The 68,660-nt window shown below is 58.5% G+C and overlaps 1 protein-coding gene across 3 annotated transcripts; it reads right to left on the bottom strand.

Moving 5' to 3' along the window:
- Positions 1-9,511: 9,511 nt before the first annotated feature.
- Positions 9,512-64,724, bottom strand: PMEPA1 (prostate transmembrane protein, androgen induced 1). 3 transcript variants are annotated; one of them, XM_045444134.1, is made up of 4 exons: positions 64,648-64,724; positions 18,035-18,189; positions 12,650-12,703; positions 9,512-12,178 (listed from the first exon to the last, which is right to left on the bottom strand). In XM_045444134.1, the coding sequence occupies exons 2-4, from the start codon at positions 18,143-18,145 to the stop codon at positions 11,630-11,632; spliced, it is 714 nt and encodes a 237-aa protein (XP_045300090.1). In that variant the 5' UTR covers positions 18,146-18,189; positions 64,648-64,724; the 3' UTR covers positions 9,512-11,629. The 3 variants fall into 3 exon arrangements, with proteins under 3 accessions (XP_045300090.1, XP_045300089.1, XP_045300088.1); XM_045444133.1 differs by lacking the exon at positions 64,648-64,724 and adding an exon at positions 63,665-64,251 and having other exon boundaries at positions 18,035-18,186; XM_045444132.1 differs by lacking the exon at positions 64,648-64,724 and adding an exon at positions 63,665-64,248.
- Positions 64,725-68,660: the final 3,936 nt, after the last annotated feature.

Genomic DNA, 68,660 nt, shown 5'->3' with positions numbered 1-68,660 from the left:
CAGTCTCCCTTCAACCAGGCAGCTTGGATGCTATTTTCACATTTTCGCTGTGACTTCACCTCGGGGAGGGAGTGGAAAGGTCTGAAGGCACCGAGTGTGGGTGATGATGCGTCTTCGGTCGGGGGCAAAGGCCGGAGATCCAGAGGTGGCCAGGGCAGACAGGGACTGCACACGGTTACGGGAGCTATGAGCAGAGGGTGAGGACCAAAGACCAGGGGGAAGCCGCTTTGTCAAAGGCAGCGGGTTCTCCGTGGCAGCCCCCGTCCGGATCGGCCTTGACTCTGTTCGCCGCCCTTCAGGGCAGAGCTCAGTGGGTTTCTATTTATCGTCTGCGTCCACCGGAGCTGGACAGACGTGGGGCTCGGGCTCTGGCACCCCTACCTTCTAGATGAGGGCCTGGGGCAAGTCACTACTCTTTCCCAGCCTCAGTTTCTCCTGCTGGAAAAGGGGATCAAAGCAGCAACTACCTTTCTGAGGTTATCGCCGAAGTTCAATTACTTCAGTCACACATCCGGGCCTCCCGGAGCTCTGGGCGCATGGTACGAGCTCCGTAAACAGAAGCCACTCATATCATCATTCTGTGATCCCCGGCTGTCCTTCTCTGCCCTGACAGAGCTGTGCCCATTTCTTCCGGTCTTTCAGCGAATAATGCTTTGTGCTTTCTTCACCCCAGCCCTGGAGCTGGGGCCCACGGTGGGGGAGGAAGAAGGCCTCCCCTCGCTGGTTCCTGGATCTGCTTCTCGTTCCAGCCGTAGAAGAGGCCACACTGCTCAATTCAAGATTGACGAGTGGCTCAGGCCGAGTCCAGGGTATCCCACATTTCCCAGCTGTGCTGGTCAGGAAAGTGAGCTGGGGTGGAGTTGGGGGGGGGCGGGGAGGTGGTGGGACGGGGCAGGCAGGGGCCGGGGGCATCAATGGCCATGGTAGGAACTTGAGATTTTTCGCTGGGAACAAAGAAAAGGCCACTGGGAGATTTTCCTCCAAGGTGAGTTGGGGAAAGGTAGCCGTGGTGCTTGAGGAAGGTTGGCGAGAGACGGGCAAGGGGAGGGAGGTGAAGCCACGACCAGGCTGTTCTCGCTTCCTCCCCACCCCCACCTCTCTGCAGAAAGCCCTTCCCGACATCCCAACAAGTGTACTGGAATGAATTCACATCTAACGTTTATTTTGATAATCAAAAGAGATTTCGATGATGTTACTACCAAAATTATTTACCTACAAGTAATTCATTAATTACAATTGGCCATGATTTCTTCACTGGGCGTCCAGTGTTCTTGGGATTTCTGGCAACATGAGAAGATTTCACCTATAAATTCGTTTCAAATATAATGAAGCGTAATGACATTTTTATGATGACTAGAGGAAGCGATTAATAAGCTGGACGTAACACTAGGTTTCCTGGACATTTTTTTTTTTATTAAATTTTTTTTTTCAACGTTTATTTATTTTTGGGACAGACAGAGCCAGAGCATGAACGGGGGAGGGGCAGAGAGAGAGGGAGACACAGAATCGGAAACAGGCTCCAGGCTCTGAGCCATCAGCCCAGAGCCCGACGCGGGGCTCGAACTCACAGACCGTGAGATCGTGACCTGGCTGAAGTCGGACGCTTAACCGACTGCGCCACCCAGGCGCCCCCTGGACATTTAATTAAACATTTATGGATCCTGATTTTGCAGTGTGTGGCCCTTCCCTTCCCCCACCCCATATTTTGGGGCTCAAACATGTTCAAAGGCTCTTGAAACATCCATAGGCCTGAGATGCTGAGGCTTCTATGCCCAGAAAGTATGATGGGGGAATTGCAGAGACGCACATCATAGGCGCAGGAGTCCTGCCCTTCTGGGACCTGTGGCCCCTCCTGGGTTGTGGATGGGGGTGCGCCGAGGGGGACAGGGGTTGCGTCGAGAATAGAACTGTTTTACATGTTAATGTGTAACTTCTTTTTATTTAAAAATTGCTTAATGTTTATTTATTTATTTGAGACAGAGAGAGAGAGAGAGAGAGAGAGAGAGCACGTGAGCAGGGGAGGAGCAGAGAGAGAGAAGGAGACACAGAATCGGAAGCAGACTCCAGGCTCTGAGCTGTCAGCAGAGCCTGATGCGGGTCTTGAACCCGCAAACCGTGAGATCATGACCCGAGCCGAAGTCGGACGCTTCATCGACTGAGCCACCCAGGCGCCCCTCTTTCTTTTTTGAAAAAGGATTTCCTGTTCCGAGAGTTGACCTAATGAACAACAAGGGTTTGAACTGGGCAGATCCACTTATACCCAGATTTCTTTTTGGTAAATGCGATCCAGTACGGTAAATCTGTTGTCTCTTTCTTGTGATTTTCTTTGGAACATTCTCTTTCCTCAACTTACTTTGTTGTAAGGATGCAGTATATAATACTATACACAAACAAACGTGTCTGTGTAACATACAAAACACGTTAACTGACTGTTCATGGTATCAGTAAGCCTTCTGGTCACTAGTTCTGGTGGGTTTTTGTTGTTTTTTTTTTTTTAAGTTTATTTATTTATTTTGAGAGACAAAGTGCGAGCGGAGGAGGAGCAGAGAGAGAGGGAGAGAGAGAATCCCAAGCAAGCTCTGTACTGTCAGCACAGAGGCCGACACAGGGCTCGGACCCACAAACTGAGATCATGACCTGAGCCCAAATCAAGAGTTGGACGCTTAACCGACAGAGCCACCCAGGCACCCTGGTCACTGGTTATGTTTTTAGCGAGTCAGAGCTGTACATGAATTTTTTTTTAAATGCTTATTTATTTTTGAGATAGAGAGAGAGAGAGAGAGCACGAGTAAGGGAGGGGCAGAGGGAGAGGGAGACACAAAATCTGAAGCAGGCTCCAGGCTCTGAACTGTCAGCACAGAGCCCGGTGCGGGGCTCGAACTCGCGGAACCGCGAGACGGTGACCTGAGCCGAGGTCAGGTATTTAACCGACTGAACCACCCAGGTGCCCCTGTACGTGGATTTTTGATTTCACAAGATGTTTGGTGCCTCCAACCCCCGTGTTGTTCAAGGTTCAACCGTATTTACTTAGAGCTTGCTAGAGACCCCATTTCCATTATTTCACTGAACCCTTGGCAATCCTGCAAGGGAGGGGTCAGTCATATTAAATCTGCATTTTACAGACAAGACAGAGAGATTACTGAGTAAATCGGTCAAAATCACAGAGCTCGTGAGTGGTTAAGGTGGAGCTCCAGCCCAGACCCGCAGGCTCTAGAATCTAAGCTCTTGGCAGTTATTTCCAGCGCTGTGAGCAGGTATGTGGCCGCACGGCTGTGAGGGGTAAGGAGCATTCCTCTCTCTGCTAAACATTTGCGCCGCCGAGCATGACTCATCGAGCCTATCAGAGACAGGAAAGTTGATACTTGATTGTTTTGTAAGCTTGCTTTAACCGGGGGTGCCTCGATCAGTTGCCTATAACCAGTTCAGCGGCTATAACAAAACAGCACAGACGGGAGGGCTTCAACAACACTGTTCTGGAGGCTGGGAAGTCCAAGGTCGAGGTGCCCGGGGACTCGACATCCGGTGAGACCCGCTTCCTAGCTCCCAGAGGCTGCGCCCTCACGTGGCGAGGGAGGGGGCCCAGGAAACTCCGTGACTCGACTGAGGGCGCTAATCCACCCTCGTGACTCCCGTAGACCCTAGTCACCTCCCAAAGGCCTCGCCTCCTAACACCGTCCTGTTGGGTGCATAGGGTGCCAGGGCATGGATTTAGGGGGCACAAACATCCGGGCCATACCGGGGCCCATGCGAGCAGAGCACTGGGCCAAGCGCTCCGAGGCACGGAAACCCGCCAAGTTCGAAGAAAGTCTAACACTTGAGATTTTTTTTTTTTTTTTTTTTTTTGCATGAACAGTTTTTATGCCGATTCCTCGTCGAAATGCTATTTTGGATACATGGGCTTAAAAAAAAGACTTGGTGTCTGCGTGTCCACAACTGAACAGGCGCCCACGGCCCTGCACACACGTGCGCGGGCGCGCGAGCCCCTCTGGGCCTTCTGCTCAGCGAACCCTTTTCCCTCCTTTGCTGACTTCCACTTTCCGGTGGAAGGAGCTACCGGGAGATACCAGCAAATACTGGGAGGCGGTGGGGAGGGGGGCCAGGGGAAGGACGGCGCCCCATCAGGGGCGTGCCACCAGGCGGGTGACGTCAGAGCGCTCCTGGCGCCCAGTGCCTCCAGCTCACTGGAAACACTGGGAGCATGCGGAGCATCGTCCGTGGTGGTCCCCCCACCCCCCGCCTGAGGGTCAAGGAGCTGGGGTGTTTATCCCCTAGTCCCATCCCCGGGAGAGGCCGCTCCCATAGCATCAATTTCCCGGCACCTCTGGTCCGCGGCGTGACGGGCCGAGAAGCTTTCAGAAGCCAGAGAAAGCCTCAGACAGCAGAACTCCAGTGAACCGGCTGGAGGGTGGGCCCGTGTGGACAGAAAGGGAAAGGGCCAGGGGGACACGGGGGAGGCATCGATGACACGGACCACGGTTCTCTGCACAAGTCACTCCTCTTGGAAACAGAAGCCAGAAGGGTTAACTAGCTGGAAAGGGACGGGGGGGGGGGGGGGGGGGGGGGGGGGCCGGAGGGGGGTGGGATTTGAATCCAGATCAAATGGCCACAGGTTCCCTACGCTTTGCTCGCCTGCCCATGGCTGCAAACAGCAGGCAGGAGTCTAACGAAGTCCATGCATTTTAAAAATTCATCTTTAAACTTGTTCACTCAATTGAGTTGGATGCTTTTAAAGACAAATTTAATTATTTTGAGTTCAATAAAAGCCTTTTAATAAGATGAACATCATGATTTCAGGCCTCCACTTTCAGGGCTATCAGTCATGCAAGGTGGGGACAGAAAGGGAGGGAGGGAAGAGGGGGCGAGGGCACGGGGAGAGGGGCACACGCACCCCGGGAAGGGGGGGGGGGACGGGCCGGGGCGGAGGGGGGGGTGGGTGGGGGAGAGGGGGCGGATATTTATTTTAAAAATGTATTCGCACATTTAAATCCATCACTTGTTCCAAATTATTTGTGAAGCTTATAATGTTTTGTTTTATTTTTAGCCGCAGTTCTTTTCCTTCGGTACAACTGTACAAAGTGTTAAAGAAAACGCGACGCCGCTTTGGCACGGGCTTCCTGTGTGTTCTGTCTCCCCTGTTGGCGCGCCCAGCCTTCCTCGCTGCGAACGTTCCGTCTATGCCTGCGCCTGAGACAGGAAGCCAGACACACATGCTGAAATAATTTCAACAAATATCAACTCAAAACCAACTTGAAGCAGCCGAAAAAGGCAGGGCTGGTTGGGGCTGCGTCCCCCCCCCCCCCCCCCCCCCCCGCCCGGTGCCGAGCTGACCGCACAGGCTGCGCGACGCTCATCCAAAGCTTTCTTCCTTGAGGGTCCGTGCATTCGCCTGTCCGGCCACCCGGCAGCTGCTGGTTTCGGCCGCCTGGCACCCAAACCCCCCTCTTGGGCGAAATCACCCCAGTTTTCCTCTGGACAACGCTCGCTCTCCCTCCTCCGCGCAGGTGGAGTGCAGAGAGCCGGCCCCGCCTCCAGGGCCTGTGACTGAAACCTGGCCAATCAGAGCATGCTTTCCGTGGCCAATCAGAGCAGGGCAGAGGGGCTGCACTGATTGGCTCGGCTTGGGGCACATGATCGCCGCCAGGCCAATGGGATCCAGTTCTGGGACTTTGGCTGGAAGAATTAGAAAGGAATTTCTTCCCAGTTGATTCAGAGCAGTGAGAAAAGGAGCCTGGGGAGAAGCTGGGTACCTGGGAGGGGAGAATCTACTTGAAAGGGACATTAGTAAGGGGGAGTGCCCTTTGATGGTGGACACAGACATCTTCCTAACGTCACAGTGTGCCCATCTGGATCTGGCGGCAGATAATCTCGCCCCGCTCTCCCTGGTGCTTTTGAGTTACAAGAGTCAACGATTCCCTCTTCTGCTAAAGCCAGCCTGAGTCGGGTTTGGCTCACTTATTAGAGAAAGAATTAACAGATTCCAAGATTCCAAGGCAGCGCTCTGCCGGGCTGTACAGGGGCCCTGCTAAGTCTCCTCCTGGACTTTGCCCACGCAGGCACCCGGTTCGCTCTCTCCCCTCCTTCCCCCCCCCCCCCCCGCCCCAACATCTCCGGGCTTGAAATCCAGCCTCCCCTCACCCTAACAGCACACTCTCCTGCCCTCACCGGATGGAGCTGTGGTGCCAGCCCGTCTCTAGAACCAGAAGGTGGGTTCCTTGAGGTCAGAGGTTGGGCCTGGTGTGCTGGCACCCCCGAGCAGCACCCAGCATGCAGCTGTGCTATAAAAAAAAAAAAAAAAAAAAGTCAGATGATTGAGAGATGAGACCTCCCCAAACAAGCTGCCAATTACAGTCAAGAACTTGGCACAGGGCTTTCACCTAGTAGGTAATAGGCATTCTGATTTCTACCTTTATTCTGGACCGATTCAGCTCTATCTGCTTGAGCTGAAGGCAACGTGTGGGGAGGGTCTCCTTTTCGTTTAGAACCCGAGACGCCCTTCTCAACCAGCTCACGGGCTCTGCCCTCAACCCCTTCTGCAGACGAGGTGACTGAGGGCCGGCAAGGAGAGTGACCGCTAATGAGAGGACTCAGGCCCCGGAGCCAGGCTGGGGCACACACAACACCGTGGTGTCCCTCTACCATACCAATACCGAAGAGTAGAGAGCTGTTTTGGGGGTTTTTTCCTCAAAAAAAAAAAAAATATTTTTTATTTTTTTTAATTTTTTTTTTTTTTTTTGTAATCTGAGGTTTTCCTCCACCACAGAAAGGAAACAAGTAAGATAGATGTATGCCCCAAGCTCTGCCCTGACTGTAGGGCTCTGTGCTCCAGAAGCTTACAGAACCCTGGGGTCGAGGCCCAAACAACGGTCATCCCTGGGGAGTCAACAGTTTGGGCTGATACTTTTTTATAAAAAAAAATTTTTTTAACTTTTATTTATTTTTGAGACAGAGAGAGACAGAGCATGAATGGGGAGGGTCAGAGAGAGGGAGACACAGAATCTGAAACAGGCTCCAGGCTCTGAGCTGTCAAGCCCAGAGCCCGACACGGGGCTCGAACTCACGGACCGCGAGATCGTGACCTGAGCCGAAGTCGGACGCTTAACCGACTGAGCCACCCAGGCGCCCCAGTTTGGGCTGATTCTTAAAATACCTTGACCATCTGGTCAAGGTTAAAGATGGCTCTATTTAGAGAAGGAAACACGAGTTTCTGTGATGGGCACTGTGGGTAGCTCACTCAGACTCCCTGCGATCCCTTTTAAGGTCCTGTCTCCCCTTCCCCGGCTTCCACGTGTTTCTAATGGTCGGTACCTGGGAACATCCCCTGAGGGCCGCCCCGGGGCTTGTGAAACGCCTCACCAAACAGCCAGGAGCATCTGAGAGTCTACCTCTCATCCGGAAGCAACTTACCCCCTAAAGGTCCCCACAGGTCCCTTTGGGACCTTTGGGATCAGGCTGAGACGGACTTTGTCCAAAACCGTCCCTACCTTGCTTTGTTTCTCCTCCTTCTCGGTCTTCTTCCCAATCCCCTTAACCGTCTCCCCTAGGAGCGCCCCTGACCCATCCCCTAGCACAAACCCGTGCCTCAGGGTTTACTTCTGGAAGGGACCCACCTCAGGTAGTTTCTTTCTTGCAGACCTTATCAGAGCTTTTGGCACGCTACAGAGAAGGATGATTTTCTAAGAGGGAGGAAAAGTAGCCAGTGTCTTGCCAACTCTTTCCACCCCAATTAACAAAAGCGGTGGGCTAATTTTAACCCCTTTTATTACAACCCCCTGCCTGAGCTGGTGTCTTCACTGGGCTCCCCGGAGGCTGCCTGAACTGCAACAGAGGTCCAAGAGATGGCTCAAGGGCCCACAGAAGTTCAGCGGGCTCTCCCGCACGCCACTAAATGGGCCCTGGGACTGTTGCCGAGGGCGGTGAAGGGCGCGGGGGGGGGGGGGGGTGGACGGGGGGGGGGGGGAGGTAGGTGAATGTGACCAAAGAAGTCAGAAAGCCTCATTCCAAAGAATTGTAAAATTTATTATATAAGTATTGCAGCTTTTCAGAAAGTCATCATTGCCACTAATGATTATTGATACACAAGAAGCGATTTCATCAGGCCTGTGGATTGGCATCCAAATACAGAGTCTCACGTGGCAGCAGCGTGGGCGCCGCACCCAGCGTGCCACGGGGAATTTACATGAGTTTAACTTGAACAGAACTCGGGAAACAGGGCTGCAAAGGAGAGCGGCTTCAACGCCAAGAACGCAACGTAAAAGCGTGCCATCAGCACACCGCCGTGGAATCGGGCAGGCAAACGAGAAGGCGTGTCCTTCTGGGCTCTATAGTACAGCAAAATTCGAAGCGCGACTTCCAGGACAAACAAAACAAAACAAAACGACACTTGTAGTTTTCCTGATCGCTGGGATGTCGTATGGATCTGGAAGCTTTGTGGGCACGTAGGAAACAATTTCTGAAACATACCATTCACAGCGGAGACGAGGACAGGGGACAGACTCGGTTCTGGCCCTGGCCTGGTGTTCACTAGACGTGGGGGGCGAGGGGAGTCTCAGCTCCTTGCAAAGAACACTTTGCGGGGGACACGGGTGGCTCTTAGGGCCCCTGCTAAGCCGGCCTGCGGAGACCCGGGCTTTGTGGGGGGCAAAATGCTCTTCCTCGGGAGGAAATGTGGTTGAGAAGCAGGGAAACGAGGACAAGAGAAAGCCCCACCCGGTCCCCCTCCAACCAGCCACTGCCGAGGACCCCAAACTTTTTACTGGCAAAAGGGGGCCTCCCGAGGGGTGCTCAGAGCCTTTTCAGCAACAAGGGCATGGCGGCCAGCATCTGGAGGGAACGAGTGCACCCCCAGAGACCAAGAGCTTAGTGCTAACAGTTTCCAGAAACACCCCCCCCCCCCCGGTTTTCTCGGGATGCGCCCCGACTTCGCCCGGCCTCTCTGCCGGGAGCCTCTGCAAGGGGCCTGTGCTGGGCACGAAACCCCGGGGCCCTGCGGCCCAGCGGTCCCGGGATGTGATCGCGGAGACGCGCTCTGCCCTCAAGCCCGCTGAGGTCAGGAGCCCACCCTCCTGCTTCCTCCCACACAGACCACACCGCCAGGCAACAGGATCCACGCCGAGACCAGGGCCACGCCTGGGCCCGACGTTGCCCAGGCAGACGAGGTCGGCGTCCGGGCTCACAACCCGCCCGGGAGTTGGCACAGGACTGGACCCAGTAGGTGACAAGAAGGAGGGGCAGGAGGGGGTCGCCTGGCTGGGCCAGGCGCCTCCACGGTGGAGGGCGGGCGGGACCGGGCACCGAGAGGGCTATGGGGGTGTTCGAGAAGCAGCCGCAGCCCTCGAGTGGAAAGGCCAGTCCCCGGGAGGGGGGGGGGTGACGGAGACACTGCCCAGGGATGCCCCCCAACTGGTGACGAGAGGACACTGCTTCCTCAGTAAGGCACTAGGGAGACTGACTCTTCACGGAAAGGAAAGATACAGCTTAAAAAATTTTTGTTTTGTTTTGTTGTTTTTTTTTAAATCTATAAACGTGTCCCTGTACCTTTTAGGACAAATTACACCGAGTTCTCAGCACGACTTGCAAAAAGCATCCTCTCTGAGAGAGGAGCGAAGTTTAGGCCGAGGACCCCACGGAGAGGCAGCTTTTTATTGTCAAAGTACAAGAACCTTCTGCCAGGCTGGTCAGCAGCGAACGCCCAGAGTCCGCGTTTATCTGTTGGTCACCACGCTCTTAAAATGTGTATATAAATAGAGTTCAAATGGTCAGAACTTCAAAACTGTTCTCAGGTGTTTAAGTAATAAAAAAGTTGCTTAGAAACAAGTTATTGCCCATATGCCTTCTCTCGCGTTAGTCTGACAGTTAGCATTCTTCCAGAAGGAAAAGACAGCTCGGGGAGGAAGGGACGAGGGGGGGGGGGGGTCACCCCTGGAATGTGAACCAGTAGATCCCAAGGGGCGCCCCCCCCCCCACCGCTGGCCAGCCTGCCACTGTCACACACGTGTGCCCACTCGCGCGCCCTCGCCTGCACAGCGCCACCAAGGGATCCTGCCAACCCGAAATCCACTCGGCAAAATCCTGGCAAACGAGACTCGTATCTGATACAGATGCTGGGAAAACACAGACACACGAACACGCCAAACACGACTGTTTCCACGGGGAGAGGAATGGACGTGTGGGAGAGGAGGTAAAGAATTCAATTCTGATTTGAAAACATAAAGCACAGGTTTACGCCGGTTTCCCCGTTGTTGGTGCGGTTTTTCTTCGCTTTAACCCTTTGTCGTGTCCTGGGAGACACCTGCGCGTGTCACTTTTTCTCTCTGGTGTCCTGTTTGTTGGCCTGTTCGGTGAGAATTGCTACGTAAAGAGAAAGCCAGGGATGAGGTCGAATTCCTCGGGGGCCTTTGCAATCTGCCGGTGGCCTCCACCAACCTCAATTGAGAAGTCCTGGACCCGCCGGATCGTCCGCACAGAAAGCAGCCACCCCAACCTCTCCGGCGGGTCCCGGCAACGTGCTCCGGGAGCGGCAGCGGCAGCGGCGGCAAAGGGGGCGCCTCAGCCCCTTCCTGGGGGGAGGGGGAGGGGGCTCATGCTCAAAAAACAGGAGGAAAAACTAAGATCCTTCAGGATCAGTTTATTTTCATCTGGGGCAAGGCAAAGCCACCACCCTGGCACTGGGTGACCGATTTCCCCATCTCGTCTGCCATCCAAAGGCTGTGCCGGCCCAGAGGGGGAAATGCGTCTCCTCCGGTGGGGAATGTATGAGGCGGTAACAACCGATCGCTAGACAGAAGCTTCCACTTACGCAGGAAGAGCGCCCCCTCCGGAAGCCTCCCCCAACTCCGTGCAGAGCCCGCCCTCTGCCAGACGGCCGCTGCCAAATTCCGCCGCTTCTCCCTTAAAAGTCTCGACAGACACGATAGAAGTTTCCATCAAACAAGCACTGACATAGTTATATTAAAAAATAGTGCAAAAGCTCAACATTTATATAAATAACTCTAAACCCCTGCTTTGTAGTTTTTTTTTTTTTTCTTCTTCTTCTTCTTTACAAGGTAATACACGCTTTCTGACCTGGCACTCAAAAATTGCCTTTTTTTTCTCTTCTAGTTCAGAAAACAACTTTTTTTTTTTTTTAATAGGCCTCTTCTAATACAAAAATACTCCTGCCCTCACAATACTTCTCTTATTTTATATATATTTATATATATAATATTGCAGATCTTTAAACAAAGGTTTTGTGCAAATAGGTCTTTAAAGTTAAGTGAAATCATCATAAACAAACGAAAGGAAATAAGCATTCACACACGCAGCTCAACTAGGAACAGAAAAGACTAGGGTAGGTTTTTTTTTTTTTTCTTTTTTCTCTTTTGCCTTCAAGACACAGCTCGACAAAGAAACGTGGTTGTTTTTTTGTTTTGTTTTGTTTTTGCAAGCTTTCTTAGCTTGTGCATTCAGACCAGACAGAACATGTAAATATTTATACACAGAGAGAGGGGGAAAGGATGGATACGCGCCACGTTTTCTGGGTGCCGCCCGGTCCTCCTCTGTCTTCTGGTTTCGGAAGTGCGGAGTGTTTTGCCTTTCTGTTTTTTTGTTTTTTTCCTATACTCACTGCTGCCCGGCCCCGGCCCCGGGATTCCTAGAGAGGGTGTCCTTTCTGTTTATCTTTCTCTTTGCTCCAGGCGGGTGAGCTCTCCAGGGGGGCGAGGTGTGCGTGGGGGAGCCGGGTCCCCTCCAGCAAGGAGGGCGGCCCGCTGCTCTGCTGGTGCTGGAACGAGGGGGACCCGGGGTAGTGCCCGATGACCTCGCTGTAGGTGGGGGGCGGCCCCTCCATGCGCCCGCCGCCCCCGTAGCACGTGGCGCTGATGCCCGAGTTACTGCTGGGGGGGCAGGGGCCGCCCAACATGGCACTGTCCATCAGGTCGCTGTCGAAGATGGTTCTGTTCGGGGGCGCGCGCACGGACTCCCGGTTCAGCTCCAGCTGCTGCTCGGGGTCTCGCAGCTGGAGGGTGCAGGGGCCCTGGTAGGGCGGGGGCTCCTCCCCGTCCGACAGCGAGATGGTGGGCGGCAGGTCGATCTCGTGCTGCAGGTATGGGTAGGTGGGCTGGAAGCGGAGGCAGCGGTCCCGCTGGGTGAAGGGGGGCACGGCCAGGCGGTCGGTGGGCCTCGGAGGAGCATAGACCTGCGGCTGGAGGGAGGAGGGGGGGGGGGCGGAGTAGAGTGAGGGTCCCTCCGCGCCCCCGAAGCAGGACCCGAGGCGCGGGGCCCTGCTCTCCGGGGGACAGGACGGCAGGTGGCGGCGCCTAGCGCGCGGAGTCCGGCCGCGCGCTGACGCCGGGGCCCCCCCCCCCCGGGCTGGGAGCATCATCCCAGGGCTGAAATCGGGGCAACTTTTGTCCGCGCGTGTTGCAGATGCTGTGGGCCACTCCCTGCGGGTAGAGCGTTACGTCCCGGCTTGGGTGATCCCAGCAGCCGCGGACGACGACTCTTTGGAAAAGGGCAGAGGTGTGGGCCAGCAGCCATGCGGTTCGGGCCAAGGGAGGCGCCCCTGGCTTGGAAAGGGGGACCTGCTGGGAGGATGGCCTTCAGGCGTCCACAACAGCAGCAGCAGCCTTGGGGGACAGGCAGGGAGGGGGCGGGCGGCAGCACAGGGTCTCACCTCTGGGATTCCGTTGCCCGACACGGTGCTCTCCGAGGGCCAGAGGCATCCTTCCTGTGCGGGGAGGAGAGGGGCGGGGTCAGCAGGATGAACAGAGGGGAGAGAGCAAAGGGGCCGACTGGCTTTGACCCTGCGATCTTGCATGTGCCATCAGATGCAGCACCCGGCCACGGCTCCCCATCCGCACCCTGGGCCCTGGGCGGTTCTGGCAGTAACCAAACGGCCTTCGGTGACCACGTGAAGCGGCGAGGTCGCATGTCCGCTTGCACCCTAACACCTGGAACATACTAGAGACTCCAATGAGTCTGCGCGGGCTGATGGCTTTCCGAGTGGGACAGTTTTGAGAGCCGTAGAGCCCCCTCGTGGCCACGTGGGTAACTGCAAGCCTCGCGGCCACCCGCCTTGTCCCGGCTCTCCCCCGAAAATTCACCCTCCACGCTCACACTTTCCAAAACCTACATCTAATTGGTGGGCCCCTCCTTCTCAGAACTCTCCAGCAGCTTTTCCCAGGCACCTTAGCACGAACCCAAGTTCTCTTGTGAAATGGCTGGTAAGGAAGCGGGCCTCATCCGGCCCTCCTGGCCTCGACCACCACTTGCTTGCAGGGTGACCTCGGCAAGTTACTTAACTTCTGGAACTTTCCACGGGTGGAATATGCTTGGAGTGCCTGTGGCCCTGAGTGAGTATATGGAAGTACTGGGGGCCACGCCCACCCACCATCTAGTGCAAAGCGCATGCACCCACGGGCCTTGGCACTGGCGGCCCCACTGCGTGGTCAGGTCTGCAGACTTTCTCGAACACCACTGTCTCAAGAGCTCAGAGCCCGGGGCCTGCTTCCGACTCCGCGTCTCCCTCTCTCTCTGCCCCTCCCTCGCTTGCACTCACGGAGCTGCTCTGTCACCAAATCGTGATCCGGTTGGTCAGCAACGGTGGAACGAGGCACCGCCTCTTGCCAAAGGGGTAAGTGCCACCTCACGAAGCCCGCAGCCTCTGCACACGGGCCCGTGCCCCCCCCCCACCCGTGGACAGGCTGCATGGGAGTGGGGGACAGCTGGCCACGTGCGGTTTCAGGTCTGGGGGAAGAGACCCAAGGGTCAGGGAAGGGGGACCCCGTACCAGGAGGCAAACCCAGCCAATGCTGGTCACATGATGCTAGACAGCCCTGAGCCTGGGGGCAGGGGGAGGGATGTCTTGTTAGAATTTTCAGCTTTCTGTGGGCGTAACTGATAGATAATATTAACTGCGCATATCCAGGGTATACAATTTGGTTAAGTTTTGGCGTGTGTATATACCAGAGAGCCATCACTACCATCGAAATAACATTATCACCCCAGAAGTTTCCTTGGGGGCACGTTTTCCCGAGGGGTCCCACCTAAGACATTCTCACCCACCGGCCGGGGCTGGAGCAGGAATTGGAGGGGGCGGGTAGGCCGAGGCTTGCAGTTACCGACACGGCCACTAGGGGGCTCTATGGCTCTCAAAACCGTCCCACCAGGAAAGCACTCAGCCCGCACACAGACTCGTTGGAGTCTCTCTCTAGTGTGTTCCAGGTGTTAGGATGCAAGCAGACATACGACCTTGCCCCTTCATGTGGTCACCGAAGGCCGTTTTGTTACTGATATCAGTAACGTATCAGTCACTGCCTTGGTGGCAGAAACTGCACTAAGCACTCTCCTGGGCACCTGGGCGGCTCGGTCAGTTAAGCATCCGACTCAATTTTGGCTCCGGTCCTGACCTCACAGTTCGTGAGTTCGAGCCCCGCATCAAACTGTCAGTGCGGAGCCTGCTTGGGATTCTGTCTCCCTATCTCTCTGCCCGCAACCCCCGCCCCCCCCCCCCCCCCCCCCGCGGTCTCTCAAAAATAAATAAATAAAGCACTATCTCATTTCTCCCGACAAACCTACAAGGCAGGCTGAGGTCGGCTAGCCGGGCTGAGTAGGCCTAGCTGGTGAAAGGCAGTGCTAAGATCCAAACCCTGACCTGCCTGCCTCCAGAGCCACCCGGGCTCAGGCTGGTCCTGGCAGGCTCCGCAGCCCCCCGTCGGGCCAATGGCACAGTCCATATGTGCCAGGAAGCAGATGGGGACATGTACCTGCTCCTCAGTAGGGTCAGGAGTCCCGGGGCGTGATGCACGCAGCCAAGGATGAAATGTGACCCAGATAAACTCCTGCCTAAAACCCTCCTACGAGTCCCTCTGTCCCAGGCTCTGCATGACGTGGCCGCCCAGGACCTCTGCCCACCACTCCCCCGACTCCCAGCCCTAGCACAGGGAGTATCTACCCGGCTGCACGGTGGCACCACCCAGGAAGCTTAAGACAACACCTGTCGCTGCCCCAGGAGCCCCACCACAGACTCCCAAGTCACCCGCCAGCCTCATCACCTGACTGCCTCCAGCCTGTGCACCTAGAAGTCATTTCCTCCTCCAGGGAGCCTCCCAGGAACCACCCCCCACCCCCCTCCCCCCCCCCTCCACTGCCTCCCTGGCTCCCATAGCAACTCAGCCCCTCTAGCAGCCTGGCCCATTTGTATAGTGATCGAATGTCCAGCTGGCTGCACTGGCCCCGATCAGAAGCCTTGTGCCCACAGAAGCCATGTGGGAGGCAGGAGACCCACGCCAGGGCTGATCTGGGGACAAAGAGAACAAAGGGTTGCCCCATCCAAAGCCCTGGCTGAGCCCTAGTCTGAATGCATCCCTGCCCCACGCTGAGCAGGCCTCGGGCATAAACCGTCTTCCGGGGGTGGGGGCTGTGGGTGAAGTGACCATCGCTGCTCAAGTTACATAAACTTTGCGGGAACAATGAAGGCCGCCAAGGAGAGGAATTCAAAGCGGGGAATGTTTGTCCAAAGTGGTGTCTGAAAGCAAAGTTCAGAGACCCGGGAGCAGCTCAGAAATGACAACAGGACGCTTCCTGGGTGGGGCCTGGCTGCACCTGTCCACCTGCTCAAATGCGCCCGGGTGGGACGGTACCTGCCTTCACAGGTAACATTCCCCTCACCTGCCAACCCCAGCGCAAGACCCTTCAGACCCACAGTCGGTGTCACCGTGGTGGCTGGATCGTCACTGTTGTTACCATTATGCGCTAGACCCTGGCTTGCCTGGGAGCAGCACCAGACAAGGAAGTGACATTCTGGGGCCACAGGCTTACCTAAATGTGGGCCTCATTCAAGCGAATGAAACGGGCTCACCCTGAAAAGGACCCGAGGCAGGACAGCCACGCTAGGGGCAGGGCCAGCCCCAGGCTGACAGTGGCCAGGTTTGGGCCTCTGTGGGAGGTCACGGGGCCCTGAGACTCCTCTGACTCGCCCTGTCTGGCGGGGGGTCCCCAAGGGAGCTGCCACACTCAGTTCAGGCCCAACGAAGCTCTGTGTTTACCCTGCCAGGCAGCCCCAGGGGTCCATACAGGTGGCTGGGTAGATGGGGGTGGCGACTCTCCTTTGGCTTCGGGTGTCCAGGAACCAGGGCCCGAATCTTCACCTCTGTCTGGGCACAAAGTCCCAGGTGCTACCCACAGGGCGGTCTCCCCACCCCCGATGGCAGCAGGGATCCCTCCCACCGGAACCTGTGTCATTTCCCCAGCTCTCTGGGCAAACGTCATCCTCCCCGTGACTGTACCTACGGGGCAGGCTGCAGAAAGGCTAGCTCCACCCGTCTGAGGGAGACTGAGGCTCAGAGGGGCCCAGGTGGCCCACCCTGGGCAACCCCCCCCCCCAAAGCTAGCGCCTTCTCGTAAACGGGCCTGGGCTCTTCAAACTGCCACTTACAGGCTTAGAGGCTTCAGGCAAATGCTCCCACCTCTGTGGGCCCCAGGTCCCCCCCCACGGAGTGGGGTTTCCAGGCTGCCGCGGGCGGGAAAGCACCGGGCACAGGGGAGGCAGGTGCGTGCTCGCCACAGTGCAGCTGGCAACGCCGTCACTCGGGCAACAGTCACAGCAAACAGACACAGGTGAGCCCGGGCCTTAGCCGCAGAGGATTCCTTCAGAGCAGCAGCCCGGGTGCCCCCTCCCCCCCCCCCCCCCCCCGATACGCCGAGCCTCAGGTCTGGGGCGCGCAGTGTTCCCGTCAGAGGGACCAAGGGGGTGGATCTCCTTGCCCTGGCTACCTGTGGACGTGCTGCGGCGGCAGCCGGATGCAGGAGGAGATGCCTGACCCTGCCGGGGACAGGCCTGCCAGCCACCCCTGGCTCAGCCCCACCGCCAACCGCCAGAACCGGGAGGCCGGGTTGTTCCATGGCTGTCCTCACAGGCTCAGAGACGTGCTCGGGCGCATAGCCCCGGGCCACCCACGTGCCACCTTCTCTCTGCAAATCCCAGCCTGTCCATCAGGCCTGGCCGCCCGCTCCTGCCCAGGTTGTGAAATCACACATCGCATGCACGGGGACAGACATACTTGGGGATGAACCCGGCAGCCCCTGCGGCCCGCCTGCTGAAGAGTGGCCAGCGGGCAGGGCACAGTTGAGCCCCGCGGGTGCAGGGGGCCAGGCGGCCCTGGATGCTCAGAGCCACAGAAGGGCCAGGTTCCGGGCCCACAGGGGCCCCCGACGTTGTGGAGTCGAAGGGATACTGGTGGGGCTTCCAGAATGCCCCGTGACGCTCGTAATCCTAACGTCACGTCAAAACGCCGTATTCTGTGAATGGCCGGGACCCCTTCCAGGACCATCATCACTCTCCTCCTTCAGAGCTCGGCCCAAGAGGCTCGTCCTGACTCTCCTGGCCAAACACACCACGCTGGGATCCTCGGGGACAGTCACCCTGGCTTCCTTCTGAGCGCCCCTCAGTATCATCTGATTTAGGTGTCCCTGTGTGGATCCAGCCACCAGGCAGCAACCACAGGGGGCTTGTCCACAGCCATTCCCTCCCCCGCCAGTGTCTGGGAGGTTCTAGGCCCTCTGCTCCATAGGCGTCTGTGCAGTGAATGCATGAATGGGTGGGTGGGTGATGGAGTGGACGGGAGTGTCTGGGCTGTCCTGGCCAGCAGCGCCCCAGCCGTGATTCGGCGTTGAGCCCCGACCCCTCTGCGGAGCAGCGTGAGCCTCGCTCACGGTAAACGGCAGCCCCATTTCAGCAATCGGGACTGGTCCGAGAGCGCACGGCCAGGACCAGTGAAGCTGGGAAGGCCCTTTCCAGGGTGACCTGTTGTCCCCAAGACACCGAACCCCCGGCCCAGACGCCTGCAGGGTATAGAAGAGAGGGAAGGGCCGCCTCCCTTCCGTCTGGATTAAGGCGGCAGGACCGCGGGCACCTTCCCCACCAGCCCGTCCCTTCCGGCCTCGGCCTGTAACCCGAACACCCTCCTCCATCGCCTGGCCAGCCGTGTCCCCTGTGGCCGCCGACTGCCTCCCGCCCGTTCCCGTGAGCGCACCGCGAGGCGGGACGCCAGACACTTACCGAGGAGAGGGCGTCTTCTCTCCTCCTGCCCTGGCCGTGCCGGCCGATGAAGGAGCGCGCAGACAGCTTGTAGTGGCTCAGCAGGCACGTGATCACCACCACCATCACCATCACCACCACCACGATGATGGTGATCTCAACGAACTCCAGTTCTGCTGCAGGACCAAGGGAGACACGTGAGCCCACGGGGACCCCGACGCCGGCCCAGCCCTTCCGAGGGGACCCGACGCCGGCCCGGGGCTGGGGGCCCAGCCCTTCCGAGGGGACCCCGACGCCGGCCCGGGGCTGGATCCCCTTCTGGGGGGACCCTTATGCCGGCCCAACCCTTCTGAGGGGACCCCTATGCCAGCCTGGGGCTCGGGGCCCAACCCTTCCAAGGGGACCCTGATGCAGGCCCGGGGCTGGGGGTCCAGCCATTCCGAGGGGACCCCGATGCCGGCCCGGGGCTGGATCCCCTTCTGGGGGGACCCTTATGCCGGCCCAACCCTTCCGAGGGGACTCCGATGCAGGCCCGGGGCTGGGGGTCCAGCCCTTCCGAGGGGACCCCGACGCCGGCCCGGGGCTGGATCCCCTTCTGGGGGGACCCTTATGCCGGCCCAACCCTTCCGAGGGGACCCCTATGCCAGCCTGGGGCTCGGGGCCCAACCCTTCCAAGGGGACCCCAATGCAGGCCCGGGGCTGGGGGTCCAGCCCTTCCGAGGGGACCCCTATGCCGGCCCAACCCTTCCGAGGGGACCCCGATGCTAGCCTGGGGCTCGGGACCCAGCCCTTCTGAGCATTCACTCACCTCCCTGCAACACTCACACACACACCCTCCCCACTGCACACTCACATGCACACATACACACGTGCACACACACAGGCACATCTATCACAAGCACACTCCACCCTGGACGGGACAGGAACGTGTGAGAAGACCCGACCCCCCGGCCCCCCCAGCTTTCGGGAAAGAGGCCTCAGAAAAAGCACATTCAGTGTGGCTGCAGACACTGCAGTTCTCGTTCCTTTTCTCTCTCTCTCTCTTTTCTTTCGGTGTTGTTTTGTTTTTCCCCTCGAAGGCGGAAAAACCCTCAAGTACTGGAAAAGGAAGGAGGTTATTTTGATCCTGCCAGAGCCGGGGCGGTTTCTGCTGACTCAAGCGGGTCCGAGTCGAGGCGGCTCGGCAGCTGGCCGTGCAGAGTGCAAGCAGAGCCCCCAGCAACGGGCGGGACGCCAGCGCCAGTCGAGCCGGGGACCCGGGTGGTGACACGGCAGGTGAGGGACAGCTCGGGGGCCCAGCTGGGCCGGCCTCCTCCAGCCCAAGGCCGCCCACGGCGGGGGCAGAGCACCCCGACGCCCGGCGCTAACAAGCGATTCGCTGAGGGCTCCCCAGGGCACAGGTTCAAGCTCGGGGCCACTGACTCAGCTCTCCCACCTCCGAGACAAACTGACGCTGGAGCGTGGGGGCGGGTGGCAGGTGGGAAGCGGGAAGCAACAGGCAGCAGGAGGTGCGCCGGGTCAAGGGCTCTGGGCCCACCCAGACTCCAGCCCTGCAGAGGCCACTCCTTCCTGCCTCAGTTTCCCTGCGGCTTCCAGCAGGAAAGCGATGCGTCCTGGGTGGGAACGTTACCGTTTGCAGAACACTGGGCGCTTCTCCACACAGAACCCCAGCCCCCAACATCCTCTCCAAAGCCCTGGCCACCCCCTTCCTCCCACGCAGGCTCTCCAGGACACCCCCCTTCTCATGCTGCCTTACAGGGGTGCCCAGCTGCACCTACAATGCCTGCTGCTGTTAAGTTGAGGGAGCCTGCCCACCAGGGGACATGTGACAATTTCTGGGCACATCAGTGGCTGTCACAATTGGGTGGGGGCCCCCTACATTGCATGGGGATGCCCCTCGACAAGGAAGGACGGGTCCACACTTGGGCCGTGGCTCTGGTTCCCAGGCGGGGCTGCATCCCATCGTGCCCTGGAGGGCCCAGGAGGGAGGACGAGCTGGCCAGGGACTTCAGGGAGACTGTCCCGAGTGCCCAGAAGGCTGGGGCCCTGCCCGGCAGATTAGGCAAGCCTGGAACCGGCGGAGGGTCACCCTCACTTTCCTGCTGGGATCCAGTAACCGTGGCCACACCTCCTGCCTCCCCAGACAGGCTGGTCAGGCCTCGGCAGCCTGTTCTGACTCCCTAAGGGCAGGGTCCTGTCTATGAGGGCCCAGGATAAAGCCGCCCATTCAGGGAACATACAGGCTTGCTTTGTGCAACCCCCACGCCCTCCTTCCTCAGAGGGGCCTACAATTCCCCTCCCCCAGCCCGGTGCACTCTTCACCCTCGCTGGGACCACGGCGGTGGGTTCCCCTCTGCCCCCTCCCCCTGCCGTCTCCAGGGGCCCTGCCCACGCTGGCCCGAAGGAAGGGACGCGTGCCTCCGGTCTGCCTTTGTCCCAGGCCCTGGCCCTCCTCCTGGCGTTTTCCAGGCCCCAGAACGTTAAGGTGAGACAGCTTCTGAGGCAGGGTGGCCAGGGGACAGTGCATGAAGAGCTGGCAGGCCTGTGGGCGTGAACGAGCCCTCCACAGCTCTCCTGACCCCGCCAGGCCGGGCCAAAAGGGCAGGAGAACAGAGTTCTGGAGGCTGGGGTCCAGAGTGAGACAATCAGCCCCAGAAATGAGCACGTGAGCACCCTAGGCCTTTGCCGTCTCCCTGGGCCGCGACCCCAGTACGACCGGGACCCAGGAAATCCACACGGGCGAGGAGAGGGAAAAACTCTCAGAAAAAAGAGAAGCCGTGACTGATTACATTCTGGAAGCCAAAGGCCCGGGTCTAGGCTCAGAAGAGGAGACTCTTAAGGGTTCCTAAGCTCTGTTACAGGTCCGTCAGGGTCCCTAGGCCCCAGTGTGACCCTGGACCTCACCTGGGAGTCCATCCCAGCCCCCCGACGTAAAAGTAGGCTAAGGGCACCTGGGGGCAGCACTGTGCACGGACAACGTGCTCAGCACTCGGGGAGCCGCTCCCTCAGGATTAATGGGGGGCTCCCCACCGCCTCGGTAGAGCGAAACAAGGTATGCCCACAAGCCGGCAAAGAGAGGGTTAAGCAGGGCCGCGCTGGATATTCCAGGCCAGGCCCAGGCCCGGCGGCACGAGCGGGCGGGGGCACACAGGGGTCCAGAAGAAGACCCGGCCGGCAGCTGGTTCGCACCAACCCCTAAGGCAGAGCACCAACCGCCGGGCTGAGTGCTCCGGCCTTGGCAGTCCACACGCTTCCACTCGGGGCCTCCTTCCAGGAGGCACCGCCTTCAGGGGACAGAGCCCGCTTCTCCAGGAAACGCACCAGGACAGCACTTGCTGGAGAGGCAGCAAACTGGAGACCACGTGCATCAACAGCCTCCCCCTCCCCCCTCCCGGCAAAGGAACAGCTGCGCCCTCTGCTTGGCCCCAAGCACCGCTCTGGGTGACATCACCTGCCGGGCCCCGGGGCTCAGGGGGGGTGGCCTGGGCTCCGGCACCCCGACTTCCCTCTCCCGCGCGCAGGCAGGCCTGGTGACTGGAGCGTGGGCCCGCTCCCCCTAGCAGGGCACTACTCCTTGGAACCCCAGCCGCCCCAGAGGCCGGTGCCCGGGGCAGGCCGGCCCAGTGCGGTCACACCTCTGCTCTCCCCAGAACCCAGAAAGCATCTGTGAAGCTGCCCGGCCTTCGGCTGGCAGCACATTCAAGAGGCTTGAAAGCACCGGGCAGACCGAAGCCTGCAGGGCGGGCAAGCTGGGGATTTCCAGCCCCGAGAGAAGCCCAAGTCACCGACCTGCCGCGGATGGCGGGGACGGGGCCACAGCGATGCTGCCTCGTTTCCTCGATCTGACAGCCCTCCCCTTCAGCGGGGCCGCAGGCCAAGTGCCCAGCGTGGGGCACGCAGGCGCGGGTCCTACCCCTGCCCACCCCCTTCCCTGGCTTTCAAGTCTCCCGTGACCACAGGACCCACAGCCAGAGGCTGCTCACGGACAAGGGCGGACGGACCGGAGCGGGAGGAGTGGGCGGGTCGGTCGATAGCCCCGGGTCACCATGGTCACTGCAGCCGTTATCATGACCCCAACAGCCGCAACATCCACAAGGAGCCCACCTCCCCTAAGTCTGTGAGGCGGGAGCCATCGCCACCGGCACTTTGCAGATGGGGACGCTGAGGCCCAGGGTGAAGGTGCCTCCTTCAGAAAGAGCAGGGCTGGGTCTGCAACCCAGAGCCTCCCTGAGAGTCCTGTTCTAAGAAGTTCCTGGAGCTTTCCCGAAGTACTCCTTAGTTTCCCCTCCCCACGCCCGGAGCACCTGCTCCTGCCTCCCTGTATCTGCCAGCTACACGCTGTGGGACCCCGGCCACGCAGGCCTCTGTGGAGTCCCCGTTACGACCCAGCATGGGGGAGATGACGCAAGAAATGTAAGAGCTCAGCGGACTCCGCCGTCCCCCACGTCCCAATTCCTGACACCCTCATTCAGGCTGATGCCCTAGAAACGCCGAGGTGCGCCTGGCTGGGGGGTGCCCCAGGGTTGGCGGTTTGGAGCAAAGTCGATCCAAATTGCTCACCCCGGCTGGCAGCTGGATGCAAGGCCATGAGGGACAGACAGACACTCGTCCCGCTTCTGCGCCGAGGGCACAGCTCCAACAGGAGCCTTCGGGAGAGAAACACGTTTCCCTCATCTTGTTCCGGGCATCAGGTCCGCTCACCGTGGGGAGGGCGGGGGAGCGGCTGTGCCATTTCTCTCCCTAATTTCCCCCTTGGGGTGGGTGATGGATGCCGTAGGCTCCCGGGGGTGGCCAAGCCCATCTTCGGCATGCAAAGTAAGGTCACTCTAATTTAATTTAGCGTCTTCTTTCCTGGTGAATAATTTCAAATTAACAGGCTCGTCTGCCTCATCGGAGCGGCCTGACCCTCCCTTTGGTCTTCTCCTCCAGAGACTGACACAGTCACTTTGAGATGTGTGCACGCCCATCTCTGGTCCTTTCCCAGCTGGCCCGACAGTAGAGAGAGGTGGCGTGTGCCCAGGGCCCCCCAAAATGCCAGGCACGGCCCACACGCTCAGAAGCATCGCCTTACTGAATCCTCACCATCCTTCTGTGCAGCAGATACGAACATGCCCACCGCCCCCTGCACCTGCTCTATGGACGAGGAAGAGGGGGCTGACGGAGGGGATGGCTGGCCAAAGACCACACCACCCACAGACCCAGGGCCATTCCTTCCTCCCGGCCGTGCGGTCCATGCAGCCGGTATTCGTGGTGGGTGGCACCCGCCTCCCGCCCACGGTGGAGGAAAATCACAGGACGGTCAGGAAGGTCATCCCAGGCACTCCGGGGGAGCTCTGGGCACCTCTCAGGGCCCTGCGGAGAGATACGAACGGCGACCGTCTCTCTGCTGTGGAGCACGCAGGACAGGACCTCCCTCTCTGAATTCCCACAACAGCCCTGGGGGTGCAGCATGGGCCCAGAGAGCAGTCCTGAATCCAGGCCAAGCCCGATTCCCCTCTTCCCTGCGGTGGGGCCCTGGCAACCCGGGGAAGCCAGGAAGGACTCTCTCTCTCTCTCTCTCTCTCTCTCTCTCTCTCTCTCGGAATACGGCTTTTAAATGAAAATTAAATAAAACCGTGGCTTAAAAAGGAAGCCAACTATATTAAGGCAGTTATCAAACTCTCAACCAGATGCGTGATATGGAAAGAACACCCAGAATTATTTTATTTTTGTGACGCAGGGATAGTATCGCATTAAACAGGACCTGGCAGGTTTTCGACGTGATGCAAAATCCGTGGTTTCCACTGGTGACCACGCGGCAGGTGCTGCTGACGGCTCCGTGGTTTGGAGCCCGTGTTCCTGATCGGGTGGGTGAAGGTAAAGATGCAACGAGTTCTTCTGCATCCGAGCTCACGGCCCCCTGTTCTTGGGGACGGAGCCTCGATCGGAACCAAGCTCAGGAGCCCGGGTTCCAACCCCCGTTCAGCCGGTTCCCAGCTGTCAATGGGGGTGCGGGCCGGTGCAGAACTGTGCTAATACGCGCTATTCGCTCTACGCGGGTATATACGTGTTCAGTAGGACGACGCACCTCCCCGGTGCAGGTAAGCGAGGGTGACCGTCACCACCCGTTCGGTTAATCACCGGGGTTGGCCGTTGGGTACCGGAGCTCATTCTGTCTTTCCTGGGCTGGAGTCCACCCGGCTCCCACCAGCCCACAGGAGGTTTCCAGACCAGACGACCCCCCACGGCCAACCCCCCCCCCTTTGTGTCTGCTCCCAGCGGAGGGGGCAGCTGGTTTGCTTCCTGGTTAACAAGCAGCCCGTGCAGGCGGCCCTGTCTGGCCTCCCGGCCGCACACCAAGGAATTAGGAATTGGCCCTGTCTGAAATTTATGAAAATCTAATCTTGTTAGACCTGCCTGGATGAGACCCACTGGGGCGGGCTTCATTGTCATTCCGCGGAGCCCCAGCCTGCCTGGGGTTCCAGCCACTTCATTACTGCCCCCCTCCCCCCCACCCACCCCCTCCCTGCATGTGAATAAGAACCCGGCTCCCTCCCCACCTAGAATGTCAAATAGAATTGAACCAGACGTCAAAGGAATAACTTTCTGATCACTCCTGGTGCCATTTCAAACACCCCCCAACGGCACATTTATTTCTTAGGGCAAGACCATTTATGGGGGGTGGGGGAAATGAATCTGTCTTTCTTTTGAGGCTTGAGAGGTGGGCAGCAAATCTAGGCCAGTATTCTCATTTTTAAAAACAGACCGAACCGCTTACCAAGCGCTCACTCAGTGCCAAGCACACAGCTGGGCGACTGGCACCCGTTACCTGAACACGTAGCCCTGAGATACCGTCTGGCGTTGTCTGGGGAGCCTCAAGGAAGAAGCCACAGGCTGGCTGGCGAGGGGGCGGGGACTGAGGCTCTCCGCACCGCTGGTCACGGTAAGATCCCAGGGTACAGGTTAAGGACGCGTCTGGCCCCAAGGCTCCCGGGTTCGAATCGTAGCTTTGCCGCTTACCACGACCCTGGCCAGGCAGATGACTCCGTGTCCGCATCTAGGGAAAAAAAGAGGGGTAACCGCACCCCTCTTCACACGGTGGTGGCTACGAGCCGCACCGGCTAACTCGGAGCCAACATTTCCAGGAGGGAAGCCCTGGAACCAAGGCTTACAGGCTCTGGACATCGCCTGCCCGCCCTCCTCACACAGACCTGGGCTGGGGCTGTCCGAATCCGCAGCAGCTGGCCACGGCTTCCCTCAGCGGGTCCCCACGGCCAGCAGCTGTAGCTCACGGACGGGACACATCGGGAGCGCTTCTGGACAGCGAAACTAACAAGCTCTCAGAACACGCAAGTATGCCCGCTTGACCTTGCAAATCAACTTCTGGGCCTTTCTCTCCACATGTTCTTTCTCCTGGGACTCTCTTCCACTCGCCCACAGTGCTCTAACCACGTGTTCCGTAAAAGGGCCAAGCACAAGCCCCACCTCAGGGCCTTTGCACATGCCCTTCTTTCTGCCTGGAATGATTGTCCCCCAAGTACACGTGCTTACTCCCCTCCTTCCGGTCTCTGTGGCCATGCCCCTTCCTCAAGAAGCATCCCCGAGCACCGTGCCTGGAACAGGGCTCTGCCCCAAGCCCGAGGACCCTATGCCCGTGCCGGCTTTCCTCTTCACTGAAGCACTACTCCGTAGTGCCAACGTGACCTGTCTAACCATTTATTCCCTGCCTCTCCCTCCTAGAATGCCCGTGTCACCAAAGGTGACTTTTTGCTTATTGTGCGTCCCCCGCACCTGGACCAGCACCTTCCCCTGACAGCACACGCATGAAGCATGCTGAATAAATGGCCACATTTCTTCTCGCGTGCGCAGATGAGGGTCCAGAGGGGGCACTGCTGGTTTGCTCAAATCCCCAGGAGCCACTTACACGTCCCCCAGAGGGGCCGACACAACCCAGAAGCCACAGCACTGGCACCAAAGACACCCTGAAGACAGAAAGAGAAGCCACCAGATAGGACGAGTCTGTTTTTGTTTAGAAGAAAACAAACGTGTGTGTGTGTGTGTGTGTGTGTGTATTTTTCAAGTGAATCTCAGGATGCACACCTATGTCTGTGGGTGACTGTGTCTGCACAGACCAGGGACCAGAGGGCCACCTGCAAAACCAAACTTCTAGGCAGAAGTCAGGGAGTAACAGCTGCGGGGCGGGGGGTGGGGGGGTGGGGAGGATGCCCAGTAGGGAAGCGTGTGCAGGTGTGCGTGTGCCTGTGACCAAAAGGGAGAGAGAGAGGAGAGAAAAGAGAGAGAGAGAGAGAGAGAGAGAGTCAGCCAGGCAGATGAGGGAAGGCTAGAAATGGCCTCCAGGCAGAGGGGAAGGCAGGTGCCCCGACCACCTCTCTTGTCCTGTTTGTTCCACAGCAGTTCGGATGCCGAGAGGACACGACACCCTCCTTTGTGGATTGGACACACTCCATGCTGTGCGTGTGTCTCCTTCTAACTGCTAAGACGCCCTGTCCTAGCGCATGAAGGGTCACTCTGGCTAGTGGGTAAAATGCTTTTTACACCCTGGGGGTAGCAGGGTGCGGAGGCTCACTCGTTTCTGGGGCTTCACCCACGCGTCCTGAGGTCACCTTCGGGGGTGGCCTTGGAGAGGCTGCAGCTGCCCTGTAGGTGAGCTCAAGGCTGGAAGCGTGAGTGGGACCAGCACCGCAAGCTGAGGCCCCAGGGACAGCACAACCTGGGGACCCAACGCCCCTTCCCTCGCAAAAGACAAAAGCCGAGCCTTCTCTCTCTCTTGCTATTATCCAAATGGAAAGAACTAATGAGATTTTTTTTCCTTTCTATTGTTACTGACATCGAACTTCTTTAAACACCCGCTGTCAGCAAAATATCAATCACCGTTGGAGAGTTATTGGCAGCACGGAGTAAATTCATGGTGAAGAGAACCGTTCCCGCCAATGGTCACGTTGGAGGTGCCACGGAAAGTTCTTTAAAATAAATCACAGGCATTTCGTTAATTGAGGAGAACAGGGAACAAATGGGGAGTGGGTCGCATGGGTGAACCTGTCGGCCGGTGGCAGGGCTGATTGGCCATCATCTTCTGGGAGGGCATTTTGGTGCCTGGGTGGCTCAATCGGTTAAGCGTCCTGCTTCAGCTCAGGTCATGATCTGGCGGTTCGTGAGTTGGAGCCCCGCATCGGGCTCTCTGCTCTCAGCACAGTTGAATCCTCTGTTTCCTTCTCTCTCTGCCCCTCCCCCACTCGTCCCCCTCCCCCCCCCCCCCCCCCCGATTTCAAAATAAATAAATAAAAACTTAAAACAATCAGAAGCCATCCAAATCCCCCTAAAGAAAGCCTGGAGCATGACATCATGCTGTCCAATGGGGCCGTTCAAAAGGTACCTACAACTACCCTGGGTTTCATCACCGACATTTTGAGCTGGGTCGGTCTCTAATGTGGGGGCCGTCCTGGGCATCACAGCATGCTAGCGGCTTCCCTAGCTTGGACCCACTGGATGCCAGGAGCACCCTTGCCCCTAAGTCGTGACAACTAAAAATGTCTCCAGACATGGCCCAGCGCCCCCTCGGGGGGCAGAATCGGCCCCCGCTGACAACTACTGGTCGAGGCCTGATGTTGGACGGATGTTAGCAATTATTCTCGAGCAGAAAGAATGAAAACTTGGAACAGCAGAGACACTATGGACCCCTCTTCACGGCAAAACAGGATAATCATCACATGGTTAGCACGACTACTTGTGGAAGAGGGGGCCTATGCCTCTTACTTTCTGTCTTTCTATGCTGTCTGCGTTTTTTTTTTTTTTTTTTCCAACGTTTATTTATTTTTGGGACAGAGAGAGACAGAGCATGAACGGGGGAGGGGCAGAGAGAGAGGGAGACACAGAATCGGAAACAGGCTCCAGGCTCTGAGCCATCAGCCCGGAGCCCGACGCGGGGCTCGAACTCACGGACCGCGAGATCGTGACCTGGCTGAAGTCGGACGCTTAACCGACTGCGCCACCCAGGCGCCCCTGCTGTCTGCGTTTTTACGGCAAACCTTGGTAACTTTAATTCTTGAAACCTTTACGGAAACAATTCGGGCACGTGTGTGTTCTTGTGTGTGTGTTTCCGAGTGCGGCCGACAAGGCCACTCGTGCTTGTCCTGGCCACTCGTGAGGCCCCCGTGCTCCTCGAAAACCACAGATGTTTCTCCGATTTACCGGTTTTCAAGAGCCTGGTGTTTCCCGACAGGAGCTGGGACGGCAGCCCCCGGGGGGGGGGGCGGGGGGCGGCGTGAGCCCAGGCTCCCTTTCCAAGCCTCTTGGACCACAAGCGCCGCTCTGGAACGGCAGCCACAATGCGAGCCGTATTAAGCCACTTGTCCACGCTCTTCTGTCACTGTGACGAGGGCTTCGTGCTGGAGAGCCTCCGAGGATCCATCCGACGCGGCCTCAGGGCTGCCCCGGGCGGCCCCCTCCTTGCAGGACTGAAGGGGGCCCAGCTATTGTGGGGCTCACCCAGGGCCAGGGCAGGGACACAGCCTGATGGCCAAGGTCAAGCCCAGCCCTGGCTGCCCCGGAGCAATGGACTATGATGTCAAGTCCAGGCCACTGTCATGTGGGACTCCCGGCTCCAAGGGACAGAGTGCCTCCCCACCCCCCCCCGGTTTCTTCCTAGTGTCTGGGCCCCCACGGGTGCTCAGGCAGCAAGACAACTAGCAGCCAAGCACCAAAGAGCCAGGCGGGGGCTCCAGGTGTCGACCCAGATGCATCACACACGTCTCTGGGCTCTTTCCTCCACCTTCCGACCTCACCGGCACGTGGGACCTCACCGGCGGAACCGACCTGAGGACTGAATCCCCCAGAAACACGGCTCCTGTGCCGTCAGGCTCCGAGCAGACCCTGCAGGGGACAGGGCAGCAGAGCCCACAGTTGTCGGCAGCTTTCCCAAATCCTCTGTTTGGATCAGACGGGGCGGGGAGGCCTCAGGCTCCGGACTGAATGACCGTGCCCCCCACCCCTTCGCCCATGCTGAAGCCTTAACTCCCAGTGTGGCTGTATTTGGAGAGGAATCTCTAAGGAAGTAAGGAAGGCTGAAGGAAGTCAGAAGGGTGGGGCCTCGAGCTTATAGGATCAGTGTCCGTATAAGGAGAGACACCGGGGGCACGTGGGCGGCTCAATGGGCTCAGGTCACGATCTCATGGTTTGTGGGTTCGAGCCCCGCGTCGGGCTCTGTGCTGACAGCTCGGAGCCTGGATGAAGCTTGCTTCGGATTCTGGGTCCCCCCACCCCCCGCCCCGCTCTCTCTCTCTCTCTGCCCCTCCCCCACTCATGCTCTGTCTCTCCCTGTCTCAGCAATAAATAAACATTAAAAAAAAAATTAAAACACAAAAAAAGAAGAGGTGTAGGAAAGCTCACTTTCTCTGCACCCACACATCGAGGAGGCCATGTGATGGCTCGGGGAAGGTGGCCGTCTACCAGCCAGGAAGAGAGAGCTGGCACCTTGAACTTGGACTTCCAGCCTCCAGAACTGAAAGAAAATAAATTTCTCTTCCTCAAGCCTCCAGGCTGCGGTGTTTCCCAGCCGACTATGATACCTGGCCCAGGGAGAGCAGCTGCGTGGAAGGAATTCAGCCACCGGTTGTGAAGGGCACGACCCTGGGAGACACAGATGCACCCCACCACTTCCTGTGCACCTGCTATGAACCCGGCCCGGCCACAGAGCTGAGGCTTTCCAGGGCAGTGAGTCACCTGAAACCCTACCCTGATTTGTCCCTTCTGTGGCAGAACGAGTCAAATCTGTGCTCCCGGAAACCTGGCCGGGTTTGTTCGTGGGACGGGGCGAACGACGATCGGAAATCTAAGGCCCTTCGAACCGCGAGCAGACGCCAGCACGTCCTCTGTGGTCTCCCTGAACCTTCCCCGCAGCTCTCCGGGACGGCCCTGGTCCTGCGTCCCCATTTTAGGGACACGGAATCCGAGGCTGGGAGATACAGAAAAACACGGCCAGGTCACACAGGGCCTGGGACACGGGGGCCTGGTGTCCGAACCACGGTTCTCACGCCAGAGCGGACAGGAAGCTCAGCAAATGAGCCACATCGACAACCCTCCCCCACCCCCAACGCCGAAAGCCCCGACGGCTAACTCGCCACAAGCCTCCGCTCATCTCTGAGAAGGAACGGCGAGACGGCAGAGACCAGAGTAGGTCACACGAGTGCCGCCTTGCTGGTCGTTGGAAGGATCCCTTGCGACGAAGCATTCCTTGCGGCCAGACTGTCTTACAGCCTCGTGGGGAGGCTCCAGGAAACAAGGCTGGACACACGGACGGCGGGCCACGCATGGACCCCCAGGCTGGGCAGGGCCCGGGACAGGGGGGAGCACAGGTGGGGAGAGTGGCATCCTGGCTGGAGCAGCCCCACCCACGCCCTCAGCCCGTGGGAAAGCGAATGGCCCCTCTCCGCTTCTGAGGGTCCGGGAGTCTGGGGGTGTCTGCGTATCTGTCTCCCATCTACGATCATCTGGGTGCTTGTGTCTCAGAGTATTTGTCTGTGTTTCTGGGTGTTTTCTGTGTTTGCGTGTGTGTGTGTGTGTGTGTGTGTGTGTGTGAGAGACAGAGAGAGAGAGAGAGAGAGATTGTCTGGGGTCTAAATCTGCCAAATCTTTCCCTATGACTCTGCACGAGCACTTCCTCTTTTCAGGTGACAGTCAAAACAAAGTCCCAGCGGGCAGTTACGAGCCTCCCAGACACCAGCCGCCTCTTCCGCTCCCCACCCCGTAGGCAAGGCTATTCCAGCCCTTAGTATCGCTGCCTTTTGAAACAGCATCTTCCAGAAGCAGAAACTCCCAACGGCTGGCAAGACCCAGGTTCTAACCAACTGTTCTCGGAAGGAAGGAGAGGCCCACAGAGGCGCCTTTCCTGCACGGAGACGGGGACGCGGCAGAGCCGTGGGAGGCGAGTGGTCCAGCTCTGGATTCAAATCCCGTATGTGTGGCCGCAAGCAGTCATCTGGCCCACCTGCCTTAGATTTTCCCCATCAGAAATACAGATGGGTCCATAATATGCAACTTTCCAGGACCGCGGAGACTAAGCGAGCTAGCGGAGGTATACTAAGTTCCCTCAACACTAGTGGGTACCCAGCAAGGGAATAGTAAGTGGTGGCTATCATTAGATTAAAAAAAAAAAGTGGGCGGGCGCCTGGGTGGCTCAGTCAGTTGGGCGTCTGACTTTGGCTCAGGTGGTGATCTCACGGGGTTGAGTTCAAGCCCAGCGTCAGGCTCTGTGCTGACAGCTCGGAGCCTGGAGCCTGCTTTGGATTCTGTGTTTCCCCCGGGCCCCTCTCTCTCAGCTCCTCCCCCACTTGTGCTGTCTCTCTCTCTCTCAAAACAAAACAAAACAAAACAACAACAACAAAAAACATTAAAGAAAAAAAAAGGGGGGGCAACTCACATGACCAGGCAAGGCATCAGGGCTAAGAAGACATCGGTGTTCATTTATTAAATGATCTGGAGCGGCTGATACTGAGCACGTAAATTGAATTTGTCTGATAACAGCTGGCGTGGAGACAAGGAGATGAGAAACAGCAAGAGAAACCTACATGGAGCCCAAGGTCGGGCTGCAGACACCCAAGGGGGTGGCTGGCTGGGTCCCGCCCTCGCAAGGCAGAGCTGGGGAAGACGTAGGGGGTCATCCCTCGAGACCAAAGAGTTTACCTACGTGTCCTCCCCTATCCTTGCCTCCCCCGTGGCACACGGACGCCCCCTACCCCGGTCTGTTCTGCACCCAGCGGACAGAGCGATTTTTTTTTTAACGTTTATTTATTTTTGAGGCAGAGAGAGACAGAGCATGAACGGGGGAGGGGCAGAAAGAGGGGGAGACACAGAATCCGAAGCAGGCTCCAGGCTCCGAGATGTCAGCCCAGAGCCCGACGAGGGATTCAAACTCACGGACCGCGAGATCATGACCTGAGCTGAAGTCGGACGCTTAACCGACTGAGCCACCCAGGCGCGCCCAGAACGATTTTTAAAAGCATCAACTGAATCACTGACTCATGCTCCAATTAAAACCCTACGAGGCCTTGCTCACTACACTCCAGCATGCTGGTCTCTTTCCTGTTCCCACCCCAGGACCTTTGCACACGTCGTTTTGCCCTGGGATCTTTGCATGGCTTTCCATGTTACCGCATCAAGGAGGCATCCCAGGTGCCCCGTTCCAAATACCTCTGGATCTGCTGGTGGCCCGTGTCGGCCACGAGGGGCAATGCAGTGTACTGACAGGGGCCCCCATGGGTTTTTCCTGGCTCTGTTCTCATTCCGGCTCTCCGTGCCTCTGTCTCTTGATCTTCTGGGGTGAATGACAGCCCCACCTCACTGGGCCTGTCTGAGGATCGTAAGGAACCCAGGACCCACGTGGCACGTGGGTAAGTGTTGGCTGCCATGACCGACTAACCTCCTTTAGGGACACGCTTGCCTGTTCGTTGCTGATTTCAAGTCACTATAGCAAGGGATCACCAACAGAAGGTCCTAGCGGATCTTGTTCTCACGGCATCCCTGGTGGCTAATCCCTGCCCGGCACAGCCCACAGCCCACGGCCCACGGCCCACGACGAACATCTGAGGCAGGAAGGTGTTCACCCTCCCAGGATTCGCACCTCTCCCTGGAGGCCGGAGAAGACACGGGTGTTGACCAAAAACGAAGGGTCTCTCACAACACTAAATAGGCAACTACCGCGGGACCCAGCCGCACTCCTGGGCTTCGATCCCAGAGAACGGAAAACTTGTGCTCACACGAACCCCCGCGCATGGATGTTCACAGAAGCTTCCTTTGTGAGAGCCCCGAACCCCAAGGAACCCAGACGCTTGTCGACCGGCGACCCGCTAATCCGACTGTGGCACACCGCGCCTTCCAGAACGCTACGCACGAGGAAAAGGCACAAACTGTGGGCACACGAACAGCCTGGACGGATCCTCGGAGAATTACCTGGGTGACAAAAGCCAGTCGCAAAAGGCTGCCCTCGAACGCTCCCATTTATAGAACATTTCCAAACTGACAAAATCAGAGAGATGAACAGATTACAGGTTGCCGCTGGGGGTTAGAGAAGGCGTGGGTGGGAGGTGGGCGTGGCCACAAGCGGGTGGCATGAGGGGGTCCTCGCGATGGGATCGCTTTGTGTCTAGACAGGCACGCGACAGAATTCCACGGAGCCGAACACGTATGTATGCATGCCCGTGTGCATGTACAAATGCACGCTCACCCAAGTGAGTGCCCATCAAGTGGGGGTGTCTGGGTGAGGTCGACGGCTCGTACCAAATGTTGGTCTGCGGGAGGTGATACTTGTATTCTAGCTACGAAGGCCTCACCACTGGGGGAAGCAAGCTCCGTCTATATCATCTGTCTGCAAATGCTGCAAACCCACAATTGTATCAAAACAAAAAAGTTTTTTTTTAAAAAAAAAAAAAAAGGAAAAATATGGGGGGGGGGGGCCCTAGCATCGCCCTGGCGGAGGGCAATGCCTGCAGCCCCAAGCGATCCCCGGGGCTGGCACTAGGAGGGTGCTTTACTGCAGGGGTGGGGGGGGGCGGGTAAGAGCTGAAACAGAAGCCGCCTCCCCCTCTCCCAGCCTCCCTCCCGTCTCCCGCTCCCGGCATCTGCCATGTGGCTGCCGCGGCCAGCCAAATGAAACCATCTCTCGGCTGTCATCTTTCAACTTGCAGGTCTGGCTCCCAGGTTTGAAGATTAAATTCTAAACACGCCACTTAAAATTTAGAAACGGAGAAAGGAGAATTTCAGTCACGTCTCAGCACTGGCTGCTGGTGGCTTCCCCCCAGTACGGGGCGAAGAACCTCCAACTTCTTTCCCGAGGGCGGGGGGAGAGCAGCTTGGGTCCCTGCACCCCCCACCCCCGACATAAAGTATCATCCCCGATACAATCAAATGTCCCCAATACGATGCCTCAGAGGGTCGCTGGATCCCCAAGGTGAAGGATCACCGGGAACGTGTCAATGCAGAGCCAGTGGGAGGGAGGGAATCCGTCAGGGGTCACCTCAGGCACCGAAGAGGCAGGAGCTGCAGGGACCTTCTGAGGACACGGGCCTCTCTGAAGACACCTGAGTGTCCTCCTTTCAAAGAAGGCTCACCTGTCTTCTCAAGAAACCCGAAACTCAGCTGGAGCTGGTCTGTAAGGAACGCCGGCCCCTCACATCTGAGATGGGTCCATCTCAGCCCCGTACTAGCTCTGCAGAAGCAGCCGTCTGGCCCCACGGGGCCCACGCCGACCAGGGGGGACCGATGCTGGGCCAGCAAACATGTAAACAAGCAGCAACGCGTACCAGCGCTCGGCAGAGACCACGAGAGGGTGGTGACCACTGTCCGGGAAGGAGGTGACCACAGTGTCCCTTGGATGGGGCGTCAGGACCGCCTCTCGGAGATGTGACAGGTGAGGAAAGCTGGGGGGGGGGGGGAGAACGCACCTGGCTGAGTGAATGACCAGTGCAAATGCCCTGAGGTGCGAACGTCGGTCACATTCAAGGGCAAGACAGATGGAATGCGGGTAGGAGGAGGGGTCAGCTGCTGGGGTCTGGCGCCGGCTGTGGGCGTGTGCCTGGGCAGGGGCGGCACAGAAAATGCGAGTCGGAAAAGGGCTCGGGTGTCACCTTCTGACGTGATGTTCCAAACAAGGCCACACGTCAGTGCTGCCGTGGCACGCGGAGCCCCACGTCCCCCGAGTCCAACGGACTGAATCGCCGTCTTTCTGAGGGGGGCCCACGACCTGCAGGCTTCTGGGTGTTTTACGAGCGCCCCGCTGCAGACTAACCCGTCTCCGTCAGGCTCTCTCCTTCAGTGGGCGAACCATTTGTCCAAATAAACTCCTAGCTGAAGTCCCGGATGCAAAAGCGAATGCGGGAGCCTGATATTTAGCTGATTCTGGTACAAAAGAGAGAGAGGACGAGGGTGGGCAGCTGGCGCCTTGGGTGGTTCAGAGATCCCTGAAGCAACTGGGGTCCCGAATGAACCTAGGAAAAGAACCAGCCCGCTGGACAACGGGTGTCGGGAGCCCCTGGCTCGGGTCACACGCAACCTGGATGGACCAGAGAAAAGCCAAGGGCCAGTGCCAGCTTCCCGGTCTTCTGGGGGCTCTAGCATCGCCCTGGCACCCACACTAGGGCACCTGGCCGGGGCCGACTCAAGGCGCTACCCCAGAGGGTTGGCCATCCTCGCCAGGTGGTTCCAGCTGGTGGCGTTGGAGCCTGGCTCGCGCCCACCGTTAAGCCCCGAGAACCTGGTCGGACGAGTGGATGGAGTGACTTCTCTGCCCATGAGACACACCAGCGGGGACAGCGTCAGCCGCTAAGGCTTAGCCAGGCTGTGCAGTGCGGTCTATCACTCGAGGCTCCCGCCCAGCGGCCGTGGGGAGGCCTGTCATCACCTGCTTTTGACAAAGAGACGCCGGGCCTGCCCACACTCACTCCGCGGCCTCCAGGGCAGGAACTTAGGGTGAAAGCAATGATTCTTACTGGGGACAATTCTGCCCACCAGGGACATCTGGCAGTGCCCACAGACACTGGTGGCTGTCCCCCACTGGAAGGGGGTCCTATTGGCATCTAATGGGTAGAGGGGCCACGGGCGCTGCTAAACGGCACCCCCCCCCCCCCCCGTGCCCAGGACACCCCACTGAAGAGAACGATCCTGCCCAGGTATCCGTGGTGCTGAGGCTGAGAAACCCTGGACTGAGTAGGGCGGCGGGTGAGGCCTCAAGCCCAGAGTCTGGCACATAATACATGCTCAGTAAACACGGCCAGGCAACCAGAGATCCTAATTAGGCCCCAACACAGAGACAGCAGCTGAGATTTAACTCACACACCACCCAGTCCAAAAACTGGATTCGAAAGCACACGATTTGGGGAAAGCCACTTGTCCATTTAACACCTGGGCAGGACACGGCCGGGGGTTGAGGCTGCCTCGCCCCCCCGCCCCGGTCACAGAAACATCCCCTGCGCCAGGCACACAGTAGGCGCTTCACGAACGCTTACGACAAGAGCACGCGTGAGCGAGGGGAACGGCAGCCCTGTGCGCACGCACAACTCGTTTCCGGGCCCGTCTGGCGGAAGAAGAGAACCGACCATCGGTGGGGTTCAGGTCAAGGAGAAAGGGGGGGTAAAGGGTTACTATCTGAGAGCCCGTTCACCCAAGTACACAGGAGGCCGCAAGCCCGGGACCCCCCAAGGGACCAAGGGCCTGCAGTCTCTGGGGCCAGCGGCATGGTCCTGGAGGGGCCTCCTAATGGCCAAGCTGCGCCCTCTGACCGGCCGGGGAACCCTTCACTGCCAGCTCTCCAGCTAAAAGGCTTTGCACCAGCCCTGGGCCTGGGAGCCCCCACCCGTCCACCCCACCTTCCACCACGGACAGGCCCAGAAAGCGTGCTGCCCACGGCCAGTCACATCCGCCCAGGGGCCAGCGGGCACACGGGCGATGTGCTCGCTTCCAACTTCCCACCGGGCTCCATCCATCCTTGGTGAACAATCACAGGGCATAATGAGAAACCCGAGCCTCCAGACGTCATTCTGCCCCCAGGATCCACCCCGCCCTCCAAGCCAGCGACCCGCCTGAGACCCCGAGGACACCCTGACCCCGGCACGGGCCTCCTTCCTGCCAGGGCAATAAAGGGCCACACGCAAGCTTCCCTGAGCCCCCCAGACCCCACGCTTACAGTGGGCATGTTACAATGAGGGGGAAACTTGGGGCGCCCGGGGGGAGGGGGGAGCTCAGTCGGTTAAGCCTCCGACTCTTGTTTTTGGCTCAGGTCATGATCTCACGGCTTTGCGGGTTCAAGCCCTGCGTCGGGCTCTGCACAGGCAGCACGGAGCCCGCTTGGGATTCTCTCTTTCTCTCTCTCTGCCCCTCCCCCACTTGCACTGTCTCTCTCAAAATGAATAAAAACAAAAACAAAAACAAAAACAAAGAAGCTACCCGGGGTTTTCCTTTCCTGAGCTACGGTGGCAACGAGGAGACGATCTGCACCAGGGCGGTCCCAGCAACGAGCAGCTTTCCCTTTTTTAAAAAGAAATGTTATTCTCAGGTAATTGTACATCTACAGAAATTGTAAGAAATAGCACAAGAAGATCTCCATATACCCCACACCCCGTTCCCCGGCAGCAGCATCTTGCAAAACTGCATCATCTGTGGCTGTTCCAGAAACTCCCACAGTGTTTAGTCTTGTTTTGCAGACCAGGGGACGGAAGCCCGGTGGGCACCTGCCCCAGGTCCCCAGCCAGCAGGGCTGTGCCTCTCTCAACCCCCCTCGCCGAGAAATTCTCCACCCCAGAGCTTCCCATGGTTTCCATCCCCCCCCCCCAAAGCCTCGTGCATGTGTCAGCTCCCCTTGCCCCCCGCAGAGCCTTCGGAATCAGGACCCCCTGCGAACATATACCCCCCGCCACCACCACCACCACCGCATGCTGACATGACCCCCTTTCTCCTCCTCCCTGGCATCACTGGCATCGGAAACCACGTCTTTTGTCTGCTCCCCACTGGAGTCTAAGCTCCGTGAGGGCAGGCATCCCCTTCCGCCCCCAGCTCCTCCAGTGGCTCAAAGGAGCTCCGCCATCTGATGGATGAACAAACAGGCGAGCCTCTTCCCCACACTGGGACCTGCCCTCTGTCGTGATACAACCTGCCTATCGTGTTTCCGCAGCTACATTTAGCCGGAGGCTGCAGCAGCTGTCCGGACAACCCAAGTCATTTCTGGACCCCGCCTCCAAGGCAGGGGACCACCTCCACCATCAATTTGCTGCAGCCTTGGGGCTGGCTGCTCCTCTCTCAGCCTTGGCGTCTACATCTGTAAAATGGGGGAAATGACTCTCACATTCCCTTGCAAACCAAAGCAAAGTCTTCCCGGAGGGGTGGGGGAGCCAGCTGCTTGCCCGGCTGGTGGGGGGGGGGGGGCTGCTCCGTAACAAATGATGGAAAACAGGGCACCTTAGCCAACAGCCCCCACACTCGGAAGACCAGAGGACCCACTGACGAGGTGAAGCACAATCACTCTGGCTGGGACCCCCTGCTCCCTTTCTTTTTAAAATCAAAAAAAAAACAAAAGCCAAAACAACTCCCTGCAATAACACCGATTACCCGTCGAGGGCCCCGGGGCTCACAGCCCTAATCGCCAGCAGAAACCAACTCATCCCGGAGGAAAGAAAAGTTCAACCGACGAGCTATAAATATTTCTGCTAAATGCTGCTGGGAGTGGGGCTTTCTGCATGAGCGGGCCCCACTGAAAAGGAAGGCGGCTCACCAGATTTGTTTCGAATTATGAAAATAGATGTTGTCTCCCCACATCTGTTTTGCCTGACAGATGAGCGCCAGTTTGCCTCCTAAATAAGGCAGCACACCAAGGCCGCCCCAAAACCCCGGCCTCTCCAACTCTTCAGACAGGAAAAACAAATAAGGCCAGGCTTCCCAGATTTGAGCTCCAAAAAGGAGACTTTAAAAATCTCATCTCTCAAGCTGCGGGCTCTTGGGGCGTCTGGGCCACCTACATGCTTCAGCTGGGCTTTTAAAGCTCACGTCTCCCCGCACAAACTGAAGCTGATCTCATTAGGAGGAATGGTACCTCCGCGGCTGCTCTTTTAAAAGACCAGGAGACATGATCAATTATACAAACGTGAAAACGCAAAAGGGGGGGCGCCTGGTGGTCGGTTAAGCGTCCGACTTCAGCTCAAGACACGATCTGGCGGTTCGTGAGCTTGAGCCCCGCGACGGGCTCTGCGCTGACAGCTCAGAGCCCGGAACCTGCTTCGGATTCTGTGTCTCCCTCTCTCTCTGCTCCTCCCCCACTTGCACTCTGTGTCTCTCTTTCCCGATAATAAACATTTAAAACTTAAAAAAAAATTTTTTTTTAATGCAAAAAAAACTAAAAAATAGCTCCCCAAACTCAAGCCAAGAGTATGTTCCTAACATGCTGAAAAAGGCTAATTTTTGGAGGGAAAAATCAAGGCCAGTGCCACTCCTCTGCCCCGCTGGCCGGGTGACTGGGTTAATATCATCCTTCTCCTTTAATTACTCCCAGACAGACCCAATCCCAGCACAGACACGTCTGCCAGCCCGCGGATGTGATCCTGAAAAGCCCATCCTTCTTCTGCCCCGTTCTCGCCCCAGCACCTTGGGGAGGGAGTGGGGCCAGCAGCAGGCATCATGAACCTGGTGATGCTGTTTTGGTCTCTCTCTTTTAAAAAAAATTTTTTTAACGTTTATTTATTTTTGGGACAGAGAGAGACAGAGCATGAGCAGGAGGGAGAGGGGGAGACACAGAGTCCAAAGCGGGCTCCAGGCTCTGAGCCATCAGCCCAGAGCCCGACGCGGGGCTCGAATTCACGGACCATGAGATCGTGACCTGAGTTTAAGTCAGACGCTTAACCGACTGAGCCACCCAGGTGCCCCTGTTTTGGTCTCTCTCTTAAAGAAAGGCCCCTTTTTCTTCATTTTGGACTTTCCTCCTTAAAGATGGACGCTGTGGTCCTGGGGGAGTGGAAAGACACCTCAGTGACTGCATTAACTCAAAACAGAGCAAATTTGGCCACCCGACCTCTGTCTTCCAGGGAGAAGGGAATTACAGGTTTTCGGGCTAAAAACCACGAAGAGGTCCGAGTTCTCCCGGCAGCTCATCGTTTCGCCGCCCGCATGAAGCCGGGAATAGTCAAGAGACCCACACGGGCACAACGGGAGTAGCAGGGTTCGCTCCTGCCTGTGGTTTCTGTTTTGGGAGGAGAAATGAAAGAATCGGGCCAAGAAGCCCAGTGCTTTGGGACGTTATTTTCTCTGTGTCCTATCTCCTACAGATGAAATGCCCAATCTCCAGCCCCCCGCTGCCCCCCCCCCCCAAGGAAGCAGACTGAGAGGCTGGATTTGCTTGGCCTGGCAGAAATGAAATGCAGCTTAGGGATCCCAGGAGACATCCGGTCGGTACCCCCTCCCCCCGCCCCCAACCGTCTCCCCACCTTTTGTGCCCCCTACATGTAAAACCCCCAAGGCAGACTGATGCCTGCTGGCTGGAGGGTGGAAATTTATGGCTTTGCAGCCAGGACAATAGTTTTCACCTGCAGCGCCCCCTTCTAGTGTCCCTAACATACACCCCGACTGTAACTCAACTCCATTTCCTAAATGCACTGGCTCTGTGGCTGCCTACAGGGGACGGAGTTGAGAAGCACCCCCCCCCCCACAGCAGTCGGGAGAAAGCCCAAAGTGGCCCACTTTCCTGGTGGATGGCAGGACAATGCCATTTGCGGGTTCAGTTCCTGCAGAGACAGCAATGGTGGCTGCCCCCCCCCCCCCCACCAGCGGTCCCTCCGCTCCCACTGCCCGCCCCCTTTCCACCCCTGCAACAATCACCTAGTCGCCATGGCAACGAGGTTAATTAATGCATCTATTTCATAGAAGTAAAACCTCGGACCCATTCAAGGTGCCCTGATATTGTCATCCTTAAAAAAGCCAACCTCTGATGTTTGATGTGTCTATGCGTGCCACGAAAAAAAAAAAAAAAAAAAGGCAAAAGTGATTAGAAGTGGGGAAAGTTTTGGGAAGAGGCTGGATGGGAGGGGGTTTCTGCCCACCCGCACGGGGGGAGAAAGCCAGGAATGTCACTTTTCTCTCTCTCTCTTTTTTTTTTTGGTGATGGTATAAAATTAGCACAGTCAAGTAAATGTGTTATAAACACAAAGACACTGCCGGGAGGCGACGCGCCTGAATTTTAGGGAGGGAAGAGTCGGAAGAATCGCCAGAGAGCAGTTTGGGGAAGGGGGCGGGTGGTCAAAATGGTCGGAGAGGGTGGAGGCTGCAACCCTCGCGAGCTGCCCGAACAGGCGAAAAAATTATATAAAACAAGAAAAGCCAGTGTGGGCTTAAGGGGGAGGCCGGGGCAGTCTGGGGCCGAAAACAGTTTATGAGCAAGTGTTTTGAAATCCTGCTTTAAATAAGCCGGTAAATGAATTCAACCTTGTCAGATCTCTCTCCCTCGAGCAGACCAAATACCCCGCTGGTGTGCTGTCTAGACAGATAACAAAGGACTTTTTACAGCGCCCAGAGACGCGCTGACAAAGTAGCCATTTAAAGATGCAGTATTGCTTTCTCCGTCTGAAACGATTTGTCAGATGGGCTTAAATGAAAACGCTAAGTTATCGGTCTGATTTGGGGTCTGCCAGTGGCCGGGGCTGGGGGCGGGGGGGGGGGGGGGGGCGGGGACGGCAGGGGGACTGGCGGCTCTGGAGAATTCGAAAACGTATCATCTCTGATTGGGCTACGTTCCAGGTCGCTCCAGGCCCGTACGCGGCTGGCCGGCGAATAATTCTCACTCTTGTTCTCAGAAGCCGAGCGCCAACACGTTCCCGGCGCCTAGTGGGCAGTCTCTTGCGCACTTAAAAACAGGGTGCCAATGGGGTTAAAATAAAACGCATTGTGGCGGGGAGGCAGGAACTTGTGCCCCCTGCCTCTGGGGACCCGGAGAACAAATGGGAGAGCAGGAAGTCGGTGTCACCTCCCACTTGGTGTTTTGTGGCACGTTCTTGCCCCAGCTTTTACCAAAAGGGCTGCCGCAACGCGGGCCATCGCCCCTCCCCGGGAAAGGAGGACAGGACCGGGCCGGCTGGCCTCAGGGTGCATCTCTGGGACACACCCCGTGACCCAGACATAGCCTAAACCAGGGGCTGGGCCTCCACGCAGCCAGGGCAGGGCAGGGCAGGGCAAAGGGCGCAGAAGCTGTCCCCAAGGGCCGGTGCTACCACCTGGGGCGCCCCGAGAGGGCTGGGTCCCCTAGATGCGGGTCTCTGGTCCCTTCCGTTCAGGACCGCCAGCTTCTGGAGCAAGGCCCGGGGGCCACCAGGAGCCCAACGTGGTGATTCTCTCCACCAGCCTTCGCTGCCTTCTCTGCTGGGGTGCTGGCCAAGCGGCCACTTCTTTCCACGTGCCTGTCCCTGCCAGAGGCAGCCTCTACTTCCGAGACTCGCCTGCCCTCCCTCCCGGCGCCCCTCCCCTCCCGTCCTCCCTCAACCCAGCACCAAGGCAGGCCCTGCTGGCCTCTGCCCCCGGGGGGCCGTGATGTGGGGGGCCACCTCGCTCACATGCTCCAAGCTGAGCCCAGGCCTGGACACACGGCAAACGGTGCAAACAAACCCTACAGGATGAGGATCCCTACTGAGAAAAGCTGTCTACACCAGAGAAAAGCCGTCTACACCAGTCCACTAGGAGTCACTGTGCCTCCCCAGGGGGTTATAGTGACTGAAAACTACTCAAATAAAGTGGGGGGGATTACAGGCCACATGTCCCCCCTTTTTGGTTTTTGGTCTCCACACGCTCCTTTTAATAACTGCTCTTAAAAGGCTGCTCATCTCCACTCCTGTCTGCGGGGCACGGCTGTCTGTGGACGGAACCTCTGGTTTCACCCGGACACGCGGGGTGGCGGTTCGGGAAGACGTCTCCGCTGTGGGGGGACGGGACCCCGGGAGTTAGAACAGCGTCCTTGTTGGTCAAGGGGGTTCGGACGAAGCGGTGGGAAATGGAGGTCCTCACGGTCCCTGAGCTGGACCTTCAGAGGCCAGCCGAGCTGCCTGCCATTTACCAGCGGGACCCCCAGCCAGGGGTGAGGTGACCCAGTCAGCACTAGGAAGATCCCAGTCCCTCCCTGCACGTGTGAGTCCCTGCCCCCAACACACACCTGCTGTCACTCTCGCCTGGTAACCAGGGCGGACGGAATCAGTGACCCCACTCGCCGGGGGCTCCCTCTCCCCAGCCACCCCGGAAGTCAGCCAAGCCGGCACAGGGAAAGTTTTTGCCAACTCGTCCCCAGACACAGCCGTAGAGCGTCCTAGGCCTGAAAGGGAATGAGAAAAGGCCTACAGGGCAGGATCGGGGCAAATCCCCACAAAAGCGTCCAGCCCCTCTGGGCACCTTTGCTCCCACCGGGGCCCCCTCCCTGCCTGCCCTTCCTGACCCCGTTCTGCTTTTCCCAGCCTCCTCTCAACCCCGCAAGAGCTTACAAACGGCTCCCGAGAGACTGGAAACAGTCTTCCTCTCCCTTCCCCGAGGCTGGGCCAACAGGTGCGGTGGCTTGCGTGGGCGATCGGTGCCACGGGCCACCCCATTTCTGGGGGCTTGTCCCCAGCAGCGCAGAGCTGGGAGAGGCCTCCTGGTGGGAACAAGCCATTCGAAGAGGCAAGCGATGGACCACTTCACACAGCAGCAAGTGCTGGGCAAGACAAGCCCCGTCTGTGGCTGCCCCCGCCATCAGCCCACCCTCAGGGGCCTCCGCCGTGCTCCCCACTTGCTCCGGATCCGGAAGGGGTACCTGCGTGTTCCCTGCCCACCCCAAGAGCGATCGTCGCAGTCGGCATCAGGGGCAAGGGCACCCACTCTGCACGGCGCAGGGAATGTGGATCCGCTCACGAACTCCCCACCCCGGTTCGCCCTGTGAGCAATTCCTGTGCCCCCTCATAACCCCATTTTACAGATGAGGCTCTCAGAGGTGACAGGCCTTGCCAGTCAAGACTGGGTCCGGAAGCAGAGTATCAAACCAGAGACTGTGTGTCCCTCCTGGGCCAGCGCCAGCTCCCAGCATGGCCCCGAGCTTTCTGCCACCAGTGGCCACAGACAGGATGGCTGGGAGGTTCACATCACAGGGAGGTTTCTGTCTGCCTGCCCTTTACGAAGCACCCAGAAGGCCCCTAAGTGGGCGGAGGCCGGGAGACGTGGCCTGGCTACAACTCTTCGCACAGTTTCCTGGGCTCGGGCCTGGCTGAGCGCTGCCTCTGGCCCTGGGGTTCCCGCTGGCAGCCCGGCCCAGACCTACTGGCACAGGCTGTGGGGTTTTATTTAGACGATGTCAGCTAAGCAGGCCTGAGGGGGCGTCAGCCTGATTGGGTTTCACAGTGCGTTTGTCAGGAGCTGCCTCCATCATTACAAATCGGGGAATGCTTTGCTGGTAGGACTGCTCACTCGACGGGCAGGTGGGGACCACGGGCTGCCTCCTTTGAAACTGTTGTCCCTGCGCCCACTCCCACCCCCCTTCCTCATTCGGGGAAGGTTTCTTCCTGCCTGGGCCCGAATCCCACTCTCTGAGGCCCCTCCCCAACCCCTGACCCCCGCAGAACAAAAGCGAGCATGAGCGTCTAGACCTCCAGTCTGAACGTGAGAAGGGGGCATTGTACGACCGGGACGGAGGCCTGGCCTCCCAGGCGGAAAGGTCGGGGCGCGGGGGCGAAGCGAGGGTGGCTCTAGCCGGGCCTGCCTCTCCGGTCCCACGCACTGCCTGTCCCTCCTGGAAAACAGATGTGGTCAGGGCTCCGCGCCGGGAATCCGGGCTGGGTCACTGCCAAGGCTGGACGCGCTGTCTCCAAACGAAAAGTGGGGAATCCCTCGGCCCATCACTAAAGGAACAAATCCACGGGAGGCCCTGGATCCAGGCAGCAAGCATACATAGAAGCCATTTATCAGGATGACCAGTTTAGAAAACTCCACGTGTAGCCTGGGCGGACGTGACAAGGACAGAGAGACCCCCCCGCAGGGACTCGAGGGTCTTCCTGAGTCTGGAAGGCCTTGTTCCAAGCCCGGGGGAGGGGACACACTCCTGGATACCTGGCCATGGCTGCTGGCTGTGTGGCCCCAGGCCCCTATGCACCCTCTCTGGGTCTCACTCAGGGACCCTCGTCTGTAAAAAAAAAAAAGAAAGAAAAAAAAGGCTTGAATCCCATCTGTGGTTTTGCAGACTTATCTTACCAGCAGGAGCCTTTGTTGTGGACGAAAGTCTGGCTTGGGAGCTCGAGGTATTACACAGACACAAACAGCACTACAGAGCAGTGACACGTGGCCTGGGGGAGTGAGGCTGTGCATCCACAGCGGCTGAGGTTTATGGGTCACTTACTATGTGCTGGGCACTGACAGAACCTCTCCCAACACTTGTGTCCTTCTCACCTTGGTTCTCAGACAGAAAGGGTTGGCATCAGCCCATTTGACAGACAAGGAGCTCGAGACTCTGAGGGGCAGAGAGCTGTGTCAGAGGATGGGCAGGAGGTCCCCACAGGGCCTCCCCGTCCCAAGGAATAGATGCCGGGCAGCTGTGAGAGAACAGACAGCCTAAAGGGGACGTGTGCTTCCCCTTCCCAAAACTGCTGGGGGCGGGGGACGTGGGCACATCTCCCCCAGCCTTTGCCACCAGCTCTCTGATCAGCCTTCCTTGCAAAGGCCTGGAGCTCGGCCGGCAGGGTACTTCCCGCAAATTAAACCCACCTTCACGTGATGGGATGACAGCCATTTGGACTTGTGTCTTTGTCATTTATCAAGTCCTTTGAAATTTTGTTAAATAAGGAGCACAAGCCGCCTTTTACCTTCAGAAGCACCGAGCTATTTGCACATTCTCCCCTGCACGGGTGCCGCGCGCTGCCCCGGGCGTCCTCGGGGATCCTCCTCGGAAACAGCAGAAGCCAGAAAAGCAGGCACACAGGTGAGCCCCGGGATCCCCTGCCAGGAATCCGTCCTAGGAAGCACTCAGGGAACCAAAGTCTCACGGATGCCCGCCTCCGTCACTGCTGCCCAAGGCTGATTAGGATCCAGGACCCGGGCTCCTGAATCTGCATCTCCTCCTAGAAAATTGCGGAAATGCAGGTCCCCGGCTCACTCCCCGAGTTTCTCGATCAGCACCCCGGCAGGAAAGCTGGGAAGCCTCTCCTTTTCAGCAAGTTCCATATCGAAGTGAACCGTGGCGCCTGATAAATTAAGATGCGTCCACACCACGGGATCCAGGTTCCCCTCAACTCACAAGGTTGATGGGAAAGCAGGACCAAGAGAGAAAGACGGTCCCGTCGTACCCAGCCCGCCTGCGCCCCTCTCGAGTCGCGTCCTGTAGGACTTCCCACAAGCCGTGCCATACATTGAGTGGTTTTCTTGTTTAGTTTCTGTCGGCCATACTTGAGTTTGTCTTTTTCGTGGCTGTATACTTCTAGCACGTTCAGCCCAACCCACAGTAGGTACTCAACAAATGCGTTGAATGAGCTCATGGATGAAGGATTAAAATGTTGAGGGAAGTGACCCATCCGAAAGCTTGCTAAATGAACACGAAATCACAGGTGATGCACCCCACCCAGCCTCTGGTGTGGGGCAAGGGGACCCTCCTTTCCCAGCTCTTTTTCCTCATTAGCACACCCACAGAGGGGCTGGGCTGGGGTCCCCAAAGCAGGCTCTGGAGGGGGAGGGGCTGTGACTCGTGGCTGAGTCACAAAGGGTCTCTCTCCAGGCAGGTCGTGGCAAGAGTGAAGGAGCTGCCAGGACTTAATGACAGAACACGCTGCCATTTCTGGAGCATTTACAAGGCACTGAGCACTGAGCTAAGCACATATTGTCTCATTTGATCCCCACTGTGATCCTATGAAGTGACTCTTAGGATCCCCATTTTACAGATGAAGAAACAGAGGCTCCGAGTCGGGAAGCAACCCCAGGGATGCTCCCCTAGTGATGGGGGCCGTCTGGCTCCACAGCGGGGGCCCCACTGCCTCCCCCTTCTCGGGGCTGGGTCCTCCGTGTCCGCTCACTCCAGACACATGGGGTCTGGCCTTCTCAAGGACCTCGACAGGCTGCAGGCATCCGGATGTACCCGGGAAATCATGGGGGTGCAGGGGTAGGTAATGGGGCCATCAGGGCCAGAAGCAGGAAACCACGGATGGCCAGGAGAGAAGGGGAGAGGCCCCAACCTCGCCAACCCCGGTGCCAGGTGTCTCTGGACCTGGTCCTCCTCCGGAAGACCCCTCCTCTCTGCTCAGACCCTCGTTCCTTCCGAGGAACCTGTATCATCCCCGCCTGGCAGCCAGCGGGGGATGGGCACACCAACGGCCACTCTGGCTCCAGGGCGAACTCCTTGGGATCGGAGGTTGCCAGATGCAGAAGAGGCAGAACGGCCTCTCCCGTGCCGGCTGGGGCTGCTGGCCTGGCACCCACTGGCAAGGTGGCCCATGGTGGCCCAAGCTGACGGGCAAGGTCAGATCCCTGAGGGGCCATGATTCTTCTCCTTTGGTGGACCCCACTGCCCACGCTCAGCTATATTCGTGGGCATGAGAGCCAGACCGCTAGGTCTAGAGTCCTGGCTTTGCTACTCACCAGCCGTAGGACCTAAGGCCGGCGCCCTCTAAACCTCAGTGTGCACATCCCTGCAATGGGTCTATCGACAGGGAATCTCTGGGGGCCGGTAGGGTTCCAAACCACCAGAAGAGTGCTGGGCAATGTTCCCAGGGACACAGTGGGGGTGCCCGGGAGCTGTCAGGACCACTTTCCCGGCTGATTCAGTCCCTGCTGTGGGTCAAGGTCTCCGGGAAAGCGGTCAACCCCAAATCTGGCCAGAACTAACCAGGCAAGAATCAGGGCACAAAGAGACAGCACAAAGCCCAGGCAGGCCCCCGCCCCTGCATTCCCACCGGCGCGGCCAGGACCTTACGCATTCCAGCCGAGCTGCAATACCTCTGTGGGTTGCCCATAAAAATTCCTAGACAGGTAGTCAGGCAGGAGGCCGGGCCCGGGATGAGCAGGGAGACGGCCCTACCAGTAAGGCCAGTGGGCCGAGGGAGTAGCCATCTGGCCTCTTCCTTCCTCGTGAAGGTCTCTGCGGCGGGAGCCTGCCTCACCCCAGCCAGAGCGGCCGCCAGTGGTGGGTCCCTCGAGGGACTCAGGCCTCTGAGGAGGCTCAAGTCTGGTTCACTGGGGCGGGGGGGGGGGGGGGGGTCTTCGAGCAGCTCCCTCCACCACTGGTCACACGCAAACGGTTTTGAAAACGGTAGACATAAGCACAAACTCTGCCAGACCCCAGGCCAGAGAACGTCCCCCAAGGCCTCTGTCACGGGGGCTTTCCTAGCAGTGACCAGGTGACGGAGGGGTGACGCGGTGTGGACAGCGTCAGCAGAGGTGCTGGCAGGAGCCCACGCACCCCTGCGGGGCCCCCCAGCTGGACACACCTGGGCCCCTTGCTTCGCTGGTCTCCCAACGCGTCTCCCGCTCCCCAGAGCCAAAAACACGCGTTAGGAGGGCTAGGTGATAAATCACAGATCCACCCCGCAAAGCATGGAACCGTTTCAGGCACCGGAGGGCGATTCAGTTAGGGAAGGTTTTTTTCCATTACAAAAAAAGAACTTAAGAGATCTTGGTTAAAACACACACACACACACACACACACACACGGATCTGGATGACAGGCACCCCCCCCCCGCACACTTTGTGGGGCGCCCCGAGAGTCTAAACGGGCACCGGGTTGGCTTCCCCGGCACGAGCACCATCCCGAGAACAAGGCAGGAGTCCCATCACCTGCCTGACGCTGCTCCGTGTCTGACCCCACCCCCTCCACCCCTAACTCTCCGCCTGTGAACTTGCCCTTTGGGCCCCCTCTGTTCGGGGTTGGGGGGGGACGTAACCCCATGACCTTGATCTCATTAGAATTGAGTTAACCCTGACCTTTGAACGGCTGGGTGACCTCAGAAGACCAAAGAGCGAGGTGCTTCCATTCCGCAGGAGGCCCCGGGAGTCAGCTATTCAGGAACCCCCCCCCCCCCGGAGTCCTCGGCAGGAACCTCTTAGAACAGGACTCTCAACCAGGCTTCCAGATTTCTGCCATTTCCAGATACCAGTTCAAGGAAGTAAAATTCCTATTTTAATTTTAAAATTTAAATTCTTTTTTTTTAAGTTTATTTATGTTAAGAAATAGAGAGAGAGAGGGAGAAACGCAGTGGGGGAGGGGCAGAGAGAGGAGGACAAAGGATTCGAAGCGGGCTCTGTGCTGACAGTGCAGGGCCTGCTTGGGGTTCTCTCTCTCCCTCTCTCTCTGCCCCTCCTCCTCTCTCTCTCTCCCTCTCAAAATAAAATAAACTTTCTAAAAAAATAAAATAAAATTCAAGTTCTTAAATATTCAACTCACTACCTAGCCTGGTCCTCAACAACACTCATGAAATCAGTGATGTGCTTGTTCCACTTTTCCTAACACATTTAACACGCATTAGCCCGAGTACTTAACTACGAAATCTGAAATGCCCATCCCCATGCCTTCGGAAATTTTCGCACAGGCTACCGGTTTGCCGTGGGCCTGTCGAGTTCTCCAAACTCACGAGGCAGGACAGTTGCGACACAGGTGGCTTCGGCGGGATCCAGGGGCAGCTCGGCCAATTAACCCTGGACGAGCGTGCCCTGGGGCAAGTGACTTCTCCTCTACACCTCAGTCAGCCCGTCCCGTCTGAAAAACAGGTCTAGTAACAACGGCTGCCACTGGGGCTCCCCTGGGGCTCCCCGTGGCCCGGCGCCTGGCACACGGCAGGCATTCGGCGACGGCCAGCAGCGAACCCCACTGCCGCTCACAGCCCAAGGAAGCGAGAACACGAACACCCTCATTTTACAGACCAAGTGGGGACCCACGACCGCGATGCAACCCCTGTTCTGAACCGGCCCCTGAATCTGAGGCCACTCTGCGGGTTCTGTCCCCTCTGCAGAGAAGGCTGGCCGGGGGACCCCAGCATGCCAGCCCCACACTCCCCAGGGAGGCATGCTCTGCCCGGGGACCCACAGCAGCATTCTGAGGCCCAAGCCATCTGTCAGCCGGCAGGAACGCGGCCTCGGTGCTCCGGCCTGAGTAACCGCCTCCCCCAGACATGATTCATACCTGTCTGGGGTCACCCACATCCTCACTCCCCGCGGAGGAATGCGGGCCAGGTGAGGCGGGCTGGCATCGGTGGCTGGCGGGACCGGGCCAGGCTGGGGCAGAGGTGTGGCCTGCGGAGTCTCCAAGGACTCGGCTGCGACCCCGAGTGCCCCCACCCCACCCCGGCTGGGGCTGGACGGACGTCCGGGTCTCATGGACCCATTTATGGGGCCCAGATTCAGGTTACAAAAGCTTTTCCCCCTGGAGGCGGCTGGCACTCCACCAGTGAACAAGGATTCCTCTGGGTCCGGCTTGGCCCATTTCCAGTCCCCTTGCCCCAGTCCACACCGCAACTCCGAGATTCCTCCACAGAGGGAACACTACTTGCAAATAAAAAGACATCACTACCGACCCACGCTACGCAATGGACCCCAAAGTCGGGAGACGGAGTGAGCAAAGCGGAACAAAGACAGTGGACACATGTACATGGCGGGGGGGACTTCATTTATGCAAAACTCTCCACGAGGAAAGACTGACCCACAGCGACTGCCTGGGGGAGGGGGTGGGGCAAGGGGCACTTGTCCAGAGACGGAAGGAGCCGCGTCTCAATCTGGACAGCCGTCCCATGCACACATTTGCCACAACTCATCACAGCGTATGCCGTGGCTGTGCACTTTGTGTCTGTAAATTATGCCTCAATACACATGTCACAGCGGGGAAAACAGGTTCCAGAGGAAGTTGAGCAACTTAAGGGAAGAGAAGGGACAGCGAGTGCACGAGGTCGGATGGGGTCTTCTTTCTTCCGTAGGTTTGATCACGCCCACTTTACAGAGAAGAACACGGACGAGGAGACTGTAGGGGAGACAGCCGAGCACGGGCTCATCGGGCAGGTCAGGGACAAGAAACCTGTCCAGAAAGAACATTCTGCCTTCAAAACCGGGGGCCCGCCAGTGCCCTGTCTCTGCCTGTCTTCTCCACCGCTAGCCCCTGTGCGAAGAAACCTTTTCTTTTCTTTTTAAAAAATTTTTTTAATGTTTATTTATTTTTGAGAGAGGAGGGGGGAGGGGCAGAGAGAGAGAGAGGGAGACACAGAATCCGAAGCAGGCTCCAGGTTCCGAGCTGTCAGCACAGAGCCCGACGGGGAGGGCGGGGCTCGAACTCCTGAACCGCGAGATCATGACCCGAGCCGAGGTCGGACGCTCAACTGACCGAGACCCCCAGGCGCCCCCAGAAACCTTTTCAAAAAGGCGGGTGCCACCTCTGGTGGAGGAGAAGACCTCCCAAGGGTCCCTGAGAGCCCAGAAGGCAAAGGTTGCGGGCAGGTCCCTCCGAGCCCAGGCTCAGGGTCGCGTGGGGCCAGCCGTGGGGAGCAAAACAAGAGGCCAGGACGCCGAGTGCCCACCCAACCCCAGGTGACGGGCCTGCCCCCGAGGCTGAGTGGAGGCCTCAGGGGTCCCTCAGCTGGTCCAAGCACCTGGTCCAGAACACAACCACCGGGTCTGCTCTGTGCCAGGCGTCAAGAACACCCTGCGTCCTGCTGCTGACCCCAGGTGGGACCCACGCGAGAGGCAGCGCCGTCCTGGCGCACGGAGTTCCCGTTGGTGGGGGGCGTCCTTGCGAGGACAACAGTAACAGAAGCACGCCTCCAATTAGCAGATGGGCTTTGGGCTGAAAACAGGCCCTGGTTTCCTCCTCCTCCTGGCTGGGCCTCAGCTTCCCTGCGGCCACACCCTGGAACCAGCCAGAGGGTTCTGCATCCCGGCTACCCGGCCTGGGGTGCACCTAAGGGTCAGGTCCGCGAGCCCCCAGGTGGCCGCAGGAGGGGCGTTCCAACCGTGATGTTCTCTAGGCTCACTCCACGCCGTCTCAGGAGCCCCCGGCCCTGCCCAGCACCCACAGGTCGCGGTGACCCTCTCTCCCTTCAGCTGCGGCTCAGCGCTGAACAAATTCCTGCTCTCTTGGGCCTGAGTCCCAGGGACGGCGGCCAGGTGACCCTCCCAGGAAGCGACGTGGAGGAGAGGCCTGAACCAGGTGGCGGGAGAATCCCGAGGGCAAAGACAGAGAGGACACACCCTTGCGGTGGGTGACAGGTGGTTCTGACACTTAGGGGATGGTGGGCAAAGGGGATGATGATCGGAGCCCCGCTGCCCAAGTTCAAATCCTGCTCTGCTCCTAGCCATCTCCCACCTGTAGCCCACGACCTAGCTCCGCCTCCTCAGGGGCAAACCAGGGCTGACACAAGGACAGTAAGGCAGGGCACGAGGAGCAGCCACAACGTCACTGCGGACAGACACTCAGAAAACGATCAGATGGACAAAGTTGCTGGCACCAGGTGCCCACTCCCTGAGCACTGCCCTGCCTCCCAGCCTCTCCTCTTTCTGGTTCTTCTTCCCAAGCCCCAGCCCTCCTCGCCTGAGTCTATTCTGGGGAAAGGGTCCAGAGCTCACTCTCGCTGGAGTGTAAAGGAATGCTATGATGTCCAAGGGGAAAGAGGCTGTCGAGGCAAAGTGGAGGTGCTTCTGTGACACGCGGGCTCGTGACCCTGATTTTAAAGAGAGACAAATGGAGTGCTGTCGGGGAGGTAAGGAGTAACAGGGATGGGGTCTCGCCAAGCACGAGCCTGGAGACGGACCCCAGCCTGAGAACAGAAGGCAGGGGCTGCAGCAACCCAAGGGCGATGGCGGGGGTGGCGGGGGGGGGGGGCACATTCCTAGAGCTCACAGCAGGGGCTGCCCGGGACTTGTCTTGCACTTCGGAGGGAGCCCCGTAGCCCTTGTCCCTTCTCCCGCCGCACCTCTCTGCACAGACAACTCCCAGCTTCCTTCCACAGAATCATCTACATCATGGTCGAGCTCTCTCTGAGCCCCGACCGGAGTGGACAGGGGACCACCCTGGGGGAAAGTCTGAACCCAGCAGGAGCGGAGGCTGCTATGGGTTAGCAACGTCACAGGCAGGAAAGGGCAGTGCGGGACCGGCCACCATGCACTCATCCCTGTCCACACCCTGAAGTCACAAAGCCGCTCAGTGAACATGGGCTGGGTTCTCCCACAGCTCAAGGGTCACAGGAGCTGGGGATTCCCAAACTGGAGAGACAGGCCCTCCTCATTCGGTGATGCAGAGGGCAGGATCCAGCAGAGTGAGTTACGCAGACGGAGAGTCGCCAGAGAAGCAGGGAGGAATATTCCTCAACTACAGGATGATGCACCTGTAGGCAGGGCCTGGATTTACATGGACAACTGGAAGCTGGGCTCATAATTACACCTCTGGGCCACGCGGCAAGCAACTCTAATTAGCCTCTAGATGGGAGGGTAGCGACAATTTTATTTAGGGCCAAAAGTTAAGTAATAAAATTAGGCAAAACAGCAGCTTCACGCACAAGTCCCCAAACTCTGCAGAGTCACGAAAGACTTCACAACTGCAAACATCTAACAATCGCCACTGTTCGAGAAAGGACGGGAGGGTGGGGACTGGCCTCTGACCCTTAAGCCTAGACATGTATAAACTGTTCCATGGGTGGACCCAGTCGATGGATTTTTTTTTTTTTTTTTTTTTTTTTAATGGCAGCATTCTCTGTATTGGTGCCTTTAAAAGGACGCTCTGCTCCAGGACACCGATGGGGGAGTCCCCGCGTGTCGGCCCGCTGGGGAACAGGGCTCCGTAAACACGGGCGAGATACACCCGAGATACAAACACACTTAGCTGTGCTCCAGCGTTAACGATCACCAGCAGCAAAGGGCCTGTTGGTGTTACTTAATCGGTTCCGTTCGCCGATGTAACTGACACCCTCTCCATCATCTCAATACACCCACCTCTTTCTCCCCTCCCATAAACAGATTAGGAAAAATCGTTTCCTGCGATGGCCGTGACCCCGACGGCTGCCAAGCTCAGCCTGGTATGAATCACTCCAGGCTCCCCGCGACGGCATTCTGAAATGACTGAATGATAACGGGGCGGCACAGACACCAATAAATGAATCACGCCTTCCGCAAGACCAAACCTTTGGCTTTTAGAGACACCAATTAGAAAGTAGAAAGAAGAGAACAAAGAAATTACTCAGGGTGTTTGCGCAAAGTTGATCCATAGGTTTACAGGATCATTACCGACTAAATTGTTTTTTAGGAAGGCAACGAGGGCCGTGACCGGGTCCCGTACGGCAGCCTATCGACCCCGGGAATTTGTAAAACGGGGCGGGGAGCTCCCAGGGACCTCACTTTCCACTTGCTTCTGGCGGGTTATTTAAGACCTTAACGAAACCCTTAACACGCGCAGCCGCGTAAGCGAGGTCCAGGAAGTAAGCACGTACAGCCACAGTCTCAGTCAAGATCTTGGTTTCAACTTTTATTTTTTGTTCTTCACGCGTAACAGAGATTCTCTCTTCTGCGGCCAGGATCCTGCAACACGGCGTCGACAGGAACCAAACGCTCACACGATTTCTACACCGACGTCAACCGCAGACAGTTCGGCGCGAAGCTATCTTACCTACTATCAAATGGAGGGTGTAATGAAGGAATAGCGTGCGCGGGGGTCCCGTGCAAGTCCTGGGCCCCCCTAAAAAAGGACGGATTACCCCCCTCCCCCAACACCCACACACACAGGGCTCGGGTTCAACCTTGTCAGCCAGGCTTCCCGGACAGCTTCTGGAAAGTATTCAAGCATCCCCCATCAGGGCTGTCAGACCCTTGTGGGCAAAACGACCCGGGGGCAAGGGCAGTTTGCTTTCCCCCAAATGCACCGGAACACTTCTCTCAGCTCCCTGCTTCTCTTGCTTCTGAAGACGGAGCCGGGGAACCCTGACTTCACCTGCCTGGTGGAGCCTGGGGCAAAGCCAGGGGAAGGCTCGGGCTCAGTCCTCAGCAGACCCGTGGGAGGCAGGGCCACCACTGTGGCATCCAGTCAAGGGACCTCAAAAAAGTCTCCCAGCCACAAAACATTCTGCATATTTTATATCATAAAATATGTCTCTTTTATATACGTAAAAATACGTGTTTTTATGTAGTAAAGCACACATTTCTGTATTCTTTTTTTTATATTACGTTTCTTTACTTTTGAGAGGCAGAGAAAGACAGAGTGTGAGTGGGGGAGGGTCAGTGAGAGAGGAAGACACAGAACCGGAAGCAGGCTCCAGGCCCCGAGCTGTCAGCACAGAGCCCGACGCGGGGCTCGAACTCACGAACCGCGAGATCATGACCCGAGCCGAAGTCGGACGCTCCATCGACTGAGCCCCCCAGGCGCCCCCACACTTCTGTGTCCTTAACCACAGGCACTCAAACAAATCCACGGCTGGATATGTCACTTTTACCGCCTCCCCCAAGCCCGGGGATGGAAACATCATCTCCTGGAGACCTCAGGACCAACAGAGACTCTCCCACATGCGGATGTGACCCGCATGCCAGGAATCGATGACTCCCCACTGGTGACAGTAAAGGCTGGGAGCTGCCCCAGACAGACCCCATCATATGTCAGCAGTTCAGAAGACATCACCGCACGCGCCCAGCAGTCACAGGGGCACGTGAGGAACCCCATAAATCCGTTCATTCGCCATCTGTTTCACCGCGTATGGATCCTCACCAGGGTCGGCAAGGCTGCCCCGCCCCCAGCACCACCGAAGTGCACACGAGGGACAGAAGACTTGGGACAACTTCTCCCAACTTACAAGGCCCGCACGACCGACTGTTCGAGGTCACTGCCGCGTCCGTCCAGCCTGGGGGAGCCCGACGCCGTGTGCCACGGAGCTCTGGCAGGTGTGGCTAGTGGACAGGGGAACTTTGAGAGCCGGCTCCTAGAGGCCAGAAGCAAACGTCATCCGGCATCCAGATCCCAAGTAATTGAAACTCTTTTCTGCAAGCAGAGCTATTTCCCAACCCCCCTGACACAACGCTCGCTGACTTCAGTTACGATCCATCGGAAGGCGAAGAAAGAAACTCAGACTCGACGCTTCCCGAGGCTCCTCCCAAGATACTGCTGCAGGCGCCGACTCTCAGCCAAGTGACCCAACGGAAAACAAACACGTGTTAGAATTTGCTGGAACACCAGGAAGATCCCACGACCCCCGATACCTCCACAGGTGGCACAGGAAGCACCCAACCCTTTTCGTCAAGCTGGCACCTCACCAGGCATCACAGCGAACGCAAGCCACACTGGGGGGTGACGACAGGTGGGAGAGCGGCCCCCAAACGCCCCAGGTCTGAAGCAGGGGACTTCTCCTAGGGCAGGGGGTGGGCATCCCCGCCCCATTTCACAAATCCCCAGGGATTTTTGTCCTTCTGATACTCTAAGCCCAGGGGCGACCTCCCAGGACCTCCCGGGACAACTGGGGCAGAAGCAGGGGAAGCAGGTGTGCAATGGATCGCTGCACCTGCCCCTAGGTGCGACTTTGACCTTGACAGAGCGATGGGAGCCAGGAGGCCAAGGCACAGTTCCTGCCCCAAACAGCGCATTCCAAATAACACCGAGCCGGCGCCTTTCATACTCAGCAACCGTCTTACCAACCTATGAAGTAGGTGCTACTGTTGCCTGCATCTTGTGGAGATGCCCGTCGAGGCTCAGGACCGACGGTGCGCTCGCCCCGATGGTTTTCAGAATCTTTATCTTGACTGCGTCCTGTCCAGTTGGGACTCAGCTTCCAGTCCGCCCACCCGCCCTTCCCATGCTCACTCCCCTCCCTCATACACATACGGGGTTTCTACAGGCTCGGGAGATACACTGGGCAAAACGGGCAGGGTCCCCAACCCTTCAGGGGCGACCAGAAACAACGCAGGGGACAACCGATTACACACCACGCAACCCAACACGACGGGTGTGACAGGGGAGGCCCCCAGGGAGCTCGGAGCCCAAACAGGGCGTCTGGGATCCTGGGGGAGCCTTCCTGAGAGGGGCTTCGAGAGTTCCCCCCCGGCCCCCCGTTTTCGTTTCTGGAAATAAACTCCCTTTCTGTCTGCTCCCTAGACTGGCAGCTCCCGGGGAGCAGGGTTTTGTCTGTGCTGTCCTGACATCTGCAGCGCCTGGGACGGCACGGTGTGACCGAGGCCCCCAAAGGGGGCTGCGTGTGCCCACATGCCCCCGGCAGGCCTGCATTTTCATAACCTACCCAGCAGGCTGGAATTCGGGGGAGGGTTAACAGAGAGGGTCCCTCCAGGAACAGCCCTGGGCCCCTCAGCGATCTCTTGTCTCCTGCCCCAACATCGGACGGGCTGTACTGGGGACGCAAACAGAGACGCCAGCCCCTCGGGCAGCCTGATAAGGGACACACCTGGATGGCGGACACCTGGCCGACGGACGACAGCCCATGTGCCTCCAGAGTGAGAGAACATACCCGACGGGGCCCCCGAGATTTGTTAGCGTTCCTGCCTCGTGAACGGTCCCACGTGGGCTTGCCGTCCTGCGAAAACATCTAAGCCACCGCTGCCGTGTCGACCCTTGCAAAGGCGACGCTGGGGCTCAGGGAGTCGGCGTGGTGTCGAGGGGGGCGGGGGGGAAAGTCAGGATCAAGGCGCTCAGGTCTGAATCACCAGAGCATCAGTTCCTGGCTCTGGGACCCGTGGCAAGTGCCTTACCCTCTCTGAACCCATTTCCGAAGCTGCAAAAGTGGGGACAGCAATGGCTCTCTCACGGAGCTGTTTCTAAGACGGAGATACATGCGTCACTAGCACCCGGCACATGAGAAGTGCCCCACATACAACTAAGAGATGGGGTGCAAGCAAAAAGCCAATCGTCATCCTGGAAACAGAAGGTACGGCCGTTCTGTGGCTCTCTCGCAAAGCCTGGGGACGCCCCAACCCTTCCTGGGACCGTCCGGGGGGCACTGAAGGCCCCGCTCTCGATAGCAAGTCCTTCTGGGACTCTTCTCCGCTTGGTGACAGACATTTCCACCGGCACCTGACAAGGCCCTGACGAGACCCAGAGACGTCTGCGGTGTCACCCGAAGGGAAAGGGAGACTGGCTGTCACGACTTCACGGAGGGGCGCCGCTCACCTGGGAGGGGGCAGGGCAGCGGTGAAGACACAGGTCACGTGTACTTGCTGGGAGAAGTCAAGCAGAAGACGTGTCCCCACCCCACCCCACCTGCCGCGCGGGGCGGGGGGGGGGCGGGGGAGATCAGGCACCTATCCTCACTTGTTAAAAACTGCAGTTAATTTTCAAAAAGGAAAAGAGGAACCCCAAGCCATCCCTAGTTTCCGGGGTCGTCTTCTGCACTGCACTTGGTGGGGCATCTGGATGTCACGGTGCTGTTGACCTGACGGCCCCACGCAGCCCCCCCCCTCCTTCCGAAGCTGCCAGTAGAACCCACGGGGGTCCCTAGGAGACGGTGGGGGGCTTCCTTCTGGGGGCGCAGGTCTGCTGGGGGTTTCCCAGCCAGCTCTGCGGTGGGCCTGGCAGGGACAAGCAAAGTGACACATTCAAGCACCTCCACCTTCAGGGTCACGGCCCCTCCCCCCCCCCCGCGCCCGTTGACTCCAACATCCCAGCGACTGCCAGCACCCCAGCCCCCAGGAGGGAGAAGGCCTCCTCATCAGGCAGTGACCGCCAGGGGACAGGCAGAGTGGGTAGCTGAAGACTGACCCCCCTCAGTTACCGCCAACCCGCATGAACAGCGAGCTGTGCAAACACCGGACCCCACTCCCCGACGGTAACCTCGCAGGCGTCACAACGCCCCAGCACGCAGGACCCGTTGTTCTTCCCGCGTTCCAGACGGGCCAAAGCACGGCCAGTCGGTTCTGGAGCAGCGCTGAGTGAGGCCCGTCCCTCTGGCCCCCGTCACACCCTCAGCCCCACTGCACCCGGCGGGGAGATCGGGCCTGTGAGCAGGTTCAGTGGGGCCCTCGAGGTGAGAGAAAAAAAGAACTGTCAGGCGTTTTACATCAAATTCCAGCCGTCGTTTCCCCGTTTAAAACGGAAAGGCCGGGCTGCCCCCTGGGCGGGACTCACACCCCCAGGGCTCTGCAGCCCCCTCCCCGCCAGAGAAACCTCGGTTTCCCAGCCCGCCAGGCGCTTCACCAGCCTCGGGAAGCCCCGGGCACAGCATGGGGCCATCCTCACTGCTGCCAGGCACCGAGAGGAGCGGGCATGCCGGCCCACGGGGCCCCCACACGTGCCCCTAAGCGTGCCCTGGCACGCGCACGCACACACACGTGCATGCACGTGTGCGCACGACACCTTTCAGAAAGCACAAAACAGGCCCTCGGCTTTGATGGCCTCCTCGGCGCGTCCACGGCCGGCAGGAGGAGAGCCTCCCAAGATCCCCGTGAAAGCCTTCCTTGTCTCCGCGCAGGACCCCAGACCCCGAGTTGCCTGCGAGCTCAGTCTCTGGGTGACAAAGTCCGATGAGGAGAAAGGCCACGCGGACCCTCTGCTGCGGACCCCACCGCGAGGCGCCTCCTCTAGGAGACTTTCTTCCATTTTAACAACCCACCAAACCGGAACCAGACGCGGCCTGGCCCTGGGCCGGGACACGGAGACAGCAGGTGTCCAGGCTGAGCACCCCCTGATGTCCTAAAAAAGCTGCCGCCGCCCCATCCTCCCCAACAGCCTCCTCTCCTGGGCAGCTGCACACACCCATCCACTCCCCTTCTCTCTCCGAGGCAGAGAGCATAAATTTGCACAACTCAGAGGGCACGCTACGCACGCGAGCACACTTGCCCTCGTTTTCCTTACGTGCCCGGAAGGGGAAGCCATTCCCAATCCAGAGAGAGGCCGGCGAGGAAGGCGGAGAGCGGTCGCGGCTGGGCCTGTGTGTGCACGTGTGTATGCACGCCCAAGGCCGTGGGTGCACCGGATATGCACGGACACGTGCGTGCGGGTCTGCGTGCATGCATCCCGGAGCAATGACTTACTCTGTGCCTTCACGGACACGAAGCCCGCCCCTGACCTGGGGTCACACTGGCTGGCATGGCTGGCTTGCCCCAGAGCTCCGGGGAGCCGCGGCCAACCGTCTGCCCTGACATCTGGTCTCAACTCAACCGCTGTGCACCTCAGCCTAAATCCGGGACAGTCAGAAAACACGTGGGGTAAAAGTCCCTGCTGAGGGGGCCCGCGGGGTAGCCGGCACGAAGTCGGCCACAGGCGGAACCGAGTCCGGAAATCCAAGCTCGCACGATGCCAGAGTCTCTCCTCCGAAAGAACGCAAATCCGAGACGAAAACCGGGAACTCCAGCAGAGCCCCCATCCCAAGTGCGCGGCACACAACAGGCGCTCAGGAAAGGCCAAGGGAATCACTGGCGGGCGCCAACTCCGAGCAAGACCATCGGCCTCCCCGGGGGCCGCTCGCCCAACGAGACCGAGGTTCAGTTTCTGGCAACTCACGTCTACCCTCCCCCCACCCCCAAGCCCCTCGGAGAAACTAATAATTGATTAAAATGGCAGGCGCTCAGCTAGGGCAATGTGCCCCCCTGCCCCGCCGCCCCAGGGGACATCTGGTGAATCCCGGAGACATGTTGGGGTGTTACAACTTGACGCGGGGGGTGGGGGCAGAATCCTACTCCAATGGGCATCTAGTGGGCAGAGGCCAAGGGTGCTGCTCGATACCCAGCACACAACGCACCCTCCCCCTCCCCCACCCCAAGGCAGTCCTAGTGCCCGGAGTGAGATACCCTGGATCTGAGACATCACTACGCCAGGTGGCCGGTGGCTTTCTCCTGGCCGGCGACTCTCTTCAAGTCTCCAGTCTGGGGGATATCTGTTTGGAACTGGCTGCAGAAGAGGAACCAGAGGCTCAGTGACGTTGGTGGTGTTAGGGAACAAAGCTGCCACCATAGTGACTGGCAGGGGTCCAGGGTGGGTCCGGGGCAGGGCCCTCCAGACACGCTGTCCAGGCACCAAGAGCTGCATGGCACAAGTCAGTCTGTCCAGGCATCCGTCTGCCCCCCAAAAGCCGCAGCAGAAGCTGGAAGAGAAAGGCAGGGGCTAATTTCTATGAGACACAGACCTGTAAAGAGGCCAACAAGAATGTCAAGAAACACGCGTGCAGCGAGGAATCCTTTCCTGAAAAGTCGCCCAGCCAACTCCCTACTGTCGGCTCTGGGGGCTGTCACCTGAGCTGGCTGTTTTTAACCCCAAGACCCCTGGCTTTTTTTTTTTTTTTTTTTTAAAGAATAGCGTATTCTTCTGTGGGGTGTCTTGGGAAGAGTGCATTCCCATCAGAAAGCATCCCTCACCTCCTGACTCTCAGGGTGGATGGGGGACCCCGGAGTATGGTGGCAGTATCTTATGAAAGTCGAGACCATCCCAGAGACCTGGCTTCCCCAGACACAGCCCGGTTCCCACCCTCCCAGGTGCAACGGGGATGCTGCTGATTTCTTCCAGCCCCCAAGTTCAAGGTAGACCCACCGTGGGGCCCAAGTTCCAAGTTCCAAAGACGGTGTGTGTGCTTCCGGGGTCTGGGTCTGGCATGGCTTGGGGGGGAACCCGGGGCAAAGCTTTTTCACTGCCACCTTCCCTCATCTATAAAGCCCGAGCTGGCCAACGCTCCACCCAGCTCTGAAATCTAGGGCAACAGACCCCCACAGCAGCGACCCAGCACTATCAGAGGGGAGGGGAGCCAGTGCTGACCCTGAAGCCTCCAGCCAGGCTTTGGAAGGCAGAGGCCCCATCTTCAAACATGGTGGAATTTCCAATTTCAACCATCAGGATCTCATTTTTCAGACGAGGAAACTCGAGTGGCTCGAGGAAGCTACCAAGAACAATTTCCTCTCCTCTACAAAGAAGTCACCGGACGCCCCTGTGCAGCCCAGCTCCAAATGCATCTTTAACGTCCTACTTGCAAACCATCCTGAACTCCTGTCCTGTGAAATGTGGCCTTCCTTCCACCTTTCAATTTGTCCTCCCCATCTTCTTGTATGAAGAACCTCCAGGCCTTGAAAGCTTCCTCCCGAGACCCTTTGGGGGGGGTGGGGGGTGGGGGCAGATCTGATTAGCACTTCCAACAAACTGTTATACTATACGTGTATTTTAAAGATCACTTCCTTTCCTGCCCTGGGCTTTCTTCCAGTAAGTAGGGGGCCGTGTGTAAAAGACACACTGAACACGGTGACTCATGTCCCATCCTGGGGCCAGCTGGAGCAGGCCAGGGTTCCAGGGGCTCCCCTCGAGGGTCCCGTTCAGAAGCCCCACCGTGGGAAGCGCACAGGTCGAAGGCGATGGGACTGAACACCACCTCGGTGTCAGCCAAAATATCCTCAGGGCTGAACAGCCCAAGAAAGGGCAAGAGTAAGAAAGGATGTTTTCAAAAGTCCTCCACACAAAGGACAAGAGCGAAACGCCTGTGCCCAGTCCTCATAATGATAAGTTAGACACAACAGCGCGGACCCCTCCGTGGGGAGTCCACTAAGGCGGCTCTCCAGAAGAGAGGGAGAAATGAGGCACCGAGGGTACTTAAGCAGCAATCCATTCAGCACTGGCGAGGCTCTCTCCAAACATGTGCGAACATATTTTAATAATATCCCCGTGCATTTCATTAGCCTCCTGAGTTCACAAAGGGCCTTTGGGAAACAATCTGGTTTAATGCAACTCAGTTCCGCAAACGCTGGCTCTGGCAGGCTCTCCAGGCACCTCGCTGGCCTGGCGCGTTGGGGCACCTGGCGGGGGGGGGGGGGGGGGGGGGGGGTTGGGGCACCTTGCGGGGGGGTGGGGGTGGGGACAAGGCTTTCAATTCCTGGACTGGAGGGAGGGTGGGGGAGTCACGGGTGGAAGGACCCACCACCACGACTGGCCAGCTTGCCCCAGCAGGGCCGGTCACGGGCTATTTTTACCTCTTGTGCCTCACTGTACAGGCTCAGGGGCCACAACTGTGGCAGCCGCCTGCGGAAACTGGCTTATGAGTCACCCGGTGACTGCCCTGCTCAGTGGTGTCTGCCTCTCCAGGTCCCAGCTGGAAGGAGGCTGGCCCTTGCTGAGAAGCGCAGTGTGCTCCCTTTGCCTGGGGTGCTGAGAGGCGAGGGCGGAGACACGGGAAGCCCGGAGGGGCAAGAGGTCCCCCCCAGAGAATGGGCTGGGGGACAGGGTACCGGTTAGAAGGCAGACCCCAGGGAGTGGCAGTCCATTCCCCACCCAGCCCGACCCCCACCCGAGTGGGCTACACACGGGCAATCTGAGGCTTATTTGTCTGAACTTCTGGACGTGGGGGGCGAGCTGGTACCAATCTTCAAACACCCCCTCCCCACCCTCGTCTCCCTCCTCCTTCCAGGGCAAGGCAGTCCCAAACACAGACAGCCCCAAACTTTGACTCATTTGTAACCACGGTCCCAGCCAGGCTGAGCCAAGCTGTCCAGACAGAGGCTATTTATAGGTGCGTCGGGGACACAGACACTCACACAATGAGACACACACTCCAGATCCACCTTCGGCCAGACCCACCAGCGCCGAGCCCTGGATTCAGACACCTGGACACAAATGGTCCCCCGAGCCCCCGGACAGATGCACGCACGCCAAAGACGCACCCAGAGCCGGACGCAGGCGGAGACACAGGAAGACTTCATATTCCGGGGACAGACCGCAACGCAGACACACAGACACGGAGACGCGCCAGACACAGACACACAGACACGCACACCCCACAGACGCAAGGAGACCCACTCACACAGACCGAGACGTGAGCGCCGCGCACACTCCAGACACACACCCGGGGCCCCAGACACCCCGCAGGCCAGACAGTGTCTCACACGCCCGCCACCCCCCCTTCCCCCGGCCAAAGTTGATAAAGAGCCGGCCTCATTGCTCCATCGAGACTGCCCCTGAGGGAAATAAAATGGAAACTTCGCGGATCCGACCGCCCCAGCCCTCCCGCGCCGGGCGCCCCGCCGCCCTCCGCGCCGCTCGACCCCGGGTCCGAGTCCCAGCGGGCGGGGCGCGGGCAGCGGGGGCCGTGCCAGGCTCGCCGCGCCGCGGGACAAAGCCGGGCCGGCCGCCAGCTGCCGCGAGCCAGGAGGGCGCGCCCGGGGCGCAGGGCGCACGGCCCGAGGGGGCGCGCACGGCCCGGGCCCCCGCCCGCAGCTGAGCGGGGACTCGGGGTCCGCGCCCGACGGGGCCCCAAGGGAGGGGGGCGCGGGGTCACTCACTGATCTCCATGCTCTGGAACAAAGAGCGTTTGCAGTTGCACGTGCAGGAGACATTGGGCTGCCCGGCGGCGAGGGCGGCGGTGCTGTTGACCCCCATCAAGCGGTGCATGGACGGCGCGGCGGCGCGGCGCGGGGCGCAGGGGGCACGGGGGCGGCCGGGGGGGGTTCCGGCCGGCGCCCGGCGCTCGGGCCCCGCATGCAGGAGGCGCGCGGCGGGGAAGGCGCACCCCGGCTCGCCGGGCTCGGGGCGCCGCCAAGTTCCCGGGGCGCCGCGGGACTCAGTGCGCGGGGCCGCGCTCCTCTGTGCCCCCCGGCCGCCCCTCGGCAGCCCCGGGGGCGTCGGCAGTGCCCGCGGGTGGCGTCCGGGAAATGGGCCGGCAGCCGGGGCGCGCGCTGCCGCCTGGGCTGAGCCTCCGCTGCTGGCTTCCCGCAGCCGAGCGCCTCCGCCGCCGCCGCCGCCGCCTCCTCCTCATTCAAGTCCAAGGAGATCGGGTTTCGCTCCGAGACCGCGGTCGGAGGCAGGCAGACGGTCTGACGTCAGCGCTAGACGGGGCTGCCGGTTCCCACCGCGCGGGGGCCGGGGAGGGGGCGCGCGCTGCGCCAATCCCCGCCGAGGTTCCCCCGCACCCCCCTCCCCGGGCCGCGGGGCGGGGTGACAGGGAAGGGGGCGGGCTCTTAAAGGGCCAGAGCCAGGCGGCCCGCGTAGACCCGGGACCGGCGGGGCGGAGGAGGGGCGTAGCGTCCCCGCCCCTACTGGGGTCAGTTTGGAACACCCGCCCGGCACACACTCCGTCCCGGGCTCACCCCCCCCCCCACCCCCACCCCCGCCTCGCCCGTTGCGGCTGCGTTCTGGGCCCCCGGGGTTCTTGACCCGGGTTTGGGTGGAAGCCTGCCCCCCACCCCCCGCCGCCACAAAGAGGTCCCTGAGACTCCGGGCAGGAGAATTGGAGAAGATGGGGGGAGTCCTCCCGATGGCTCCCTACCTGATTCGCAGGAAACTCCCCGCCTCCGGGTCTGCGGCCTCACGGGGCCTCTAGCCCCCTGCGCCCCCTGCGCACTTTAACCCGACCCCAAGGAGGTCGACTGGGTAAGACTGGAATTCGCTTAGACACGCCCCGGACAGCCCGGAGAAACGCCCGGGAGCCCTTGTCATGTAAATACGTGTCGGGGACTTGTGTAATGTCCCAGCCCGCAGGGCCCGGGGCGAATCCACTCCCATTGTCTGCTGCCCAAGGGGCCGCTGGCTTGGGGCGGGGGGGGGGGGGGGGGACGCCTCCGGAGTTCAAAGGTGGGCGAGGAAGTGCGGGGGTGTACTTTTATTTCATTAAGTTTTAATTACCCGAGTGCTACAAGAACACATTCTCCTGGTGAAAAAGATATTAAAATATTACGTCAGAGGCCCTCTCCCTGGCACGTCTCCAAACTCTCCACAATTTGGTGTGCCCTCTCCTAGACCGCTGCCTAAGTCTCTAGTTTACATGCACTTGTGGAGCGCCTACCTTGTGCCAGAAACTTACCAAATATTAACTCAACCTGATACCTACTCCCCAGGGCAGAAATGTTTATCCCCATTTTCCAGACGTGGGAACTGGCCTGGCCTGGGGAGTTGGTTGCTTAGGGCTATACGAAGGAGGACACAAGTCTCTCACACAAGCCAGGTCCCTGGGGTAGCTGCACCCCCGCCTTCTCCCCCCCCCCCCCATATTTTTCTCCTTTACATTTCTAGGTATCCCTTCAATTGCTGGAGTTTAGTCATGAGCAGAGGCTCCTTTTGTATTGGGCGAGGGTAGGAGGGGTGTTTAAAAATTATTATTTCCTTTTAATAGATGGTAACCCGCCCAGAGACTTGCAGAACTTTGAGAAAGCCAGCCCCGGGGAGTGGGTGACATCTCTCCGGGCAGCTGGTCACAGTGATGTCTCTTGTTCTCTTAAGAGGGCAGGCAGAAAACTTTCTGGAAGACCCCAGCTCAGGGTCGTGATTGGGGGTTTCGGAGTTTATGGAGGGGTCCAAGGGTGTCCAGCACAGAGGAAGTTTCAAAGGCACCGACCATCATTTGGGAAGAGAAGCTGACTCTCGGAGCTGTGCCCAACCCTGGGGACCGGGAGGTGGGCAGTGCTCAGGGCCTGTATGGCGGGCACCCCGGCAATGGGCTGGACAGTCTCAGCCCCGACCTTGAGGAAGGATGGACTTCGCCAACAGATCTGGGGTCGGGGGACGTCTTCCTCCAATTCGTCTTCTTTGTTTTCATTGGACTTTTTTTTTTTTTAACCATTAGCACAGAGCCTGACATGGGGCTTGAACCCATGAACCGTGAGATCACGACCTGAGCCAAAGTCGGGTGCTCAACCAACTGAGGCACCCAGGTGCCCATTGTTATAATTTGCCTTCTGCAGCTTGGAGGAAAAGCTGGAGGGTCCTGATCATTGCTTGGGGGACCCTAAAAATGGAGGCTGGGCTTGGGGATAACCATGGGTCCCACCCATCTCCTGGGCCAAAAAAGACCACTGTCGTAGCCTCCCCTTTCACTTATTCCTTCTTTCACTCTATCCACAAACTCTCAGGAGCTCCAGCCCCTGGTGCTGGGGATTCAGGACACCAGGAACCACCCTGTCCTCTAAGTCTCTTGCAGAGAGGCTCTGGGCTGTCTGGCAGTGAGAAATCAGGGCGCTCTGATTGTCTTGGAAATGAAGCAGTATTTACACAATTGAGGCTGAACCACCAGCAGGCAAAAAATAACCAGTGAATTCAATTCATTAAAAGACAACAGCAACAACTTACCCACAAGGTTGACCTCTGGTTAATCTTCCCGGGACCAGGGCAGTGGCCACATTTATTGAGCGCCTGCAGTGTGACATCGCTGTTCTAATGGTGGCACCTGGGAGGGACTGTTTAGTGGTCTGTGCCCTGGTTCCAAAAGTGGGGCGTCAGGCATGGTGGTCACAACCGCCATCTCCAAAGATGAGTGGGACACATGACCTTGGCAAGTACCTTCACCACTACTGCCTCAGTTTCCTCCTCTGCAAAATGGCATCGTGAATGATGTCGTTGTCCGGGATGATAGGGTTAGGGTTAAGGTCCAGGGTCAGGGTTAGGGTTAGGGTCTTCCTGTTTACAGAGGAAAGGATTGTCAATGGGAAGGCTTCACCCCATGACGGGTCCTCGGCTAAGGTGGGTATTAGGAAAGGACAGAATTGCTTTGGAAGAAGCATAAACTTGAGAAGCCACACGCATGGGAAGCTTTGTGTGTGCCTGGGGCTGCCAGATAAGTGTGAATTTTGGATAAACCACAAATAACGTTTAGTATAAGTATAACCTGTTCAATATTTGGGATATACTTATACTAAAAATTCGCGTGTTGCTTATCTGAAATTCAAATTTGACTGGACGTCCTGTGTTTTTATTTGCTAAATCTGGTTGCCCTGTGTGTGCCTGGCACTGTGGCCCTGGGAATTCAGTGAGGAGGAGGACAGTGCCCACTGCCAGACCAGGCACAGCAATCAAAGCTCACTGATTCTGTCCAGGGTCACGCTGCAGGGCCAAGGTGTGAATGGTGCAGCGTGGGAGCACTCACCCTACGGGGAGTGTGGGTGCTGGAGGGTGGACCAAATCTGCTGGACAAGAATCTGTGGGAGGGAGGCCATAAATCAGGGGAAAAAATTTCCTTCATTCATTCAACAAATATTTCGTTCCAATTCAGTCAGTGCCAGGCTGTTTGCTGGGTACCAGGCACAGGGCAAGAAACAAAACAAAATCCCCACCCTCGGGGCGCTTGGGTGGCTCAGTCAGTTAAGCGTCTGATTCTTGGTTTTCCTCTCAGATGTGATCTCTGGGGTGGTGAGATTGGGCCCTGCATCAGGCTCTGTGCTGACAGGGCAGAGCCCGCTTGGGATCCTCTCTCTCTCTCCCCCTCTCCGTCTGTCTCTCCACACCCCCCCCATCCCCCTACCCCCGCCTCTCAAAATAAATAAACTTCAAAAAAAAATCTCCACCCTCATGCGACATGGGGGGGGGGGTCACATGGGATAGGACTGGAGAGGCTACAGACTCACAGACAAATTCATAGTTAAACTAGGTCCCTTCAGATATGGTGATGATGAGTTAGAGGCCAGGTTGGTGGTCAGGGAAGCCCACCCTGAGGAGGTGGCATTTCATGCAATTCACAGTTACTGGGAATCTTCCTAGAGCCAGGTACAAACAAACCCTTTCCCTCCTGGGGCTCCTTTTCTTGTAGGCGAGACAGACGACAAATGCAGAAACACGGACGGAAGTCCGGGTGTTGGTTTCAGAGAGGCACTGACTGCAAAGCTGGAAAGAATATAAAGGGCCTTGGGGTGCCTGGGGGGCTCAGTCGGTGGACCGGCAGACTTCCGCTCAGGTCACGATCTCGTGGTCCGTGGGTCCGAGCCCCGCGTCGGGCTCTGTGCTGATGCCTCGGAGCCTGGAGCCTGCTTCGGATTCTGTGTCTCCCCCTCTCTAGCCTTCCCCCGTTTGCGCTCTGTCTCTCTCTGTCTTTCAAAAATGAATAAATGTTAAAAAAAAAAAAAAAAAAAAAAAAGGAATACAAAGGGCCTTGGTCTGGATGCAGCTGGAGCCCAAGAAGTGGCCTCTCTGGGCAGGTGGGACAGCGAGACGGGAGTCCCAGGCCAGGAGCAGCCAGTGCCCAGCCCGGTTACGGGGCGTAGGATTGTGAAATGGGTGTATGTCCTCGGGTGACCGGCAGGACGGGCCTTTCAGGGCCTCCAGACAGGACAGTGCTGCGGTCCGCCCTGAGTGTGGCTTTGGAACCACCAGAGGGGCTCTTTAGAGAGAAAAGGTCCTGTCCACACCAGTAAGGAGGCCTTCCTGCTAGAGGCACATCCCTGCTGGCTGGGCTTGGGCCCGTGGCCAGCTTCACAAGTGTGACCCGTGTAGGTACCAGTGGCGGGGGCGGGGGGGGGGTCCTCTCACAGAAGGGCCCCAAGCTTAGGTTAACGCTCTCCTGTCACCATCTTGAAG

Source organism: Leopardus geoffroyi, chromosome A3 (genome assembly GCF_018350155.1).
Source record: "Leopardus geoffroyi isolate Oge1 chromosome A3, O.geoffroyi_Oge1_pat1.0, whole genome shotgun sequence".
In the NCBI taxonomy this organism is placed as follows: Eukaryota; Metazoa; Chordata; class Mammalia; order Carnivora; family Felidae; genus Leopardus; species Leopardus geoffroyi.
The sequence above is the reverse complement of the archived record's forward strand: the minus strand, read 5'-3'. Positions and strand labels throughout refer to the sequence as shown.

What these genes read in the sequence shown, in the direction of transcription:
- PMEPA1 (XM_045444132.1), bottom strand. Translation starts at nt 63,773, where the DNA reads ATGCACCGCTTGATGGGGGTCAACAGCACCGCCGCCCTCGCCGCCGGG. An exon ending in GTTCCAGAGCATGGAGATCA is followed by an intron (nt 18,190 to 63,664) that starts GTGAGTGACCCC and finishes TTGGTCCTGCAG; the next exon opens with CAGAACTGGAGTTCGTTGAG. An exon ending in CGGGCAACGGAATCCCAGAG is followed by an intron (nt 12,179 to 12,649) that starts GTGAGACCCTGT and finishes TCCTCCCTCCAG; the next exon opens with CCGCAGGTCTATGCTCCTCC.